At 40.2% G+C, this 63,058-nt stretch overlaps 2 protein-coding genes across 3 annotated transcripts; both read right to left on the bottom strand.

The window, feature by feature from the left end:
* Positions 1-4,750: 4,750 nt before the first annotated feature.
* On the bottom strand, positions 4,751-30,527 carry LOC121524792 (fibroblast growth factor receptor 1-A-like). Of its 2 annotated transcripts, none has more exons than XM_041810303.1 (17): positions 30,188-30,527; positions 21,041-21,188; positions 15,765-15,866; positions 15,504-15,676; positions 15,298-15,421; positions 13,800-13,990; positions 10,683-10,827; positions 10,404-10,597; positions 9,943-10,088; positions 9,332-9,453; positions 8,739-8,849; positions 8,454-8,644; positions 8,227-8,349; positions 8,075-8,145; positions 7,331-7,468; positions 6,268-6,373; positions 4,751-6,017 (listed from the first exon to the last, which is right to left on the bottom strand). In XM_041810303.1, the coding sequence occupies exons 2-17, from the start codon at positions 21,147-21,149 to the stop codon at positions 5,934-5,936; spliced, it is 2,130 nt and encodes a 709-aa protein (XP_041666237.1). In that variant the 5' UTR covers positions 21,150-21,188; positions 30,188-30,527; the 3' UTR covers positions 4,751-5,933. The 2 variants fall into 2 exon arrangements, with proteins under 2 accessions (XP_041666237.1, XP_041666238.1); XM_041810304.1 differs by having other exon boundaries at positions 15,765-15,863.
* Positions 30,528-52,169: 21,642 nt separating this feature from the next.
* kctd9b (potassium channel tetramerization domain containing 9b) lies at positions 52,170-61,157 on the bottom strand. Its single transcript, XM_041810194.1, has 12 exons — positions 61,110-61,157; positions 60,821-60,942; positions 57,770-57,813; positions 57,586-57,679; positions 57,427-57,485; positions 57,211-57,339; positions 57,062-57,129; positions 56,239-56,334; positions 55,981-56,130; positions 55,606-55,711; positions 55,390-55,523; positions 52,170-53,589 (listed from the first exon to the last, which is right to left on the bottom strand). The coding sequence occupies exons 1-12, from the start codon at positions 61,155-61,157 to the stop codon at positions 53,473-53,475; spliced, it is 1,167 nt and encodes a 388-aa protein (XP_041666128.1). The 3' UTR covers positions 52,170-53,472.
* Positions 61,158-63,058: the final 1,901 nt, after the last annotated feature.

The following is a 63,058-nucleotide window of genomic DNA, read 5'->3' as shown; positions in this document are numbered from 1 at the left end:
AAAAAAACCACACTTTTCATTGTGGGCTTCTCAAGGGCCCCTTCCTACTGTGGGCCTGGGTATTAAGTACCCGTTGTCCCCCCGTGTTACACCCCTGCATCTAGATGATGCCTTTCTCGGGAATGTCCTTGATAATTTCATCTAGACAATGCAAAGACACACTCTGCATAAGTTACGACAGCATGGCTTCACAGTGAAAGAGGGTAGGGCCCTAGACCGGACTAGATGCAGTCCAGACCTGTTGGAGCATTGTGAAGCTGAAAAACAACAAAGTTGAACATGAAATATCTTGTCTTTGTGCTGACGGGTTGGTCTTTGATGCATGCCACTTCATGTTGGTGTCTACACAACCAGTCCAGTCCACTGGAACCACCTCAGACCAGCTCTGGGTGCAGTCTCAGCTATGGAATATCAGATAAGGATTACCACTTGGTATCCAAACTCCAGTCCCGGATGTTAAGGTAAGGTATAAACAGGGTCTTAGAAGTACATTTTGAGGTTTTAGAGGACAGACTTCACAGCCTGATTCACTGCTGCAGGATGAACCAGTCTACTGGAGCAATACCAAGTCCTTTATCCCCATTCAGAAACCAGGGTACCCAGAAATCCTCTTGTGGGACCATCCATTGAAGGTACGTCTCCAGATCACTCCTCAGTGTTTGTCCAGGCGTGTTGGCTCAGTGTCGGAGGTGTAAAGTGACACCGTGATGGCTCTCACTCAGCCATCTGTCACAGCAGCTAATAGCTGACCCATAATGGCTCCTCACCTCGCCGTGACGGACCATTAAGTCCCATCAGACGGGGTGAGAAAGAGCCTTTAAACCCTCAGGAGGAGTGTTTACCTCCAGCGGCTCAGCGGGGAGCTCTGATGGCTCTGAGGGGTCTCTGCTGACGACAGCTGTTAACAGCATCCATCTCCAGGAATCACTAACGCCCCGCTGTTTACTCTACGTCTGCAGGAAAACCAATGAGGAAGTATTCCTGGAGCAAAAGCTGCACAGTTTACCATAGGAGGAAGGAATACAACCAGTAAAAGCACCAAAAATAACCAGCAGAGTTCAAATACAAACACTAAAGATGCAACTACATGCCTGTTTTTAATGCAGTGGCCCCTGAGGGCCCCTTCAGCCTTGTCCCCTGCTCACAAAGATTTCTCCAGATTCTCTGAATCTGTTGATGAGATTATGGACTGTAGATGGAGGGAGATTCAAAGTCTTTGCAGTTTTATGTTGGGTGATCATTTTCTGAAATTGTTCCACAAGTTTTAAACTCAGTTTTTCAGATTGGTGAACCTCTGCCCATCTTTACTTGTGAGAGACTCTGCCTCTCTAAAATACCACTCTCATACTCAGTCATGTTACTCACCTGTCAACAATTAACCTAATATTTTAGCAAAATGCTCCTACAGCTGTTTTTCATTAGCACCAGTCCTTTGTTTCCCTGTCCATACTTTTTTTAAAGATATTTTGCTGCCATCAAAATCAGCAAATATCTGCATGAAATGGTAAACTGTCTAAACATCTGATGGTTTGTTGATGTTCTATTGAGAATAAAATCTGGGTTTATGAGATTTACAATCATTTTACACAGCGCCCCAACTTTTCTGGAATAGGGGTTGTACAATGATCATGTTCAACGCTTATGAAGTTAACATGTATGACACTGGAAATCACTGTTAACATGTAAAAACATTTACTTCTTAATTCATCATATAATGTGTCTGATCTCGGCTATTGTCAGTACAGAAGAAAAAACTAAATGTCCACTTAGGGCTCCCATACATCACAGACTTTTCCGTTTTTGAGAGAAACTGCTTTTTGGATTTTTTCACTTTTCTCCTCCATGTGTTTTTGCCTCATTTTGTTCCCAACACATTCATTCAGTCTAGACAACGGTAAACGGTAAACGGTAACACTGTAACAATGTGCTATTGATATTGTAAGCTAGGCCCCGGTTACACTGTCAAACTGTAATATTGTTACAATGTTATATTGTATCACTGTAGAATTGTAACTCTGTAACACTGTTACAGTTTAACAACACTGTAACATTGTGACAATGTAAAACTGGGCCATTGTAACACTAACATTATACCACTGTTACATTATAACACTTTAAAACTGTAACATTGCCACAATGTAATATTGTATCGCTGTGAAATTGTAACACTGTTACATTGTAACGTTCTTCTTTTTCAACCTGTCATGATGATTTTATTTGTTTGTTCATCTGTTTAAAGTTTATACCTTTCAAGTCTTTCAGTCTGAAAATCTGACCACAGAGAAGAATCAAATACAACTTTGACACACTGGGATTTTTTCAGTCTGATTTGAATAAAAAAAGGTTTTCACTGAGATGTGTAATCTTAAACAGCTGTAGAGACTGATCATGTTTCATCTGTAAATGATCCAGACCTCCAGGTGAAGCAGACGTCTCTGAGGAGAAAATGGACGTTAGTCTGAAGCAGAGGAAGCAGAGGAGCTGTTTGCACTGATTTAGTGTGTGACCAAACACACGTAGCACACATGTTGTGTGTTATAAATGTCTGCTGGAGGCTGCAGAGGGAACAGTCGTGATGGATGGAGCTCCTGTCATATGAAACACAACATTTCCTCTCAGAGGGAGGAAGTACCGCTGCAGGGAAAACCAGACATGTGTGATGGATGATGGGTAAACCCTGGACCAACGTCTCTTCCTGTAATCTGTCTGTTTTTTGTACCAGGAACAAATAAAACAAGTCATCCTGATGGATTCATGCTTTATTTTCCTCCTAGGAGTCGCTCTTCATCAATGACAGGCCAGCACAGAGAACTGGCTGGGCCCCTGATAAACCCAGAGAATGGCCCCTGATAAACCAGAGAATAGACCCTGATAAACCCAGAGAATGGCCCCTGATAAACCCAGAGAATGGACCCTGATAAACCCAGAGAATGGCCCCTGATAAACCCAGAGAATGGCCCCTGATAAACCCAGAGAATGGACCCTGATAAACCCAGAGAATGGCCCCTGATAAACCCAGAGAATGGCCCCTGATAAACCCAGAGAATGGACCCTGATAAACCAGAGAATAGACCCTGATAAACCCAGAGAATGGCCCCTGATAAACCCAGAGAATGGACCCTGATAAACCCAGAGAATGGACCCTGATAAACCCAGAGAATGGACCCTGATAAACCAGAGAATGGACCCTGATAAACCCAGAGAATGGACCCTGATAGACCCAGAGAATGGACCCTGATAAACCCAGAGAATGGACCCTGATAAACCCAGAGAATGGACCCTGATAAACCAGAGAATAGACCCTGATAAACCCAGAGAATGGACCCTGATAGACCCAGAGAATGGACCCTGATAGACCCAGAGAATGGACCCTGATAGACCCAGAGAATGGACCCTGATAAACCAGAGAATAGACCCTGATAAACCCAGAGAATGGACCCTGATAAACCCAGAGAATGGACCCTGATAAACCAGAGAATAGACCCTGATAAACCCAGAGAATGGACCCTGATAGACCCAGAGAATGGACCCTGATAAACCCAGAGAATGGACCCTGATAAACCAGAGAATAGACCCTGATAAACCCAGAGAATGGACCCTGATAAACCCAGAGAATGGACCCTGATAAACCAGAGAATAGACCCTGATAAACCCAGAGAATGGACCCTGATAGACCCAGAGAATGGACCCTGATAGACCAGAGAATAGACCCTGATAAACCCAGAGAATGGACCCTGATAAACCCAGAGAATGGACCCTGATAGACCCAGAGAATGGACCCTGATAAACCCAGAGAATGGACCCTGATAAACCCAGAGAATGGACCCTGATAAACCCAGAGAATGGACCCTGATAAACCCAGAGAATGGACCCTGATAGACCCAGAGAATGGACCCTGATAAACCCAGAGAATGGACCCTGATAAACCAGAGAATAGACCCTGATAAACCAGAGAATAGACCCTGATAAACCCAGAGAATGGACCCTGATAAACCCAGAGAATGGACCCTGATAGACCCAGAGAATGGACCCTGATAAACCCAGAGAATGGACCCTGATAAACCAGAGAATAGACCCTGATAAACCCAGAGAATGGACCCTGATAAACCAGAGAATAGACCCTGATAAACCAGAGAATAGACCCTGATAAACCCAGAGAATAGAGTAATTGTTTAAACTACTTTTTTTATCCCCTTTAATCATTTCTCTTCCCATTTTGACTTTATGATTTTCCAATTTCCCCTTTTTTTTCCTCTTTAAAATATTTTTTTAACCAATAAAATGCATTTCATCACCCTTTTGCCCATTTTTGCCACTTTCTGCCTGTTATTGCCTCTTTTGACCCAATATGGCCACTATTAAATGCCTTTTTACCAGTTTTCTGCCCATGTTTAACACTTTTTAATTTTCACCACTTTTTCTTATTTGCCACTTTAATCCATTTCTCCTCCTTGTAATATTCCATTTCACCACCTTTTCTATCCATGTTTGCCTCATTACATTCATTTTTGCCACTTTTTAATCACATTTTCTACCATCTCTGCCACTTTTAAACTCTTTCCACCACGAACCATTTTTGCCCTTTTCCTAATTTTGTTGCCTCTGTTGGAAAATCCAATATGGCAGATGAATAAGCTGAAATCTACCTCACACTTTTGCACTAGATGTAAACCTGTGCCTTATCTGCAAATTAAACCAAATCTTATGATTGAAATCATGCTGTCAGACATGAAGAACACATCAGCCAGGGTTAACATTGAAAAGGATTTAATACTGTTAAAGTCAGTTATTGTACACATTCAACTACAAGCATTTTGGTGTAAATGATGGTCTGAAACCAGCTGCAGGATAAGTGCAAAATTCAACTGTAATACTGGACGATGACGTCTGCAACCAAAGGCACAGAGAGACATAAATACTGGTGCAAAATAAGTTAATGAAGTCAAACACAAAAGAACTTCAGAAGTAAACCATAAATGAGGACAAAGAGATTTCCTGATGCCTTCCTCGTGTCCTAACAGCACAAGAGCCTCAGATAACATCTGCTAAATATTCACTGCTCTGCCCTTTGAATTTCAGTGGAACATGCAATATCTAGGGCTTTTATTTTGAAAGTGGAGCAATGAAAGTAATGAGCTGAATAGTTTTGCCTCTGTGAGGGAAATTTAAATGCACTGCTCTCTCCTCATCAAAAACAGAAGCTCAGAAGCTCTGCCAGATGAGAAGTGAAAGAAAATCAAGAAAATCCCCCTGTAGGGCACCAGCAGCACCTTGTAAATCTCTGTCACTCCTCTTTTTTCAATTTTAGAAGCAACAGAAGTGAAAACAGAATTGGGAGACGGTAGAAACAGGCTGCTAGGATGCTCCAATAGGAACCGGTATAGTCTGTTAGATTTGGTCCCTGAAGCTTGCTCATGTTGTTTGCTGTTTAAACACACTGTTAGAGTAGATTGTGATCTAAAAAGACACATTTATAGATTTAATTACTGAAGTTTTTGTGCATTTTGACCATTCAGTTATTTCTGAAGTATCTTTTCATCCTTTTTCCTCTTTTATTTCATAATTCTCATATAAATCCAGTCTTTTTCTTCTATAAAACACAAATATTATTTACAGTATTCACACTGACATTATTAACACAGTCAAAGCCACGATGAATAGAAGCTCACGCTGCTGTCTCAGTCTTTATCAGAGGGTGAACTCCGTCCATGCGCCCGTTACGAGCGTACATGTGTTTGTTTGTGGCGGTGAGAGAGCAGCTTCCTGAGGCCTGGCTGAGGATCCAGCTCAGTCCAGCTGTTCTTCACATCAGTCTGCTGCTGATGGACGACAGAGAAGCAGCTCACAGGGCCTCGTCTGGGACCGCAGCCCAGATACAGGATCCAAGATGATCCGGGAAGAAGGAAGAAAAAAAAACAAGAGTCCTGGGATGTTTATGTGGAGTTCGAGGAATGACCAGAGGAAGAGGATTCGATCTGACAGTACTGGACCAGAGGAACGGACAGATCCAGGTACTCCTGCAGAGACACAAACAGACATGAGGATGAGAATCACAGAAATCAGCAGCAGAGTTTGCAGAGTTTGGCTTGTGCAGGATTTTAGTGTTGAAGTGTCAGCCTGGTTTGGTCACGGCAACCCTTTCTTCCAAACGTGTGACCAAAACTTGAGCCTGTGGAAGTGCTGAAGTGTGATTTGTCTGTAGACTCTACATACATTAAATCTGCTGCCAAACTTGAGGTTTAAGGTTTGCCTCTGAAGAAACATCACCTGGTTAGCCATGAGAGAAAGCGTTCGGTCTAAATCTTCCACCAGCTGCTGGAAGGTCGGCCTGCGAGATGGGACGGCATGCCAACAGTCCCTCATCATCAGATACCTGGGAGAAAAGATAACAACCAGGTCAGACTGAGGGAGCGCTCTGGAGTTTGATTCAGGGGCCATACACCTTTTCTAAAGTCAAATTCAAGCACTTATCAAGGTTTATTTTCAAGATTTTCCAGCACCTTATAGCTGTGATATTCATTTCAAAAAGAAATATTGCTATTAATAAAGTTTTTGTTGATGAAGGACCCCGCTATGGAGCTATTATTGTTGCAAAACTATTTGCAAACGCATACAAAGATTTGTACTCAAAGCCACACATGCATGCACAGATCTGAAATGTGTAGACCAATCTGTGTGAAATCTGCCTCTCAGTTGGCTGTTACACACACGACTTTTGCATCACTTCTTTTGCGTATGATCTGCAAATGTGTATTTAGATCTGTAAGTCTAAACACTGGGTTTAATTGCCCTCAGCGCAGGCTCACAGGCAAGGCTGCCTTCCTGGTGGCATCACACAGAAAGCTAGCAGTTTGGATCTGATCAAAGCGCTATTATTATCGTCTCATATTACACTGTCATTGTTCATTTCATTAGAAAAGTGGAAAAAAATAATGACTTCTTTTCTCCAAAATCGCACATATTTGCAGATCTGTACATGCATTTGTGGATTTATGCACACATTTGAAAATCTATCCAATTTGCAGGTTTGTGCATGGATCTTTGTATGCATTTGTGAATAGTTTTGCAACAATAATAGCTCCATACACCACGCGTATCTGTCAGATAGCTAATTCTGTCATGAGAGGCTTTTTTTTTTAGCATTTTCAAGCCCACTGATCCAAAATCAAGCTTTATTAAACCTTGAAAAGACAAAATTAGAATTCAAGAATATTCAAGGAATTCAAACATCCGTACAGACGTTTTTAATTAAAGAAAAACTGATGGGTGCAAACTTCCTGTTTTGATTGCTATCTGAAATGACTTAAATATGTGAGACAGAGGAACTCACAGCTCCTGTGTGCATGATGAGGGTTTCTCCATGCGATGCCCCTCCTTTAGCAGCTTGAAGAGCTCCTCTACAGGGACGCCGGGGTAAGGAGACCCCCCGAGGGTGAAGATTTCCCACAACAGGACTCCAAAAGACCACCTGCAGCAGAAATAAAGGAGAAACTAAAGTCAAGTTTATAACGCTGTGTGAAACTTTGATACCAGATAATTTTTAATCATGCAATCTCTGCTGTGACAAAGAACAATAGTGTTAAAAACTACCAAAGCTTTGGAAAAGTACCCACATTTCTTAGGACAGATGCAAAGGAAGGGAATAAAATGATAGAAAACACCTACACATCATTTAAAATGCACAAAAACAAAATAAATGTTGGGAACCAAAATATTTCCAGGGTGTTTGTGCAGCTCAAACAGTATGCAGGAGTTTGCCTGCAACGTTTGATGACTGCAAACAGGAACTTCTCCAATACTGAGCGCTTAAAACTTTATTTTTCTGCTGCTCTGGCATCAGAAGAGGTACTGGTATGAATTTTAATCCTCTCGTTTCATCATAACTCTTGGAAAAACGTTGATAAAAACCTCTTTAAACAGATTTCTGTGGTAGTGCAGGGAGAAAAAAGGTGTGCTGTAATCTCAGGTTGCTCTCTTATGTAGACATGTCTAAACCTGGCGGATAAAGCGTCATTTGTAGCTCAGATTTCACTGACAACAAAACCAGCAGGCACATCTCTACATTTAAACTCACACGTCACTTTGGTGTGTGTAGACTCGGTCGAACAGAGCTTCAGGAGCCATCCACTTCACTGGCAGACGACCCTAAAGAGAAACCAGAACACCAGTGAGAAAACATCCCATAAACCCTCCTGATGTTGATCCTCACATATTTATCTGTCTTACATTAGTTGTCTTCTTGTAGTAGTCGATGTGGTGGATGTCTCGAGCCAGGCCGAAGTCGGCGATCTTCATCACGTTGTCTTCAGTCACCAACACGTTACGGGCGGCTAGGTCTCTGTGGATACACTGTGGAGGAGAAAACCAGAATTAACAACAAGATACTCAGACCAGTTCAGACAGTCCAGGTTTGAGTCTCCATCAGAGGCCAAAGATAGACGAACTTTGCAGACCTTCTTTGAGGCGAGGTAGGCCATCCCTCTGGCCACCTGGTAGGCAGCGGACACCAGCTCTCTGACGTCCACGCTGTCCAGAGCCGCCTGCCTCGAGCCACTCCAGTACTCCAACCCGGCAGGCCGTCGAGCCCGCAGGTACTCCCGGAGGTTCCCCTGAGAGGCGTACTCCACGACCACGTACAGAGGACCTGCAAACACACGAGGAGAATCCATTTTTATAAAGTTATTAACCCAAACATGTAGATATACTGGAGCAGGACATCTGATCTGTAAAACACTAACCATCCTGTGTGCACGCTCCCAGCAGGTTGATGATGTTTTTGTGTTTGCCGATCATCTTCATCATTTCCATCTCAGAGATCAGGTCAGACAGATCCTTCTCTGTGGCATCAGCTGCAAACAGAAAGTCAGATTAAGTTTAACAGACTTCTTACTGGCCTGAGACAGGATGTGCCTTTATTTTAAAGCTTTAATTCAGCACTTAAAGGGAGAAAAAAGCTGAAGCAATCATGATTAAAACAGGGGGAGTTCAGCTGGTTGGTGAGTTTTCTTGTCTCAGACTCATCTGTGCAGACATCATTAGTGTCAGTATTACATCAGGAGCCATGATGGTTTAAACTCCATTCATTAATGTATGAAGTTAGGCAAAGGATGGCACTGTTACACATGCATTATTAATGTCCACATGGAAATCATGCACTGAGTGTTAATTATTCAGAGATATTTTGTGGATCCTGCACTGAATCTTTCTTTATGTTGCTTCTTTTTTGATTTTATTGCAATTAAATTTAGCATATAACTCTCTTCACCCTGTTTGTGGACTAACCCAGAAGCTAGCAGTGAGAAATATTTAAATTAGAGCATCTCTCTCTCACCTTTGAGCATCTTCACAGCGACCTTCGTCGTTCGTGTCGGTTTATTTTTATCGATTCCAACCGCTTCAGCCAGGACGACCTGACCAAAACATCCTTCACCCAGAGGCTTTCCCAGAGTCAACCTGAAGACGACAAATCCACAGATAAACACAGCAGACACGTTAGTGATGGAGCCGTCCTAAACAGGGTTTTACCTGTGAGATGAACAGAACTCAGTGGTGCAGGCATGATGAGGACAGAGTTCACTTTTAGTAAAGTTTATATGAAGGCTGAATGTTAGAAAATAAGCTCTCAAGAACTCAGTGTTTCAAATCTGACTGGTCACAGCAGCACCTGGTCTGATGGTGTTACTGCAGTCAAATTTTAGACTCCTTTAGGGCGTTTTTTTTTTTTTTTTTTTCTTTTTCCATTGCTGCGTGATTACATTAAGTCTGATCTATCTTAAAATGAGACATTTAAAGGTTGGGCAAAATGTATGATGGTCATGGAGAAACTGATCTCTGATTGGACTGAATTTCTAGCAGTAAAACTCCCAGGTGCAGCAACAGCATTGCACCAAAGCTTCGCCGCCATTACGCCTGAAGACATTCTCGCTGACTCTGCAGTCCTACCTGTCTCGTGGCAGCTCCCACACAGGATCGTGAGGAAGCTCGTACTCAGACACTCCGGTCAGGACTGTGGTGGTGGCGCTGGAGAGACGAGACTGACGCACGAGACACATCCCAGACTGGAGAGAAGACGAGGACTCCACCGACACCTGCAGAGGGCAAGACAAAGCTGTGACTGTCTCTGTGATTAAAAACATAACCTTCTGCAACAACAGAGAGGAGATCAACACTGAGATTTGAGGTACAACAAGGTTCTAGTATCTTCATTAGTACCTAAAAAGTTAGAACTACTAAATCACAGCTCAAACACATACAGACAAAATCCATTAGGGACAAACATTAAAATGTTAAATAAAGTCATGATAAAACGCTTAAACAGGAAAGTTTAACATATCCTGACACAGTTGATGTGCTTCCTTTTGAGCTACTTTTGGAGAGAAGTGCTACAGCTGCAGGCGTGTTACCTGTCTCCTCAGAGGGATGCTCTTGGCGAGCTTCTGCACGGCTAGCTGGCTGTTGTTGAAGTCGCTCTTCTTCGGGGCACAGCAGAGCCTGCAGATGACGCCGATGGCGGTGAGGATGACGATGATGAAGAAGCCGAGGCAGTAGATGAAGATCTCCAGGTAGGTCTGTGAAGGCATCGGGGCGGGGGGCATCTCTGAGGACGATGAAGGCATAAAGACATCAGCACAGAGTCGAACCCTAACGGTCGCATGACCTCTGTGGATCATTTATTAACATACCTTCTACGACAGTGAGCCACGCTGAGTGGTGAGACACGCCGATGGAGTTTCCTGCCAGACACGTGTACTCTCCCGAATCACTGAGAGAGACATTCCTCAGAGTCAGAACCTCCATCTCTTTGTCTGTCGTGTTCAAACCCACCGTCTAGAGAAGGAAAAACAAATGCACAAAGCTGTAATCAAAGGTGAGTGCATGCATACAGTTAAATTATTGCATCTTTGAGGATTATTATTTTAATTTCATTTCAAACCTTTATTTACATTGGGGTTTCGCTCATTTCCAATGCCGTCAAGATAACAGGCACATTAAAACCACAGCACAATAAAACAAAGTACAGTATATGGAAACAATCACTGTGAACAACAATCAGTGACAAAGGTAGATGAATTCAAATCAGGTAAAGCAGTTGCAATGTGAAACACAGTGGCTGGAAATCAAAGTCCTGAACTCGGAGAGAGAGGGAAGAACATCAATTTTTAGTCCTCAGTTTGTTCATATTTCTCAGCATCTTGCAACAGTACTGTCTATTTATATGCACTTTCCCTTCTCCAAATAGAAACTGCTGCAAAGTCACAGTGACTGAAAACTAAAAAAACAGCATAAGAGAGAGGAAAGCGGGTGAACAGAAACACGGAGCATTATGAAAGTAAGATGCATGCTTCTGTTTCTTTTAGCTGTTGTTTTTCCATGACGAGGATAAGAGAACAGAAAAGAACAATGGCTTATTATAAATACAGACATGTATACATGCATGCATTTCATATATCATTCCAAACAATGTCATTTCTGTGGATCTAAATTAAACTTCTTTTCTGTGTTTTTATTTGTGTTATACCTGCAGAGATCCTTCACTAATGCATGGGCATTGATGTTTACTATATCTGTGTATCTATACTGTATATAAACTCCATTGTATGTGCATAATAGCTGCATGTTTAGTGGAGCTATATGTCTTTGTCTTTTATAAGGAACACTGAGACCCTGGTTCTTCTTAGTGAACACGTACAGGGCCATTAGATCCCATTCTCCTGACCTTCATTGTTTTCAGACTTTGTTAGGATTTAAAGAAACACAATAATACGTGCAGAAGCTCCTGGCTTCATGCCAGACACAACAAACATCACTGAGTCTACCCTGCATTGGAGAGGTGGCTGAACTTTGCTCTGTCAGAGAAATAAGAACAGAAACAGGAAAAAAAAGCAGATAAGGCTGGATAAAGAGACGTCTAACATATAGTCAGACCTAAACACGGCTGCTGCAGGCATCAAATAACGCTGACTAAAGAAAAGCCTAACATACGGACAGTATCGTGAAGCTGGTTTGGTTTTAAGTCGTGCTTTCTTTTGGTATCTGAAGTGCCTCATTCCCACAAACTCTGCAACACCAGCTCAGTGGTTCCCCTACCTTTCCTACACAGCAGGTCTCTACCTGGTCCCTTAATTAAAGAAAACTAAACAGCGTCATGTTATTTATCTTGTTTACATAAATGCATGTCATTTCTGAGCCCTGGTTTTCTGCTTGTTCTTTCTGACTCTGTGCCCAGAGCTGAGGAAACCCACACGCTCACTGATCAGAGAGCCCCGCCCCCTCCTTCCCATATCAGAACTGCAGCCACATGTGTACTGGGATGCTTTGACTCAGTATCATGAAAGAGTTCTCCAATTCAACTAGTTTATCCTCTAAAGTTGTGAATGAACCAATGCCCTGCTTGTTTTACTTCTGAGATAGTTAAACAAGTTCTGGATTTCAGCATGAGATTGCAGCAGTTGTGCACAATTTATTAAATTCTCACAACAAGTCTGACACAATGCAGCAAAGTCCTGCAATCCCCGTATGTCACGCTGCTTAGTAACAAACCAGTGGGAAACGCAGTTGAAATTAGCCACAGCAGACAGAAATACGCATGGTCCCTCACAGGTGTGTGTGTGGGCAGGTGAGCCGTGAATATCAGAGGGGATCAGTTCCTTCAGACTGTAGTTAAGCTGCCCATCCCTGCATCACTTGACGATCATTTTATCATTCAATTATCAGGGATCAATAAACTGGTGGACAGCCCCTTTTGTCTTTTTATTCCTCGCACGCATGTTTCTCATAGCACCTGACGCTATTGGCGATATTTATCATCCTTATTTACGCTCGTAAATAAACCTCGTCCACATGCAGATTACAACAGAAACTCTTCAACCTTTATAAACATAGGAGTGTTGACAAAATATCACACAGGCATAGAGACAACAGGAGGAGACTGAGACATGCAGTGTGTGTGTGTAATAATAGTGAAGAGAGAGAAAATGTGTAGATGAAGTCAGTGGAGGACAATCAATCATCATAAAGAACATTTACCAAAATACATAATCTTACCTATTATAAATACGTTATATGTTAGAATAAACGGTTTCTTAGATAATTTTTTGGTTGTTTATTTGTTAAATCTTTCAGATGTCACACTCATTTGCATGTGGGGATGCCTTAAGACAGCAGAGGTCAACTTTACATTTAATACTGGTCTGATACAGTCCTAAACTTACTCCCAATGTGGCAGGAAGGCAAAAGTTCATTTCCAACCCTGTCATATTTACAGCTGGCATTTAAAAAAAAACACATGAACACCAGGATTCTTTTAAGTGTCTGTGTTGATGCCCACCCCCCACCCAGGGCTGTAAACCTAGGGGAAACACCGCAGCTGTAATTCTTCAGTCTAAAATTAAAGTATGTCCCAGTTGCATTTCAGCAAGATCTACCACTAAAACGTATGGATTATACACGCTTCTAAATATTTACTCTATGCTTAACACAGCAGCAGTAAACGTCTGTAGAGCTTTTCTGCAGAAACTCAAGAAAGCATCATGAGCTGGATCATAACCTCCACAAAAAGGTTTAAAAAAGGCCAAATCATGAGTAGGAATTAAGAATTATAAAATGTTTACATGAGCAGTGCTTCTAATGGCTACAGGGACTATAAAAATATTCATCCCTTTGGATGGTTTACTCTTTTACTGACTTTGTAAATCAATCATGATCAATATAATTTGGCTTGAAAAAACTCTTTAATGTCAAAGTGAAAACAGATTAGTACAAAGTAATGTCAATCTCTTCACACCTACACGCCTACAAACCTTGAGGACGAGGACGTACGGGTGCCCGTCTGGTCCTTCTCTGCTGCCATTGATGGTGATGTGTTTGAGCCACTGGATGTGAGGCTGTGGGTCGCTGAACACTCGACACACAAACACGACGTCACTGCCGACCACTGCCGTCTGGTTAGCGGGCAGACCGGCCTGCAGGATCGGTCTGTGAGGAGAGCGCTCTGAAAACGGACAGTTACAAAAATGATCTGTAAAATACGGCCTGATGGTTCTTTAAAAATGCCACTGATGGGGGCAGACACTGCAGTGATACTCAATGCAACTCAACTCTTTTATGTCTTTATTTGAAATATTATTCCCCCAGAAAACCTGTATAAAGCAAAACTATGACCTCAGAAATTATCCATTACAAGCCCCATTAATCAGTTTGAATCCCAACATTAATACAGTTGGCTTTAATTTTTAACCTTTATTCTATGTATGTAGATTTCCATTGCCCTCATTTGCAATTTTTTCAATTTTTGTTGCTACTTTGAATCCATTTTTACTGCTTTCAGCCCACTTTTTCCATCTTTTTGCCCAATTTATTACTTCTATCCCATTTTTGCCACCAGTTTTTGCCACTTTCATCCTGCTTTTTACTAATTACAATTTATTCCCTTTTTTGCCACTTTTTCTGCCAATTTAAGCCGGGTTTTGCTATTAAATCCCACTGTTGTCAGCGTTCTTGCCACTCTTTGCTGTTTTTTGACCATTTTTTTCACATTCTTACCCATTCTAGTTACTCTTACACTCATTTTTTGCCATTTTCATCACTTTTAAACTCATTTTTTGCCATGTTTTTGCTGTTTTTTGATCATTTCCCACATTTTTGCCTATTTTAGTCACTTTTACACTCATTTTTTGCCATATTTTTGCTGCTGTTTGGCCATTTTCCTCACATTTTTGCCCATTACAGTCACTTTTACACTCACTTTGGCCATGTTTTTGCTCTTTTTAGACCAATTACCCACATTTTTGCCCATTTTAGTCACTTTTACACTAATTTTTTGCCATGTTTTGGCCATTTCTTGCCACCTGTAAATCGTTTTTTTGGTAATTTCTCACTCATTGTTGCCCTATTCTGACACTTTTTCTCCCAGTGTTTCCTCTTTTCACCCACTTTTTTGCCACTTTATGCCTGCTTTGCCCCTTATCACCCGTTGTTGCCATTGCTTGACCATCATTTTTCACCTTGTACTGATTTTTATAGCCACTTGAATCAGTTTTTGCCACTTTTCACCACTAAGATTGTGGATCTTGCAAAGGCATTTTCTAACAGTTTGGCTCTTTGGGGGAGCGGGGTTAAGCAACACTGCTCTAGTGGTTAGGCCATGTCATGTGACCTCCAAACTGGTGGGTTCAAGTCCAAAATGTGGCTCCTTTCTAACATGTTATTCCTCCCTGATTTTCCACTCTTCCCACTTACTCATCAAGTAAAGAAAAGCCCAAAACAAAGCTCCACAAAAGATAAAGGGGGTTTCCTTACCAACGACATCCAGCAGGTAGGTGTGTTTGAGACTTCCATGTTCGTTCTCCACTACACAGGTGTAGTTCCCCTTGTCTGATGGGACCACTGACTCCATGATGAGCGTCCACATGTGGTCCCTGATCTGAAACAAAGAGAAAAAAAAAAGCTTTACAATCTGCCTGGATCTGGTTTTGTTTTTTTTACAGGCTCAGTCAGTAGCTCACCTTGAACCCTCCAATTCTTTGGTCCTTCCTGAACTCTTTCCCGTTCTTATACCATCTCAGGGTAGGAACGGGGCTTCCGGTCGCTTGGCATCGAAACTTCACCGTCCTGCTGGCGGGAACGGCGTGGAGCCTCTTCTCCATCTTCTCTGGCATCACCCACTGCGGCGCCATCGCTAAAACAGACAACCCTCCTGATTACCTCACAGATTCACGTTTTAAACAGAAATAAAAGCAGAGAGAGGGAGGATGTCTGAGGCTCACGTTGGATCTTTTCGTTGCTCGCTGACAGCTCATTGGACAGTTTGTTTTCCTCTGAGGATGACTCGTCGTCTTCTTCATCTTCAGAGGACTTTACAGCGTCTGCTAGAGAAGTCAAAGCTGTGAGTGAGGCATGCTCCTCTGAAGTTCCCCTCAAACAGACAATGAGAGCAGTGTAAGGATTAACCCCTGACTCTGACCCGGGTCACCGAGCAAGCCTTTAAACCTTCCTGTTGGACCTCGGTGCAGACAGGAGCTGTCGCCACGGCACAGCGCTACACCCCAGCACTTCCGACACTTCACAGACCTCCTCCCTCTGCAGGACCATTAACAGTAACGACACACAAACACAACCCCCAACTCGCCCTGATCATGGACTGTTTCAGCTTTAATGGACTTCCTTAATGACTCAGTGGAAAAACGACAGAACAATACCTTGAACCGCTCCGTCATTTATCACTGAAAAATCAGAATGGCAGCCTCCTTAAGAGTTTGACAACTTTAGCATGAAGCCGACTAAAACCTCAAAGATGCTAACATGTTTTCAGTATTTATGTGAAGAGAAAGAGGACTAAATGATGCACAGGGACCTGACCACACTTTCCAGAGCACAGGGTTTCTAGTCACCATGAGCATTGCCTCTATCGCTGCATAGCAGCAGCTACAGCACCTGGGACCAATCAGACTCTGAAGAACTTACTGATGCCGCTTCCTGTTGTCTTCTGTGTTTTGAAAATTACAGTTAATGAACTTAAAATTCAACCCCCTGCTCTTCTCTTAGGCCAGTGATACTCAACGCGTGGCTCCTTTATGTCTTAATTTGAAATATTATTCCCCCAGAAAACCTTAAGAGAGGGAAACTTTGACCTCAGAAATTATCCACTGCAAGTCACATTAATCAGTTTGAATCCCCACATTAATAGTTAGCTTTAATTTTCAACTTTTATTTTTTCTTTGTACATTTCCATTGCCCTTGTTTGCATTTTTTACCATTTCTTCAATTTTTTGCTATTTTTAATCAATTTTTTTTCTGCTGTAAGCCCACTTTTTCCATCTCTTTTTGCCCATTTTCACTACTTCTATCCCATTTTTTTGCCTCTTTTTTCCTGCTTTTTGCTATTTGCTAATTGTTCAATTTTTGCCACTTTTTTATGCCAATTTAAGCTAGGTTTTGCCATTAAACACCAATGTTTTCGGCATTCTTGCCACTTTTGCTGCTTTTAGACCATGTTTCCCATATTTGTGCCCATTTTAGTCACTTTTACACTCATTTTTTGCCATGTTTTTAGCCATTTTCCCCACATTTCAATCACTTCTACACTTATTTTTTGCCATGTTTTTGCTGCTTTTTAACTGTTTTTCTCACATTTTTGCAAATTTCAGTCACTTTTACACTCATTTTTCGCCATGTTTTTGTTGTTTTTTGGCCATTTTTTGCTACCTGTAACTTATTTTTGGTATCCTCTTACCCATGTTTGCCCCTTACTGCCCTATACTGCCACTTTTTCTCCCTGTTTTTCTGCGTTTCACCCACTTTTTGCCATTTTATGCCTACTTTGCCACGTTGTTGCTGCTGTTTGACCCTTATTTGCCACCTTGTACTTATTTTATAGCTACTTGAATCAGTTTTTGCCACTTTTCACCACTTAGATTGTGGCTCTTGTAAAGGCATTTCTCAACATTTTGGCTCTTTAGTGGAGCAGGGCAGAGTAACGCTGTCTTAGAGTAATTTTTTAAATCCTGGCACAGACCAAGTGGAAACGCCAGCTACAAAAACAACCGCTGACTGGGACACGTGTGAATCTGGGAATCTTTGTAAACTGAAAATAGGAGATTATGGAGCTTCTGTCAAACACATCAAACAGTTTCTATAAAGAGCAGAGTGTTTGGTTAGATGAGGCCGGTTTTATAAGGTCTGAGTCGGGTTCATGGCACTTACAGGAACATTTTACTGAGCAAACACAGAGAGCCCAGGGAGGGAAGTGGTTTTAATTTCAAACCTTTATTTGAGAGAGGAGACTGAGTGAGGTGGAAATTGAAAGCAGGCAGCTGGGGCAGAGAGACAAAATGAGACGTGTGAGAAAAACAAGAATTTACCAGCTACAAAACAAAAGTATGGCATGTACTCGCTCTCAGCTGGAGCCCAGATGGTCGTAGGAGAAAACACACACAAAGAAAGTAAATATTAATGCATACACACGCAGGCAGGAAGCAGTTTCCTAAAGAGTTTCTATAAGCCTGCCGACTGTGAGCATCTGTTCCCAGGTCTGGACAGGATACACAGACCATAACCAGCACCCCGAGAGCCAAGCCTCACTAACACCAGGAAGGATCGCTCTAACCAGCTTCAGATGCCCGAGTAAAGAGCCAAACCTTACAAAAGTCACTTTCTTATTAAAGAAATTCTCTCACTGGAAAGTTTTTATGAGATTTTTGTGTAACTCAGAGTCTGAAAGAGCTCGACCACAGCAGACTTTAAAGAGCGTTTAGACAAAAGAGAGGAGGAAGAGAGCAGACGCAGCAGTTAAAAACAGGCCCAGACACCGACAACGTCTGCACAAACACAGGGAGGGACACCACTCTGACTTTTGTCTTCTTAGTGCCATTAGGTTTCTTTTTTTAATCACTGATCGATTTCTTTTTCTTAAGTTTTCCTTATTTTCACATCTTGAATGCCTTACTTTGCTACTTTTAGTGTTTGTTCCTCTCTTTCTTGTGCTTTTGCACCGCCTCAGTTAATTTGAGCTGCACGAATTAAAAACATCTTCAGCAGATTCATGACGAGGTCAGACTATAAGATCCATAAGTCCTTAATCAATGGTTTACAAAAACCACGGCCCCATCAGGAACACCTTACATGAGAAGCTCTTGCATGTTTGATCATTCTGTCTGCTGTTTAGAGCAAACCCTGCGATTGACTGGTGGCCAGTCCAGGGTCTACTCCACCTCTCAACCAATGACAGCTGGAATAGGCTCCCCGTGACCCCCGATGGGATAAATGGTAAAAAAAATAGATGGAAGGATGTTTAGAGCACAGGGACACCACACTTACACAATGCATTAGCAGGGACTGAACAGGGAAACAGTTTAATATCCAGCACTCCAGACTGCCTCTTTCCTCTGGGAAACTTTTAGACTATTTGCATATACATATAATTCCTTTGCATGGGTTGTAGCCCGAGTTGCTTTCTGCAGAAAAACACTGCGACAATAGCTGCGTTTCCATTACCTTTAGAAAGGCACAAAAACTAAATAGCACAATAAAAACTGGTAATGGAAACACCTGAATTTCTCAAAAAGTTTTTACGCCCTCATGAGGTTTTTCAAACGTTTTGATAGAAGTACTGCAAAAGTGCAATGGAAACATTTTTCCACATTAACAAACCTCAGGACATAAAGTACAGTGTCACATGACCAGTTCACTCTAGCTGGGTTTCCATTACAGTTTTTTGCAAAATAAAAGTGATATTTCTTCAAATTCGATTAAGTACAATTGCGCTTTGAATGCGTTTCCATTGAAGGGAGTTTTGGACATAGGCCTTGAAATTCTCGTAAAATCTCATCTCGCGTGAATCCGCTGCAGGGAAGCTTGATGCTCAAAACCTGTTGCGTGTTGGTACGGTTTTGGTTACATCTACAGCAGGTGCCTTGATAATTTTGAACAAAAGACGAAGGTAAAGGATGATAGTTCAGTGGTAAAGTTCGTATGTATGGCGAAAGCCACAAATAAGGGTAGAAGTATGATGTTAAGAAAAGTCTCGTCTCTTTTTCTGTCTACACGTACTGCGCCATGTTGTCTCGGAGTGACTGGTCATGTGACACAGTACGTCATGACCCGTGACTTGTAAATGCGGAAAAAGTGTTTCCATTACACTTTTGCGATATATTTCTATATCGAAACGCCTGAAAAACCTCCTCATGAAGCGTAAAAGCTTTTTAGCAATATTTTAGGGTTTTTTTCTAAATTAGTGTGTTTCCATTACCAGTTTTTTTATTGCACTATTTCGATTTTGCACATTTCCAAGTGTAATGGAAACCCAGCCTCTGAGACAGCATGGTGTGGTATGTGCGTACTTGTGTGGACTTACCATCATACTTACACCCTTATACGTGGCTTTTGCCATACATACACGGACTTTGGCTCTGAACTATCAGCTGTTGCCTTCGTCTTTTGTTCAAAACTATCAAGGCAACCCCTGTAGATGTAACCATAATAGACCAACACGCAGCAGGTTTGGAGCGTCAAGCTTCCTTGCAGCAGAGTCTCGCTCGAGGAGATTTTACGAGAATTAAAAGGCTCATGCCCAATACGCTCGTCAATGGAAATGCATTCAAAGCGACATTGTACTTTGTCGAAATTTCAGAAATATCACTTTTATTTTGTGAAAAACTGTAATGGAAACCCAGCTAACGACAACCCCTAAATTTTGTCTCGGTAATTTCCCCTCTGGCATCTTTGCATTTATACTTCCTCTGGTTTGGTTTCATTCTTAAGCAAACATATCCTTTTTTAAAAAAAAAATCCATGCATGATACTTTCTTAATACCACTCGCTTCAAAACTAAAGGATCCCCATTAAGTAAATTATTGTTAGTATGTAAAAGTATTAAAACTTGTAAACTTTAGGTGTGTTCTGAGAAAATGCATGGGAAATAAATGAGTCCATCAAAACAGGCAAATCCTGAATGCAGTCAACGCTGTACAAAGAGTAGGAAATCATGCCTATTACATTTGTGTAACTGAGGCATTGTGCAGGACTTTGCTTCCATTTTGATGATAAAATGCAAGAAAACATCCAATATTGGATCCCTAAGACTTCATTTATCTCCTTTTCTATTGCCATGGTGTTGAAAACATATCACATTGCTTGATTTTGTATCATATATGAGTTTAATTTTGGCATAGAAACTATCCATATTGGTGACTTCATATTTGCTCAATTGATTCGATAATCAATAATCTAAAAGTAAACAATGTATCAACACTTAAGACTTAAAAGAAGGATAGAGTTTGTAATTGATGTTCTAAAAACTTGAATTGTGTAGCTTTTCCATGTTTAATTATTGCACTTTTGGTAGAAACATGTCTCCACTGATCAACTTTCCGTTGAAGTACTAGTAGGACTCATGGAGGAACAGCTCCATCTGAACTGGTTAAAAGGAAAATAATTATGTGATGATGTATGTCAAATACCTGCAGCCTGAACATAGCTCCTATGACACCAATGTTATTTAAGTTTAACAGAAAAAAAGACTTTAGGCATGTGTGAAGCATCTTACCTGTGTCTGTGTCTTCTGTGGCCGGTCTGGATTGAGTCTCAGGAACGTGGACCAGCAGGAGCAGCAGGATGCTGGACAGCAGCAGCAGGACACAGCGAGAGGGAGACATCGTGTCCTAAAACATCGAATCACTGAGGCTTCAGACAATCTGCAGGAAGAGCAGAGAGAAAACAGATTTATGAGGAGAGGATGACTCTAAGGTGATTTATAAAACATATCATCAGTCTGAACAATGATTTCCTCCAGCCCAGCAGCAGATAGTCTCCTTTAATCTTGATGGAACTTTAGCTTTATGCTAAGTTAAATTATCATTAATTCAAATAAATGAATGGACAGACACGGCTGCAGGGAACTGGTGATACAAAAACAACATGTTACTTTCACAGATGGAGAAGACATGCAGCCGTTCACACCTGTGCAGCTGTTTGTCAAAGGGGGGGTGAAGACGTGCTGATGTGGACACATAAACCTTTGACACCCACAGTAACCCCCCACTCCCACACCTCAGCCCACCTGTGACCACTAAATATGTGTCAGCAGTAAATCAGACGTGCTGGCTGCCTTCCCTCCACAAACACAGGCAGACAGCAGCGCCATTTGCTGCATGTCGCCGTGAAGGTGTGAAGCTCACCTGGTAAAAACATTCACTCAGCACCAGAGCGGGGAGGGAGAACTACGGCACGGCCAGAAGTGATAAAATACACGACAATCTGTTCATGAGGAGGATTAATCAGAGCAGGAAAATGTCCAAAAATGATCTAAAACTCTTTTTTTAAAGTAAGAAAAAAGGATGGCTGCCACAGACATTTTATTTATGACAGAAAACAGAGAAATGCAGGAAATCTTTGCAGCTCTGAAGCTGGAAATGAGATTTGGTTGGATTTTTTTCTTGCAGCAACCAATCAGTAACATCTTCCTCAATTTTAAAAGTGCTGGAAATATATATTGATAAATATGGAGATGATTTGAGCTGGAATATCAGCAGGAATTTATCTTAGTGGATAAAATAAAAGTAGGGATGCACGATATTGGATTTTTGCCGATATCCGATATGCCAATATTTACAGATTAATTTTAGCCGATATCGATATCTATATGCTTTTTGGAAAAGAAAATTTCAGTCCATTAGACATTTTAAGCTTTAAGGATGACCAAGAAACAAGGTCATCTGTAAAAAATGGGCAAAAAGTTGCAAAAAAGTGTTATTGAATGGCAACAGGTAGCTTAAATGAGCAAAATTGGGATAAAAGTGTCAAAAATTGGGGGAAAGTGGCAAAAATGGGCAGAAAAGTAGGAAAAAGGTGTTATTTAATGGCAAAAGGTAGGGTAAATGGATGAAAAGCGGCAAAAATGGTGAAAAAGGGCCAAAAAGTTTTATTTAAGGTTTTCTGAAGGAATAATATTTCAAATTAAGGCATAAAAAAAGCCACAAATAATCACAAAAGAGCCACATGTTGAGTATCACTGGTATATAAGGAAAAAATTTACAGTTGATTTATGCTGAAATACACAGGCAAAATATCAGATGTAAATATCGGCAGAAATTTTGATACTGATACTTTGATACTGATACCAGACCAATAATATCTTGCATCCCTAAACAAAAGCTATCACAGCATGAAAATATGGACTTTACATTGCAGCATCTTCTCATTTCACTTCCACTGGAAACAACAGAACAGCAAGAGAGGAGATGTACAGCACAGAAGTAAAAAGTAGACTCCAGCTGGAGGTCAACCTAAAGTTTGAAGGAGTAATAAAGGACAGTAAACTTAGAGGGACGCTCATCATTTAATGAGCCTCATAAACCGGACCAGCACTGAGCCCTCTGCTGCTCTGATAACTAAAGGACACCATCCTGATCCATCTCATTACCGAGTCTGTCCTTCAGCCTCACGCTGCTCAGACGAGGCTGTGTGCAGAGCGTGATGAGCATGAAGAGCAGAGCTGGCTTTATGAAGACATATTTTATTCTTACATTAGACTCCAGCAGCCTCTTACGTTAATTAAACTTTTAGTCAGAAATACACTATTCTATGTGACGGGAGTCACAAAAACCTCCATGGTGACTAATCCTTCTTCCAAAAGCATCCTGGGAAATTCTGTGGCTTGTCTCCCTCCCACTCACACACACACAATGACATATTCAGCAAACACACTGACAGTGAACAGATTCAAATATGAAGCTCTGCAGGCTGCACCAGCATGAATGCTGTAGTTCTTCAGAGCTTCAAAAACAGGAAAATAAAACCAGAAACTACACATACTTAATAAGAGACTGTAAAATCAGACAGACCACCATGAGAAGGAGTCAGAGGTCTGCATATTCTGGTCTTTAGCTGCAAGAGCTTTTCTCTACAGCAATCTGCCAAGTAATCAACTCTGGTAAAAATCTAAAATGCACATCAAAATATCCCAGTTTCAAACTCAAAGTTTTCCTCTCTGTTCTGCAAACTAGGATTCTGTATGCGTGCAGTTACCTGCAGATACACTGATCAGATGTGCAACTTCTGGCTTCAACTTTAAATGAGCTTGTGTTCATCATGTTCAGGAGTCACTGAACCATCTGAATGTCCCCCCTACATACTAAAGAATTTAGGACGTGTTTATCACAGCGTTACTCAACCCTGCTCAACCAAAGAGCAAACTTGTTGAAAAACACATTTGCAAGAACCACAATCTAAGTGGTGAAAAGTGGCAATTAAAATAAGTTAAAGGTGGCAAAAGTGGTCTAAAAGCAGCAAACACTGGGAGAAAAGTGGCAAGAAAAGGCAGAATGTGGCAAAAATGGGAATAATGTGTCAAATTAAGACATGAAAGAGCCACACATTAAGTATCACTGCTTTATCACCTTCCTATTCCTCTGTGCTAAATGTAAACATAAAGAGGAATTAGGGATGCCCAATGCATCAGTAAATATGGGACAAAGTCTACCCTTTTTTTTTCAAACATCAGCAAATAAAGTGTCATTAACAGAAATCTGAAACAAAGGATTTTCTGTTTTTCTCATTGATTTCATGCAATCATTCAATTCTCCTCCCTGTGGGGTCAAATAAGAGATTTCTTTCTTGGCAAAAGCAACTTTTCTGACAAACTGTGATCTGTTTTATGGTCAAAAATGAGAGGAAAATGTGGCACTATTAACAGCTCAAGAGGAAAAAGGGAAACCTCTGTTTTTACCCTGAAATGTTCCAAATCTTTACTCCACCGTTGAAGAGCTCCTTGTTTGTGAGTGGCTGCAGCATGGGGTCTGTCTGTGAAGTACGGTCCATGCTGCACACTGCAGAGCTACATTTCTGCTGTGCTCACAGCATGATATGGCATTAAACAGCATGTGTGTATGCATCTTGGATTGATAAATAAATCTGTAATATAGGAATGGATCAGCCAGTCCCTGGTCATGACTGAACAGGCTCTAATTGGCTAGTTTTTCCTTGGTTGGTGTACTGGTGTAACTTTGCTTTTGGCAATCAGAATTATTGTTATTTTGACATCAGTATCGGCTCTAATTTTCCCAATTGGTGCACCTCTAGAAAAATGGAATGGTTGCATTTTTACATAGAAAGACTGGAGGAGAAAAAGGGATCTTTTTGCATCCCAGTTTGCAGAGCAACAGTTTTCAATCAGCTAACGCTAGAACACCAAGATGTTCTTGTAGTTTAATGCACAATAATATCAATGAGATATCAGTATCTGCAGAAAATGACATTTCTGTCAACATTTAAAGCAAATACATGTAAATATCTGCCTCTAAGGGTTGTAAAATTCAGGCATAAGTTTGTGGAGTTTAAGGTAGGGTAGCCTGATGTCAGCTGATGTCTTTTTGTGTTCATCCTCATTCTTCAATCTTTAAAGCACATTTTAAGGACTGATGGTTGTTTTTATTTGTCCCATGTCCCAGATCCACTTCAACTTAAATGATTAAGGAAATGTTAGCATATTGGACAGCTGCAAAACTTCAATATTGTGCATCCTTACTTCTATGTGTTTGCATGTTTAGAAATGACTGGTGCAGCTTTTGCTTGTTGTTTGAATGAGACAGGAGACAAACAGCTACTTCTGATCACTATTAAAGTACAGAAGAGGCAGAGGGTGGATGCTTTAGGAGCATCAAACAGTGAAAGGATGTTTCCATAATGTGGGAGGAGGAAGGATTACGTGTGAATCCTGGAGACGCATCGTTCTCTCTGACGTGAGCCTCACTTGTTGGATTTTTACCCCTCTTGAATGCTTCTTGCAGGGAAAACAATCTTCTGTTTAGAACTAAACAGATACTCATGTAAAGTTTTCTATTTCCCTCTGCTCTTCCTCATTTTTAATAACTTTCCTGCAGCCTCAGAGTTAGACTTCCCGTGCTGAAGGCCTCACCTACACACCAGATTCTGCAGCAGGCTGGCAGCTCTGAATACTTGTCATACTAACACACCAACCACACCACCCATGTCTTCATCCATCCATCCACCCGAGCTGCAAAACAACACAAACAGGAAGGGACGCCATGCTGATCTGGGGGGAGAAGGCAGTAAAGCTCACAGAGCGTTCATTTAAAGGAACAAGAGGAGAAAGAAAGGCTGTGTTTGTCTGAGAGTATTAAAAATAAGAATAAAACACAGTCAGAGGTCTGAGAGTATTAAAAATAAGAATAAAACACATTTAGAGGTCTGACAGTATTAAAAATAAGAATAAAGCACAGTTAGTGTCTTAGAGTATTAAAAATAAGAATAAAGCACATTTAGAGGTTTGACAGTAGTATAAATAAGAATAAAGCACAGTTAGAGGACATGGTTCTGGTTTGGAGATTCTCCATGTGAAGGACAGGAGTGGAAAAGTGAGTCACAGCCTTCATGGACACTCCGGATACTCCATCCTGACAACAACAGGCCCGCAGACACACATCACTATCAGATGACAATAACCATGCACTGTAAAAATGTCATTAACCACACTGCTGCTGCTGGGACAGATACACAGCTGTTATAGTGTAATAAAAACCCACAAATACCACAATCAACCAGCAGAGGATTTAAAGTGACAGAAGAAGGGTTTTAAAAAAAAATCATGGCATGGGTTCATTTGCTTGTGACATCCAAAAGCTCATTTTTTGTAGTATTTCTTCTTCCAGTGTACGACTTTAGTCTATAATGGAGCACATTTCTATTGTTGTAGCATTAGTCTATATCTGCTATGACAAACCACAAGCCTGTGCATGCAAGAGACATCCACTCAGTTAATATTTAAGTATTTTCAACCTGTTTGGGTTTACAGTAAAGAACTACAGCCTTTTATGCAATTATGTAATTGCACAGTCTGGCATCACGATTACAAATGCATTCAGGTTAATTATGCAGCACTTCTCCTGACACCATGATTCAAACATTTCTCTACATCTACTTGCTGTCCTGTGTGAATCTCTGCACTCTAGCTGCACTACTCTACCTCATTAACATGAAGCTCAGCAGCTATGATTATAGAAGATGGAGTAAAATTTGTTTATAAGGTTAGTGATGTTATTTGAGCCTCTTAATACAGTGCACTGCTGGTGAATACTGGGGCTGAATGATTTGCAAAAACAATCTAATTGCGATTTTTTTCCACAATATTGCAACTGTGATTTAATGCAATTATTATTAGGTTCCCTTAACTTGTGCATTTTTCAACATATTCAAGCAATAAATCATTTTATATTACAACCTAGATTCAGCCAGGAACACCCATCATACATTTAAACATTTTATTTCAAAATAGACCTGCAGTTTAACTTGGCAGAGAAGCCTCTGCTCTAAAGAAGCTCCCTGGGTTAGTCAGCAGCATGCTTTGACTTTCCAGGAAGCACATAGCTAGAAACCCCATATGGATGGACACATAAATGACTATGTGTATCGTAAACAACAAAATTAATTCAGTAGCAATTAATCATAATAGCATGAATCTGAATGCGAGGGTGCAACAGGCTTTAAGCTATGATGGAGGTAGCTGGGTTGGAGGAGGTGAAGCTTTAAGCTATGATGGAGGAGGCTGGAGTGGAGGAGGTGAAGCTTTATGCTATGATGGAGGTGGCTGGGGTGGAGGAGGTGAAGCTTTAGTCTATAAAGGAGGAGGCTGGGGTGGAGGAGGTGAAGCTTTATGCTATGATGGAGGTGGCTGGGGTGGAGGAGGTGAAGCTTTAGTCTATAACGGAGGAGGCTTGGGTGAAGGAGGTGGAGCTTTATGCTATAAAGGCCACAAGCTTAAATGGGCCATTTTATAAAGTTGTTCTCTAAAGATCTACTAATAGTGAAACTTTCTGTCTCCACACTGGTAGAATATGTCACAGGAAAGGTAAACACTGTATGAATGCTTTTTTGGTTTGTGCTTTTCAAAGTAAAAGCTCGGTTTAGCAATTTTATAGAGAAACTCAAAAACTGGAGCATTTATATGACAAGGTTAAACATTTCAAAGTTGATTTTGAATGTGTGATTTTAACTCCATCCTGAGTTAAAGGGTCTTCAGTGTTGGAGTTGTTTGACCGTGTCGATCCATCAGTGTCAGTTCAACTCTGTAAAAGAGTCAACTGATCTAAGCTCCAGCCACTGAGATTTCTAATCCGGGGACATGTGTGGACAAAGCCCCCCATCATGGCCTTGGCAGAGTGTTAAGTTGTATGATGCCCCCTGCTGTTTTTGTATTTATACACATTTGCACCATAAGTGAGGTTATCCACTGGGTTGGGCAGAGCATTCGTATGCACTGTCTCACTATGGGGTTGACTATCTACTTTGTTCTTACTGGAGGAGACCAACCCTAACAAAGATTTTCAAAAACTGCACATTTTTCCATTGTTATTGCTACTTTATTCAGTTGTTGCCCTTTTTTTAAACATTAATGCTTTTTAACCACAATTTGTCAATTTTTGCAACAACTTTTAGCTGCCTTTTCCATTTATGCCCATTTTTGCTACTTTATTTTAACTTCTTTGCCACTTTTATGTCACTCTGCTCTTTTGTTTATCTCCATACTGCCTTTTTAACCACCCTTTGTCTTTTTTTCTCCACCCTTTTCAGATGTTTTTCGCCCCTTTTTACCCATTTCTGAAACAACCGTGCAACATTATGCTTACTTTAGCTGGCTGTTAGCATTTTTTTTGCCCATGTTCGCCACTTTTTGTTCATTTCTCCTCTTTTTTTGCTACCTTTATCCAGTTGTTGCCCTTTTTTTACCAATTGTTACCACTATTTGCACATTTTTTGCCATTTCTGGGCAATTTTAACCCTTTTTTATTATATTCACCCTCTTTGTCTCTTTTTACAATTATTCTTTTCCTTTCAGAAAAGTTGTGTCTTTAATGAAAGGGGTTTTCATTTTGAAAAGTCTCTATGCTACAGTATAAATAAATGAAAGTCATGTTTTGTTGCTTTGATAAGAGTGGTTATTATGTAGGTTAAATATAAAAAAGGGTTATCACAGGTTTACTTTACACTAGACCAGTGTTTCTCAACCTTGGGGTCGGGACCCCCTTGGGGGTCACGAGACACTGAGAGGGGGTCGCCAGATGCCTCAAAAATCTAAGAACATTTTTAAAATTATGCTGTTGCCTCTTTACACCAATTTTACCAAATATTAACCCTTTTTCATCACTTTTTAACACCAATTTTGCCAATTTTAGCACATTTTTTCCACTCAAAACCCTTTTTTTTTTTTTTCGCAATTTAAAACCCTTTCCATCACTTTCTTCTGTCTGTTTTTGCCACTTCTAAACCAATTCTCGCCACTTTCTGCCTGTTTTTGCCTCTGTTCACCCATTATTGCCTCTATCAACTGTTTTTTTTTCAATCCTTTTGCCCATTTTCACCACAGTTAACCCATTTTTACCCATTTTCATTCCGAAAAAGTCTCCATGCTACAGTATAAATAAATGAAAGTCATGTTTTGTTGCATTGATAAGAGTGGCTATTATGTAGGTTAAATATAAAATAGGGTTATCATGGGTTAACTTTACACTAGACTATGATTTTTCTGACCTCCATGGGCCCCCAGTTGGACCGGGCCCCAGAAAGCCCTGTCCTTTACCCCCCCTTGCGTGCGGCCTTGCTTGTGAGGGATTTTTGTACGATTTGCACAAACCTACACCATGACCTGAGGGTGAACTGATTTGATTCTAGAGGTCAGAGGTCACTGCAAGCTTACCCTGCAGAGGCTTCTAACCACCAGGTAGTAGATCTGGTGTGCAATCAAAAGAATTTTTAAATCTGACAGCTTTGAGTCTACAGTATTTAGTCCGTAAAAAAAGCATCTGGTCTAAACCAGCTTGCCTGAGTCCTGTTCTAGCGTGTTGAGGTGAATCCAGACTACAAAGAGTTTCAAAAACTGCATCTCAGTCAAACTATAGAAAAAAATAACACTTTAAAAGTGTGTTTTAGACCAATATAGACACCTAAATTCAAACCAGAGTGATTTATCTGTTACTAGAGCACAAAAGCTGTGCACTTTTCCATCTCTGAAAGCCTTATTTTCATTTTTTCACATTCACAAAACAGGAATTTCAGTTGTAATGTAGTATTTTTATGACCTTGTGTAAGAATTTACCACACCACTGGAGGCTATTTATTACTAACAGTAGTCACATGCTGGTAATTAATGCATAGTGTTATGTTGTGACTGCTTTAACGTTAAGATGAAATATTTTACAGCCATATATCTCTACTTTTGGACTATTACTGATTCTCTCTAATAGTACAGAACGGCTGTGATTAGAAATGTTGAAGTTTCTAACGGATACGTGTGTCCCATTAACCAAACAATGCCTTCAATTCAGCTCTACTGCTAAAAATGTGCAGCTGTTGTAGCGAAGTAACATTATAAAAACAGCTTATTTAACCATTTATCATGGCTGTGCATGTTCACAGCATGTGAAAATGTACACTACTGCAGCATGGAGACTAGACTTGGTCCCGTAAGGTTTCTAACGTTATTCCAACAGGGCTTAACTTTGGTTAGCTAAAAGTTAGCATAAAGGACGTAAACAAGCAACGGTTACAGCAAAATACCGACGAACCGCAACAAAATCAGCTTCTTGTGTGATTAGAAAACTTTTCAGTATGTTTTTCAGCGTACAAAGCACAGCTTTTGTTTATAGAAAAGTTTTATTTCACGGTAAAAATGGAGACTTACCTGTAGGAGTTGGCCGTTAAATCCGAGGACGTTGTTAGGTTTGTTTAGAGAGACGTTAGCTGCTCCAGGAGAGAAAAAAACTCCACTAAAAAACTACTTTTTGCTGAAAACTCATCTAATGTTAACAGACAGGCCAGTGTGGCTGATTTTAAGGAACTCTGGCACCCTAAAGTGGTCTAAAATCACCACTAAATGCGGGCTCAGCCGTTAAGATCTCCGCGGTGTTAGTCCACGCGAGCCCTCCGCTCCTGCAGCACAAAACGTGGGAAAAGTGAAGCCCATTGACCGTATTGTCTCCACAAACAGAGCCCGGGAAGAAACGCCTTCAGTGGGTGTTTCCTCCTACACACACCCCCCTATTACATTAATACCCCCAGAGCCATCGATTCATTGACTCCATGTTCGGAGTGGAGCCAAAAACACAGCCCCATTCACCCCCAGGAGGAGTGGGTCTGTGAGCTTTCTCCTCCCCCCTCTTTGTCTGGAAGGAGCAGGAGCAGGAAGGGAAAGGATTTCCTCTCCTTTAAATTCCTGCTGTGCTCTGGTGTCTGACCCTAACCATTGATTTGTTTTCATTGGCTTTGGTTAGGGATTAAGGAGAGGTGGAGGAAGTTTTCAGATCCTTTCCTACAGAAATAGGACCAAAACCGCCAGAGTGAAAACACCAATCAGAGAAAGTAATGTAAAGTTAAGCTGAGAAGCAGACAAACACCAGGTTTAATTCACCTGAAGTAGAGTTAAAGTTTGGTCCTTTACTTAAAATAACTCACTGGAAAGTACTGTGATTAACTACAGCCGTGGAAAACGTGTATTATACCAGAGTTTTTACGTTTTTACTTCCACTTTTATACAAAAATTCCAAAATAGTTGGAGCGCTTTAAAATGCAAATAAAAACTGAATGCAATGGTATGCAAATGTCATTAACTCATAGTTCATTCACAGTAAAATAACAACATATCAGATTTTGACATATTACAATTTTATGAAAAATATGGTCTCATTTTTAATTTGATGGCAGCAACACGTCTCAGAAAGGTAGGAACAGGGTAACAAAAGGCTGGAAAAGTAAGTGCAAGTAATGAAAAACAGCTGGAGGAGCCTTTTGCAACTAGTTAGGTTAATTTGCAGCAGGTCAGCAACATGTTTGGATATAAAAGGAGCATTTTAGGGACGTAGAGTCTCCAAAAAGTATGAGATTTGACAATCACTGACTTCGGTTTTTATTTGAAATTATATTTACAGCACTCCAACGTTTTTGGAATCATGGTTGCACTTTATTTCTGCACTGTATTTGTCTGACAGACTCGAATATGAGATAAAATGTTGAAATTAGTAATTTAGGCTTAGTATTTTAACTAACAAAAGCCCTTGGTGACAGTTTGGTGTCCTAAATTACTCTAGCATTGTGTTACTCAACCGAAAAACGAAATTGTTGAAAAATACCTTTGCAAGAGCCTCAATCTAAGTGGTGAAAAGTGGCAAAAACAGCTTCAGTAGCATTAAAAATAAATGAAAGGTGGCAAAAATAGACAGAAAGTAGCAAAAATCTGTGAAAAGGGGCAAAAAAAAGGGTCAGAAAATAGCAAAACTGGGTGAGAGGTGATAAAAAATGAGTTACAGGTGGAAAAAATTGACCCACAGGTGGCAAAAATGCGGAAAAAAATTAGTGGAAATTGACTTAGATGGGCAAAAAAAGGAGACAGGTGGTATTTGATGGCAAAAGGTACCTCAAATTGGCAAAAATGGGCAAAAAAATAGGAAACAAGTGCTATTTAATGGCAAAAGGTAGCTTAAATGGGATAAACGTGGTAGAAAAAGGTCAACAATGGGAAAAAGTGGAAAACATAAGTGGCAGAAATGGGAAACAAATGTATTTAATGACAAAAATGGGCAAAAAGTGGTGAAAAAGGGCAAAAATGGCAGAAAGATGTGGCAAAAATGGGCAAAAAAACAGGAAACAAATGGTATTCAATGGCAAAAGGTAGCTTAAATGGGTGAATAGTGGCAAAAAATGGGAAAAAACTGGCTAAAAGTGGCATAAATTGGAATAAAATTTGCAAAAGATGTAGCATAAATGGGCAAAATATAGGAAAGCACTATTATTTAATTGCAAAAAGTAGCTTAAATGGGCGACAAGTGGCAAAAGTTGTGGAAAAGGGCAAAAGCTTTCCTTTAAGGTTTTTCTGGGAATAATATTTAAAATTAAGACAAAAAATAGCCAAAAAATAATCACAAAAGAGCCACACATGGCTCCAGAGCCACACGTTGAGTACTACTGCTCTAACAAATCAGTATAATCACAGAAATGTTTCTATTGATTAAAGAGAATCTCACAAACGTATCAGCATCCAAACATCCCCTTTACCAAGGAAAACTCACTTATTTTGAAGTATTTTACCAAGCCTATTTCAAACTAACTTACCACAGCGACAGCATGTGCAGACTGGCTACAGGGCTAAACATGCAGGTCTGCAGGGTCACCAGCAGAGGGCGCTGATGTGACACAACGAACCAGACCCAGTGGAAACTTATATAAACACAATAAAAATATAATTTACACAATTCAAGGTCAAATCAAGACAGTGGTGACAAGTGAAATCATTAACATCACTATTCACCTTATGTTCCACGAAAACAGGGCTCATACTTCCTGACTGTGTTTGGGAAGATGACATATTCAGTGAACTCTCCATATATTATGTGTGCAAAAATACTTATTTTGAAATTACTGATGCTGTCAGATAAATGTGTATTAAAGAGAATAATCCTTTCAGTTGTAAGGTAGTGAACATGGGGGATTGTGGGTAAAAAACGTAAAGAGAAAGTCCTGTTTGCCTCATAATCAGCTGTCTCCTCTGGTTATATCACACACACACGGAGTCCATTGTGGATTCATTGTCAGACTGCTGTAATGTGTGTTTGAGAGTGTCAGGCTGTGAACAATGACAGTGGGTGTTTCTGTGCGTCTGTCTTTGTGTGTTTGTGCGTAGCACGGAGACAGAGATGTTATTGTGTGACCGTTTGGACCGAACACGCTCTTCTGTAAGGCTGACCTTCTATGAAGTTGAAATCTGCCGGCATTTCCAGAAAAATTACTGCTGCAACAAAAGTTTAAATTCTCACACTCACATGGAGTTGAGTCATTTTCCGTAGAGAGTGAAAGACAAGTTAATTTTCCTGGTGGTAGTGGAATTTCACCATGTAAGTTCCATTTTCTGTTGTAAAGAAGTGAGATGTGTCTCAGTCTAGTATAAACCCCTGTTTCCTCTAGCCCTGTCCCTATGTTATGCACACTCATGTTTAGTGGTACGGTGTCCTAAAGGCTCATTAATGCTCTATGTTTGAAACATACAGATATGGACGGATCTTTCTGTCTGTGCTCTGTGCTCAGTTTGTCTGTTTTTCGTCCGTTCACTCGAAGCCTACGGATACGGATCAAACTGACAATCATGGGGCAGTGCTGAGCAACGCAGCCAACAGTTCAACCCAGAGTAGCAAAGACACCGAAGAAGAAACGTTTGAAAGAACTTATGCTGCGTTCCATTTGTCATTGTAACTCGTATCCTAACTTGTTTTTCAGACTTCTGACTGGAAGTGGCAAATGGAACGTCTCTCCAAGGCCGTTATCAAACTGGCCTGCTGCATTCTCCTGCCAAACGCAGTATGCAGTATGTATTACGCACTGCGTGCTGCGTTCGACAGTAGTATGCAGTATGACTGCCAGTCGGGCGTTACTGTGTAGTATGCTTGGCCCAGTTTAGCTGGTTTCCGGTATACAGAAGTACGTCATACCCTGGTCAATTGCAAACAACACTACAGTGTTTTCCATCCATTTATGTACAGAAAAAATCTGAGAAGTGTTTTTATTTGATTTTTGGGGATTTTCATAGCCGTTGTTTTGAGCTTAGCATGTATAGTGCAGTGAAAGGACACATTTGACAGCACCTTTGAGGCGGTTACGAGCCGTTACGGCAAAACAAAAACAACAGTGACCTTATTACAACTTATTTCACTATAGCACATGTTAAAAAGGTAAAGATAAAACGTAATGGCACTTCCATTTGTAACCGTCAGCCGCTCTCCACCATTATGAACTCTGACCCGGTGCTTTGGATTGTGGGTAACAGTAGGCGAAGCAGACTGGTCCGATGCATACTGTGAAATTTTCCTGAATCAGTACGTCATCCGGGTATTTTTGGCATACTGCAACTTTCGCAATTGTTTGCATACTGCATATTGCATATTACATTATGGGCAAATCAGTGCACACTGCTAGTCTCGTAGGCGAATTCAAAAACGGCCCAAGTCATATTTACAACTCGTGAACTCGGTCTTGCACAGAGCACCCCGACCTCAACGTCCCATCATGGTGGCACAAAGTATTAGGAGTAGTAAAAACTTTGATTTTTACCTGTGCTTTTAGAACCTTTTGCTGTTTCTCAGTGCATTTTTAGAAATTGTAGACACAGCACCACCCTGTGGCTGTATGTCGTGTGCATCAACAGTCTTTTCAAACATGAAGTAGCTACTGCGCAATGTGCTGTTTAAAATGTTGATCGGCTAACAACTGATCAGTGATAATAAAAACAATGACAGACTAACGCAAGACCGGCATACGTCATTTTTCCAACTTTTTTTATATATGTGAAGCACATACATGCATACTTACAGACATTATTTACATGATTCACCCGTGTATATATGAATTAATACACTGTCCTATACATAATGTAAATAAACACTAATGTCCAGAGTTGTCATTGCTTTTTGTGTTTCATTCCATGTAGTGAGCTCCTAGAATATTCTATTTCCATCTTAAATTGTTGCATCTTTGGTAACTTTCGAGTCCATTCACTGGACACATAGCATATAAAGCTTTTGACACTTTACATTTCCATTGTCAGAATAAATAATTACATCCTTTTGTTTTAACTGAACTTTGGAGCCGGTTTGTACATTAGAGTTGCTCTACATCCAACCAAAATAAGCGACTATGGAGACACTCATTCTTTCCCCGCTTGTCGTGGTTATGACTGACGCAAACTACTGGGAAATCTGTTGTTGCAGATGAATGTGACGTCATTCCCAGTTCCAACTTCCAAGGTAAATGGAAGGCTGCATTAATTATGTTTTCTGAGGAAATATAAACAGAAAGTCAGCCAGATGGCTTTCAAGAAGTAAACAGTAATTGAACATCACAATTTGATACTAAGCCCAGAGAATGGGCCCTCCACAGCTGGGATTTATTGATATCAGTCATGTGTTTTTTATCAGTAGCATTGGTGCAAGCATCGTGGCTAACAGTTTCCTCATTTTAGAGTAGAAAAGTGTGTCTAGCTATTATTGTTGGGCTCTGATGATGGAATTTCTTATTTGTGGACTTTTTAAACCACTTCCTGTCCTATTTATACCCATTTTTACCTTTTTTTTGCACATTTATGCCACTTTTTGCCAGTTGTGCAACAACTTTTCCCTGCTTTAGCTGCATTTTCACCATGTTTCTCCAATTTTTGCCACTTTTTGGTGCTTTTTTGATGATTTTTCAATGTTTTTTGCTGCTTCTATCCAGTTGTTACCCTTTTTATACCCATTGATGCTTTTTTAACCACTTTCTGCCAATTTCTGCAACAACTTTTAGCCTAATGTAGCTGCCTATTGCCATTGCCGCCCTTTTCTGCCACTCATGGAATTTCTTTGCCACTTCTATCTTGTTTTGCCCGTTCTTTCCTCATTTCTGCCTCTTTCAACCACTTTTTTCTTTTAATTTTCCCACCTTTTCGAGGCCATTTTGCCTTTTTTCCCACTTCTGCAACAACTTTTTTAGTTATTTGCCCATGTTTGCCACTTTTTGTTCCTTTTTTGTCACTTTTTATGCTTTTGCACTTTTTTCCATTGTTAATGCTACTTTATTCAGTTGTTGCCCTTTTTTTTAACCATTAATGCTTTTTTAACCACAATTTGTCAATTTTTGCAACAACTTTTAGCTGCCTTTTCCATTTATGCCCATTTTTGCTACTTTATTTTAACTTCTTTGCCACTTTTATGTCACTCTGCTCTTTTGTTTATCTCCATACTGCCTTTTTAACCACCCTTTGTCTTTTTTTCTCCAACTTTTTCAGATGTTTTTTGCCTCTTTTTACCCATTTCTGAAACAATATTATGCTTAATTTAGCTGGCTGTTAGCATTTTTTTGCCCATGTTCGCCACTTTTTGTTCATTTCTCCTCTTTTTTTGCTACCTTTATCCAGTTGTTGCCCTTTTTTTTTTTAATCAATTTTTACCACTATTTGCACATTTTTTGCCAATTTTGGGCAATTTTAACCCTTTTTTTTTATATTCACCCTCTTTGTCTCTTTTTACAATTATTCTTTTCCTTTCAGAAAAGTTTTGTCTTTAATGAAAGGGGTTTTCATTTTGAAAAGTCTCTATGCTACAGTATAAATAAATGAAAGTCATGTTTTGTTGCTTTGATAAGAGTGGTTATTATGTAGGTTAAATATAAAAAAGGGTTATCACAGGTTTACTTTACACTAGACCAGTGTTTCTCAACCTTGGGGTCGGGACCCCCCTGGGGGTCACGAGACACTGAGAGGGGGTCGCCAGATGCCTCAAAAATCTAAGAACATTTTTTAAATTATGCTGTTGCCTCTTTACACCAATTTTACCAAATATTAACCCTTTTTCATCACTTTTTAACACCAATTTTGCCAATTTCAGCACATTTTTTCTACTTCAAACCCATTTTTTGTCAATTTAAAACCCTTTCCATCACTTTCTTCTGTCTGTTTTTGCCACTTCTAAACCAATTCTTGCCACTTTCTGCCTGTTGTTGCCTCTGTTCACCCATTATTGCCTCAATCAACTGTTTTTTTAATCCTTTTGCCCATTTTCACCACAGTTAACCCATTTTTACCCATTTATATCAATTTTGCATTCCCTTCCACCTAATTTCCACCATTTTTTTCACTTTTTAATAGCCGTATACTACTTTTTGTGCCCATTTTGCCACTCTAACCCATTTTTTGGTAATTTTTCCCACTTTCATCAAATTTTGGCCACTTTTAACCCATTTATGTTCTTTAAAAGTCCAACTTCACTGCCTTTATACCATTTATAGCCATTATGAACAAATTTTAACAATTTAACCCATTTAAATAATGTTTTTAACAAAAAGTTTTTTCATCTAAAGAAGGCTAAATGAATAAATAAAGATTTTTGTTTGTTGGTGAGAGTGGTTATTATTCAGGTCAAATATAAAACGTGGTTTTTCACAGCTTAACTTTACAGTGGACCATGGTTTTGCTGACCTCTGTGGGCCCCTAGTTTGGCTGGGTCCCAGAAACCTACCCCTTTATAACTCCTTATGGACATCTTTGTCTCCACATGACTATTCTTGAATGTTACTGGCTATTCAACCACCCTCAGGTACAGTGGGGGTCCCGGTCCCTGCCACCTTTATTTTGGGGGTCGCAGGCTAAAAAGTTGAGAACCACTGCTTTAGACTATGATTTTTCTGACCTCCATGGGCCCCAGAAAGCCCCCCCCCCCCCCCCGATTGTGCGGCCTTGCTCGTGAGGGATTTTTGTATGATTTGCACAAACCTATACCATGACCTGAGGGTGAACTGATTAGATTCTAGAGGTCAGAGGTCACTGCAACCTTACCCTGCAGAGGCTTCTAACCACAGGTGGTAGATCTGGTGTGCAATCAAAAGAATATTTAAATCTGACAGCTTTAAGTCTACAGTATTTAGTTTCTAAAAAGCATCTGATCTAAACTAGCTTGTCTGAGTCCTGCTCTAGCATGCTGAGGTGAATCCAGACTACAAAAGAAGGGTTAAAGGACCTTCTTTGTCTTGCTTTTGCTGCAGAAGCTTTTTCTATCCATCCTCCTCCTTCATGCTACCTTTTTCATTTCTCCAGATTTCTTCCCAGCATACGCTCGCATGTCTTTGAAGCCCTGATCAGTCCTGCAGTCCCCTCCCTGCAGAGCAGATTTGTACTCAGTCATTATTTTGGACGCTGCAGTGAGAGCATGCAGCAGATGTCTTGGTGAGCTGTGAGCCAAAGCCACAGCAGCAGCCCCAGCCCCAGCCCAGCGCTAACTACTGACCCTGTTAAACCACACAGCCAGGCCAGTCTGGACCCACCCAGACCTGGAGCCAGCGCCAAACCCCAAAATGTGGACGCAGCAGGGCCGGTAAAAAACACATTCCCAGTCACCAAAACTGGCCGAGAGACTTTTAAACGGTGACAGGAACAAACACAGGTGCTGTTCTCATCAGAGTCCTCCCACTAGAGAATTAATGAAGACGAGCTCTGCAGAACATTTGGAGACAGAACGTACAGTTTGTTCTGCAGGAGGGAGAGGAAACACAAGAACAGGAGGGAAACTGAAGATAAAGCAGAGAGGAGAATAAAGAAGTGTCTGCAGACTTTCAGATATGTACTTATAAAGTCCTAAAATAGAGTTCTGTAATTAAAGTCAGGATAATGGTGCTCAGATTAAACCCAGACTAAAATTACAATATCCAGTCTGATCAATCAGCGCTCACAGTATAATTCAGAATATTTATGCCTCTGCATTTGTCTGGCATCCACTGAAAAAAGGAGCATATCTGTCCCAGAGAATCTCTCTGAACCTCAGAGTGTTTTAGGATTTCTTCCAGCTCCACATCAGCTGTGGAAAACCCAGAAAACCCATTATGCAAATGAGAGCCAGGGTGACCTGGAAGACCGAGCCACACGTGAGCAGAGATCAGCCTGACGTCCACATGTCTCCTGAAGCTGTTCCTGAAGGTTCTCTGAGGTTCTGCAGACGATGGCGTGTAATTAAGACGAGAGGTTTCCCCACACCGAGCTGCTCTAATGACAGAGGCCTGCAGAGGCCGGGCGGGATGATGCTGCAGAATAACGCTGCATGTGTGTGTGTGTGAGGCAGTGTGTGATCATATAGCTGCTCTAAATCAAAGAGTTTTATAACCGTCAGAGCGATGTGTGGTCATCTGTAAATCAGATGTAAATGTGAGTCTGTTCTGATGCATTCCCTCGTGTTTGTGTGTGCGGTTCTTTCCAGGATGAGGAGCATGTGTCCCTCCGAGGTCACCGAGGCTGCAGCCGCAGGGACATTGTTGTGGAGCTGCTCAGAGGTTTCGGTGGTTTCTGGGTGGAACAGAGAGTCCGTCTGAACGTTTCCATCCTGGATGGTTCTGCCTCACTGAGACGCAGCAGGAGAGAGGGCACAGATTGTTTTATGGACAGAAAGAATTCTCAGCTTCATGAAGTTTAAATATCACAGAGAAAACACGCTTTTCTCCTGTAGTGTACACATGCTCCACACATTATCAGCTCAGGAACTTTTCTGATAATGAGCTTTATTTTGACACTATTCACTCATTGCTATTTACAGCTGATATCTGCCAGTATTTATATTTGAAATAGGCTGATATTTACGGCCAATTTAAGCTTATGTATACAGCAAATATTGGCCAATATCGGCCAAAAATTTAAAGGTGATACAGTCTGATATTCACAGCCAACACAGACTGATACGTTCAGCTAATATAGGCCATTTTTATGCTGGAAAGAGGCACTGCTATTTTACATTGATATTTACGGCTGGTATAGGCTGATATGTACGGAAATATGGGAGATATTTTCAGCTAACTAAGGCTGATATTTAAAGCCAATATACGCAGATAATCACATTCATTACAGACTGATATTATAGCTGATAAAAGCCAGTATTTGCAACTGATACAGACTGATATTTACAGCTGATAAAAGACAATATTTCCCGCTGATATAGGCAGATATTTACAGCTGATGAAAGCCAATATTTGCAGCTGATATAGGCCTATATTTACAGCTCAAAAAAGCCAATATTTGCAGCTGATATAGGCCTATATTTACAGCTGATAAAAGCCAATATTTACCGCTGATATAGGCAGATATTTACAGCTGATGAAAGCCAATATTTGCAGCTGATATAGGCCTATATTTACAGCTGATAAAAGCCAGTTTTTACAGCCAATATAAGCATATATTTACAGCTGATAATGGCCGATATTTTCAGCTGAAAAAGACAGATATTTACAGGTAACACAAGCTGATATTAACAGTCAACATAGCCTATATTAACAGCCAACTGAGGCCAGTATTTAAAGCAGATTTAGGCCTATAATTACAGTTGATAATTGTCAGTATTTATAGCCAGTATAGGCCCATATTTACAGCCAATAAAAACTAGTATTCACAGCTGTAATGGGCCTATATTTATAGGCAAAAAAGGCCAGTATTTACAACCGATAGACATATCTACAGTTGATATACGCCTTTATTTACATCTTTAAAAGCCAGTATTTGCAGCTGATATATACCTTTATTTACAGCTGATAAAGACCCATACTTTCAGACAATAGAGGCAGGTATATGCAGCTGGTACAAGCTGATATTAACTGTAAACATAGCCTATATTAACATGCATTAAAGGCCAGTATTTACAGCAGACATAGGCCCAAACTTTTTAGCCAATAAATGCAGATATTAACAAGTGATATATGTTTAGATCAATGATCAACATAGCCTATATTAACAGCCACTAAAGGCCAACACTTGCAGCTGATAATGACCAGTATTTATAGCCTGTATAGGCCTATATTTACAGCCAATGAAAGCCAATACTCACAGTTAATATAGGCCAATAATCATAGGCAATAAAGGCCCATATTTACAGCCCATAAAAGCCAGTATTTACAGCTGGTATAGGCCTATATTTAAGGTTCATATAGGACTATATTAACAGGCAATTAAAGCCAGTATTCACAGCTAATATAAGCTGAATTTCACAGCTGATAAAGGCCAGTCATTAAAAGTTGATATAATATAATAATTACAGCTAATACAGGACCATATATCTCAGCTGATATAGGCCGATATTTGCAGCTGATAGGTATGCCAGATTTAAAGTTGCTAATTAGGCTGAGTTTAACAGCTGATATAAGGCAATATTTACAGCCAATACTGGCCAAAATATACAGCTTATAAAGGGCAATACTTACAGCTGATATAGACTGACATACATGCTTATACCGATCATTTTATAGCATATATACGCCACAGTTAAAGCTGATACAAGCCAATATTTACAACCAACAAAGGCCAATAATCACACCAAAGATAGGTGGATATTTAGCGCTGATATATTGGTTGTAGCAGCAGAAATATTCATGTTTGCCTTAAACCAGTGGTTCTCAAATGGTGTGCCTTCAGACAAGTCTAGGTGTGCCTTGAAAATTCGTCTGACTTTACATAAGCACTACAACTATGCAACAACGAAAGACACTATAACCAATGTCCTTGCTGTATGCAAGTGTTACACATTGCATTGCATCATATAGCATTGCATGCTCACTGTCCATCTGTTATCTGTTAAATATGCAAATTTAAATTTACACGAAAAAATTTGATATCTCATGCTTTTACTTAGAAAATCGGAGGTATGGTGCCTCTAACAGCTGTGAGCCACATAGTTTTATCTCCATGTTAGCACAAGTCAGACCATAAAACTTCATAAACGGGTATGGAGAATATCCAAGCTAACAAGTTTTGGGAGTGAGAAACGTGGAAGAAAATTAAGAATATCCTCTGGTGGGACACTCCTGGTGTCTTGTCATCCTCTGTGCAACCTCTTCCCTTGTTACTGGTCCATCTTAATAGGGGCGACAGAGAGAAAATAGGAACAGGGTGACTGGGGATAAACCTGGGGATCTGCAGTTCATCACATGCAGAGTGTCAGGATGCTACAAAAGGAAACTGTAATCAAACTGATGTAGCTGGCACTTGCTCACATTGCATGCAGTTGGGACTGGGACATTTTGCTACTTGCTACACATGCTAAAGAGGCTAGTTTGCAAGGACACTGTTGGGAAAGTACTTCTGAAAGGACAAACATTTACCTTTTAAATCAGAGAGGAATATAGCATACTAGCTGAAGGAATACAGAGGTTTTGCTGCAGTAAGCAGAAAGTGTGTGAAGCTCGTGTTGTGTGCAATGGCGGTGCAGATCTTCAAAAGTCACACAGACTCCTCCCTCCATAAAAGAAGGAGTTTGAGACAGAAACACCGCAGGCTCAGGAATGTGGACTTTTTACATGGGCAGCTTTATTTGGCCTGGAGAAAATGTTCTCTTATTGCACTCACAAAGCCACAACCCACACACACCCACACACACCCACACACCCACTCAGAGCATAAACACCCACTAACAGAGTCAATGATCAACAAGATGTCTGCAGTAAACATTTAACACCCATCTCTGCATGCCATCCACGTACCTTTAGAGCCTGGGGGGTCTGCAGGTACAAAGATTAGGACGGAAAGCAAAACTCTGAGGCAGGGCGGTTGAAAAAGGATCAGATGTTCACTGAGTAAGACGTTTAAACGGTCGAGGCAGGCGTGAAACTGGAACCAAGGCTGGAAAAGAACAGGGTAAGAGGGCAGGAAGGAGGATAACGCGGGGATGAGGAGCAGGTGGGCTGCTGGGGGAACGGGATCAAGGGTTCAGGGAAGGGGAAACACGGGCGAGCAAGGCCGCTCATAAGGGGGGAAACAGGGGAGAGCTTTCTGGGGCCCAGCCAAACTGGGGACCACAGAGGCCCCCAAGTTTGGTCCATTATAAAGTTAAACTATGATAACCATAGTTTATTTTTAAACTGAATAATAACCACTCTGATCAAAGCAAAAAAAAAAAAAAAAATATATATATATATATATATGTATATATATATTTCTACGATAGCATCCAGCATTCAAAATATAAACCTCTTTAATTAAAACATCCATCCATCCATTTTCTACACTGCTTATCCTGTTGGGGGTCGCGGGAGGGCTGGAGCCTATCCCAGCTGTCATTGGGTGAGAGGCGGGGTTCACCCTGGACTGGACGCCTCCCTCTTCCTCCCTGGCTTTGCTTTCACACTAGCAACATCGAAGCGTGCCTGGGCGCACTTGCGTATTTACTCGGCCTGAAACAGCAGGTGGCGGTATGCACGTAGCTGGTTTACAACCCCGCAAAGGAGGAGAAAGAAGAAGAAGCTATGATGGCAACCACTGCGGTCATGACCTGAGCGAAGACTGTTTTTGTTTTAACCTGACCAAAAGTCCATCCTGCAGCCATGGATGATTAAAATCACTTTTAAGATGCCAGCAACTTTGCTCCTCGTATCTGCACATCTACTACAGCTCAGAGGATTACATGGGCTCGTGCTGTGCAGATACAGCGGTTTTTGAATGACAGGAGACTTTTATTGCCTTTGCACCTCCTCTCACTGACTCCAACTTGTGTTAATCTGTAAGGTGAGTCACAACAGACTGTTTATTGACTGGATTCTGATGATTTCCACCCTTTATGAGACAATTTTAATGGAAAACAATGGATGAATTGTGAAAGACAAAAAAAATGGGCAAAATATGGAAAGAACAAGTTAAAATCATCAAAAAGTGGCATAAATGGAGTAAAAGTGGCAAAAAAGAAGCTGAAGTAAAAGGGCAAAATGTGGCACGAATGGGTAAAATAAGAACAAAAATTGGTAAAAAAAAAAAAAAAAAAAAAGAAAAAAGCTAAAATGGGCCCAAAATGGCAAAAATGGCCAATAAGCAGAAAATACTGGTTAAAGGCACCAAAAACTTATCTTTTTCCCACCTTTTTATGTTTTAAAATGTGGCAAAGGGAACTACAGTAGACAAAAAGTAGCAGAAATGGCAAAAAGGGAAAAAAATGGTTGGAAAAAAAGTGGCAAATATAGACAAAAAAGTGCATAAATAGGAAAAAATGCTAACAGGCAACTAAAGTAGGCATAATGGTCCAGGAAGCTAAAGAAATGGGCAAAAATGGGCAAAAAAAATCTCCATAAAGTTGCAAAAAAACGGCTAAAAGAAGTGAAAAAAATGGTTAGAGTGGCCAAAAAGATAAAATGGGCCCAAAGTGGCAAAAATTGACAAAAAGAAGTAAAATTTGGTTAAAAGCATCAAAAACTTTCAAAAATGTGGCAAAAGGCATCTCTGGAAATAAGGTGCCACATGTGGTTAGGACAAAAGTGTCAAAAAATAGAAGAAAAGTTGCAAAAATCTGCAAAAAATGCTAACAGGCATTTGAGTAGGCATGATGACCTAGGCGGCTGAAGAAATGGGCAAAAATAGGCAAAAACTGGCAAAAAGGAAGTGGAGAAGAAGCAGAAAAAACACAGAAGGACCACCAGATCCTGTGAGCGCCACACCACCTCGCCAAGTGAACCCATCGCTCCGTGAGTCTGGAGTGCAGGAAACGTCACTGACAGGTCGTACCTCGGATATCAACGGGGCCAGCTGGCTTGCAAATCGCCAGCACCACCGCTTCGGTGCGGTGTGGACCAACAGTGGGTAAATCCACCCACATTAGTCTTGCCAGCACTAGTGCCAAGGTATCCTACCCCAGATAAGTTAGCAACGGCCATCCCTATCCACCGGCATGCCGGAGTCCCACAGAGAAATAACGCTCCAGATGCTGAACAGGTGAGGACTGGTGGACATCTTTACCATCCATACCATGAAACTGGTTAATACTCTGAGGTGGAATGACACTGGTTTTCCATCTCACTAATAACAGGGCTTTGGGCTTTTTAATCCCATAAATAAAGCGGTTCCTTTTCCAGTAATAACACCAAACTGGTCGTGTTAGTGAAACAGAGGTGGGATGATATTTCCACTGATGTCAATGGAACAGACGTGACAGTGACTCAGACTTTTATTCATATGAGCTACAGAGGGAGTGGGCTGCTGTCACTAAAGCTTGGACTGATTAAAGCTCAGCCAGAAATCAAACTGAATCACTGGACTAGCTTGGTTTAAGTTCAGTTTCAGAGCAGCAGAGATGAAGGATCAGCCTAGATCCATCATGTTCCTCACTTTTAGACCAGAAACTTGTCTTCATGTTTGGCTCCACTAACACTGAAACTTTTATCAGTCAGGACCACTTTGTCAAACAAGCACACTCACCCTGACTGTCACTCTGCAGCTCTCCCCTCTGTTTAACTTGTTTCTTTTACTCTTTGTTTTATTCTGTCTTGTACGGTGTCCTTGGGTATTTTGAAAGGCGCCTATAAATAAAATTATTATTATTATTATTATTATTATTATTATTATTATTATTATTATTAAGAAAACAGACAATTGTGGTTCTAAATACTTTTCCTTCTAAGCAGTTATGATTCAGAGCAGTGGTTTTCAAGCTTTTTTCACCAAAAGCACAGCATATTTAAACTGATACAAACTAGACCTTTTAAATAATGTTACAGTCAAGGTGGTCTATGAGGGGAGACAAAGGGGAGAGCTTTCACAAAGATGGCAAAAGTAGGCTAAAGGTGGCAAAAATGGGCAAAAAAGTAGCAAAACAAAGTCAGAAATGGGGGAAATTGGTAAAAAAAAAAAAGTCTCCAAACAATGGGTTGAAATTGGCAAAAACTTGTTGAAAGTGTCAGAATAGTGGAAAAATGGGTTACAAGTGGCCTAAAAGGCTTAAATGTTGTAAAAAGATGGTAAAAATGGGTTAAAGGGGATTTTAAAAAAGGCAAAATTGGGCTAAAAGGTGGAAAAATAGGTCACAAGTGGCAGAAAAGTGGCAAAAAATGGTTAAGTTGCTAAAAGGTGGTAAAAAGGGATTAAAAACGATGGGAAAAAATGGCAAAAATAGCCAAGCAATAGCAAAATTTAGCAAAAAGTGGCAAAAAGGTAGATAAATGGGTTAAATGTGGCAAAAGGTTCCAAAAAAGTGGCAAAAATGGTTCAAAAGTAGTAACAGGAAGTGGCAAATATGGTAGCCTATATAAAGCAGCAAAATGGTTTAAGTTGTCAAAAGAAGTGGCAAAAATGGGTAGAAAATTGTTTAACTTGGTTGAAAATAGCACAAATTAATATAATAGTTTGCCATGCTTTTCAGCTCTTAATGAGCTAACTGTTAGCCAGGATGCTAGCACCAATGCTACTGATCCAACACACACACACTCATATCATCAATAAATCCTGACTGGGGTGGTCCCATTCTCTGGGCATTTTTCGGGGTCCAGGTCTGTGGGTGGTCTGGTTACAGTTCTTGCCATAATGTTGTAGTAATAACGTACGGTACAAATTCCCACGGCACACCTGACTTGCCTTAAGGCACACTGGCGTGCCTTGCCACACCATTTGAGAACCACTGGTTTAGCACTTATCATGTCATTTATACGTGGCGGTGTGGCTGATCTGGGATCCCTGCCATGAGCCTACGTGGAAAGCATCAAACAGCCACAGCACAGGTTCCTGCCTTTCCTGAGCCTACAAGGAAAGCCTGAGGCAGAGCAGGCATCAGTGACAACAGAACGATTATTCCAGAAGCAGAAGAAAGGAGTAGCTGGGGTGGAGGAGGGTTGCAAAAAATGGTTTACAGAGGAAGCAGGAAAGAGTAGTAGAGCAGTTTAAACATGGCAGCATGAGTGTGATTAGCCAACAGCATGCTGAGAGTGAATCAGCTAGCTTTCAGCCAATTAGGGCTTGTGCGAGATCAGCTGATCTCAATTATATGGAAACACCCGAGACTCTGTTGCCCACCTGAACAAATTCTATAGACTCGATTAAAACCATGTGCAAACAATGAACTTCGTTCAACTCATACAGATTTGTGCACAGCATTACTCTGCCTCTCTTATGTAAAATTACGTCTCTGTGTAGACGACTTGCATGTCTATTTAGCTAAAATATGTTCAACTCAATCCTGAAATCCTTAATCCCAAGAAACAGTGAGCATGTTTCTTGCAAATCATCTGCAGGATTAGGAAACTACGACAAGTCTTACACTGTAAGGCAACGTTTTATCAGGGCACTATGGTCCTTTGATTTTAAACAGGAATTAAAAAATGGAAATGTCTGGTCATCTCTTTATGCAAATACTGCTAAAGATTATTGATGACTTTTCAGGAACTTGAATGGTCGTAATTTCATGAGGAAGTTTCTCCACTACTCATTGAAACTTATATTGAGTAAGAAATGGGGTTGAGCCAAAGTTGCAGACTCTTTCCATTTGTGCATAACTTTACTTTTCTTAAATGAAATCTTGCACATGAAAAAGTCCTTGCAGATCTTTTGCAGCGACTAAAACTGAGCATGCAGATTCCTCTGGTCTTACCCAAACAATCCCACCTTTACCCAAAAACTCTGCTGTCATTTTTGACCCAGGTTGTATACTTTCCTGGTTTGATGGTCCTCTCTCCCTGCAGAACAAACATCCCTCTGTGAACACCACATCCTCTGAAACCGACCCGTGCTGCTGACCAAACTCTAACAAGCTCACAGGGCTCAGTAAGGTGTGCAGAGAGCAGCCTCTTCAGCATAAACACCACCAGCCCACGAGCGTGCATTTCATTCCCTCTGACGAGCCAAGAACCCCTGGACTCTCTGAGCAAACATGAAGCAACACACGACTCAGGAAATACACCCACCAGCTTCCTCCAACACACGATGAGTAAAGCTGCCGACCTTGGCAGCTGTCAGGAGGGTTTATGCCAGCAGGACCACCACACAGCTGATACTGGTTAGAGGAAAAACCAGCACACGGCATGATGGGGATGCAAGCTGCAGAAGATGACTAAAGATGAGCCATGCATGAGCAAACGGAGCAAGTGGAAGAAGCCTCCAGTCTAAAAAAAACATTCTCCTGATCGTTTCATGAAAATATTAGCTCAGTCTGAATTAGATGGCAGCAACACATCTCAAAAAAGTAGGGACAGGGCAACCAATGTGTAGCATCCCCTCTCCTGACATCAGTCTGTAAACGTCCAGGGCAGTGTTGGTCACCTCTGCTCATCTAAAGAGCCATATTGTTGGAAAATACCGTTGCAAGAGCCACAACCTAAGTGGTGAAAAGTGGCGAAAACGGCTTGAAGTAGCAATAACATTAAGTTAAAGGTGGCAAAAATGAGAGAAAAGTGGCAAAAACATGGCAAAAAATGAGAGAAAAGTGACTAAAATGGGCAGAAAGCAGTCAAGATGGCAAAGTATGGCAAAAGTAGGAAATAAGTGGTATTTAATGGCAAAAGGATGCTTAAATGGGTGAAAAGTGGAGAAAAAATCGTGAAAAAAGGGCAAAAAATGGGATAAAAATGGCTTAAAGAATTGGAAAAAACTGGCAAAAAATTGGTACTTCGTTGCAAAGCTGAAATGGGTGAAAAGTGGTGAAAAAAATATGAAAAGGGGCAAAAAAGAGTTGCAAAAATTTGGAAAAAAGGGGAACTTAGTGGCATAAGGTAGCTTAAATGGGTGAAAAGTGGAGAAAGAAATGGTGAAAAGGGGCGAAAATGGGATAAAAGTGGCTAAAAGAAGCTGCAAAATTGGGCAAAAAAGAAGAAACGTAGTGTTTCATGGCTAAAGGAAGCTTAAATGGGTGGAAAGTGGAGAAAAAATAGTGAAAGAGGGCGAAAAGGGGAAAAAGTGGCTAAAAGAATTGGAAAAATCTGGCAAAAATTGGAAAAAAGGGGTACTTAGTGGCAAAAAGTAGCTTAAATGGGTGAAAAGGGGCAAAAAAGGGTGAAAATGGGATAAAAGTGTCAAAAAGAATTGTCAAAAAGGGGCACAACAGTAGGAAAAAGGTGGTTATTAATGGCAACGGTAGCTTAAATGGGCAAAAATTGTGAAAATGGATGAAAATGGGATAAAAGTGGCAAGAAGAAGTTGCAAAAATGGGCAAAAAAGAAGAAATATGTGGTGTTTGATAGCAAAAGGTATCTTACATGGGTGAAAAGTGATGAAAATGTTGTGACTTTTTATGGACTAAAACTAGACTAAAACTAAAAAGGATAGAAATGACTAAAATGTGACTAAAACTAAAATGCATTTCATTTAAAGACTAAAACTAAGACTAAAATCAAAAATAGCTGCCAAAATTAACTCTGGTCTGTTACTGACATGTTGGCGATTAACCTTATTAGTTGCAAAATGCACCTTTAGGTGTTTTTCATCAGTAGCACTTACTTTCAGCCTTTTGTTGCACGTCTCCATTTTTCTGAGACATGAAAATGAGCTAGTATTTTTCTTAAAATGGTAAAATGTCTCAGTTTCAACATCTGATATGCTGTTTATGTTCTATTGTTAATAAAATATAGGTTCATGAGATTTGCAATCATTGCATCCTTTCTGTAGTAAGCAGAAAAACAAAACAGATAATAAAGAATTCATCCCTGTCCTGATGTCTCCATTACAAACTGACCAAAATATATAGATTTAACCAGCTGTCAGCATCTTTACTTCTGCTGTAAAAGTGGACATTTTAATATGGGAGCAGAGGGGACTCGTGCTACTTCTGCAGACGGCCCCTAGTGGACATGAGAGGAATTTCATATTGGTTTCATTTTTCATCCACAGAGGTTACTTTTTGGTTTGCACCTTGTTGCTGTGGCCTAAAACGTTCCTGAGAGAATCCCTGCAGCTTAAAGGAAGTGACTGAAAGTAGCTGTGTAGCTACAGACGACAAACACTGCTGCAGTGATTTATAACGGTGGTTTACAGATGTGTATTGAACTCTGATTGGACAAATGTTGCCTCTTAAACCACAAACCACCAATCAGGCCCCTCCGCCCACAGCCTTGTGTACTGTAATAGTTGAATGAAGCCAACAGAGGAAACAATAATCCATCATGGTCTTAAACGCGCCGCTCTGGTCGTCCTTTGATTACAAGGGTTTGTTTGGGTCGTTTATGTTTACATGCTCCTGTAGGCGATGTGTTTACACTCATGTGTTCATAAATAAAGCACACATGGAAACTGGAGCTGCAGCCAAATGAACAACTGAACACAGACCTGGTGGAGGGTTCAGGAGCAGATCTGGAGGTTTAGATCCTCAGGTTTGTTCTGGTGTTTTCCATCGACAGCACAGAGATGAAGAGTTTATTCAGACTCAGACCAGCGTGCACCAACCTGCTGCCATGAGTAAAGTTTACACTCACTTCTGCTGTTTCTGTGCAGATCTGAGCATTATGGGTAACATGCAATATTCAGTATGTGCTGTGTGTTGCATCCAATTGTATCATGAATAAAAGTTATAGATTCACACAAAGCTGACTCTAACTTTGTCACTTTAAAATGTGGACTTTGGGTGTTGCATACTGTTTATATGCTGTGGTATTATTTCTTTATATTAAGTAATAAATCAAAGTTCATGACGGTTTTTGTGCTGGCTGAAGGGAATAAAGACAGGAGGGAAACTTTCAGGCAACACTGCCCTCTACTGGCAGAACAAAGTATAAAGTCCAGCTGGTCTGAAACCAGTCTTCTATATAAACTTACACTTAACATCAATATACTGTGTTTATTTTAGTCTTTAGATAAGCTTGGAGCTATTTTGGCAGATTTTGTTATTTAATTTCAATGTCATTTAAGTGTGTTTAGGTCGCTAGTGTGATATTTGACCATTTGATGTATATTTATGGCATTTTGAAAAATTGAATTACAAGTTGTACCCAATGCCTATAATAAATAGTGTACAAAAATGGTAACACGTTTCCTCTTGAAGCCATAATGGACACCATGTACTTCTTTCATAGTCTGAGATTTTGATTCTGGAGCCATTATAAAAATAAAGGCGTGCACTGCAATATTTTATTCATTTTTTTCCTCAAAGAATTTTTCTTGAAGTTGTCATTTGTACTATTTTTACCAGATGGCACCATTTCCCTCACATTTTTGGCACTGTGCAAAAAAACAACGATGCATAAATATCAATATTGCCAAAAATGATTGACCTATAAACGACTCTGATGACCAGGAAGAAAAAAATCTACTTTGCATTAATTTTATTCAAAATAACTTATTATTTCACTTTCCCCCACTTGAACCAAAGAGGGACACGGTGATAGAACCCGACATTTAGTGGGTTAAATTTCTTTAAATTTATGATTATTTAATCATTATGAGTAGAAGGGGAGTTGTTTAAAAAGCTTAACAATAAGGTTTTTAAAAAATATATGTATAATAAATTTATAGCCTTATTTATGAAATGAGCCATTTTGGTCTTTAAGGGCTTATGTGTCACTTTATTACATTTGACACTGTGCCAAAAATAATAATGCATAATAAACAATGTTACCATAGATTACTGATATACAAGGCTCTGATGTCTAGGAAAACAACATCCACTTTGCATGAATTACATGGAAAATAACTCATTAAAAGGTTAAATTTCTTCAAAGTTGTTACTAATTTTGATGATCAGAGGGGAGTTGATTTGAAAAATTAACAAAAAACTTTTGAAAAATATGACTAATAATTTTATAGCCTTATGTATGAAATGAGCCATTTTGGTCCTTAAGGGATCTTAAAGGTGAAATATTTTAAAGGCTTCTGAAGGTTAATTAATAAAAGGAATCAAAATAGCATGATCATTTCTACACTTTCCCCTCTGACTTCATTTTTATCTCTCTTTTGTCTACAATAAAATAAAAATATAGGGTGAAAACAAAAGCTATAAAGTGCATAAATGTTGCTTCATGTTCAAATATTTTAAACCAATAAAATTCATCAAACAGGCTAGAGCCAATGAATGATAGTTAGGGTGTGATAATGGACCTGGGTGATTATCAGGGCTGATTTTCATGTGAGGAAATTCGTTTTTCTCCTTCACCAACAGTGAAACATAAATATTATCTACCACATCAGATTTCTTGTCTCTGAAGGAGACGGTTTCTCAGTCTGCTTCCCTGATTCAAAACCTCAGTTTGCAGCCACAGTGGTTGTTTTTTAAACAACCCATTCACATCCCATGACATGTTATAAATAATTATAGATAACTGAAACTATCAGCGCGTTCTCTATGTTAACTAAATAGCATCAGCCCAGGAAAAAAACACAATATCAGTCAACTCTAAAATAATCGTATTAATAGCTTAGGGTTAGGGTAAAGGGTAAGAGTAAAACCCAAAGCAGTTTCTTTATTTTATAATAAAAACATTTATTGACAGCAGATGAGACAGTTTAGCACCTCCTCAGCAGTTGACAGGCAGTGATTTTGACTTTCAGAGACGATAAAAACAGAGAAACAGCTCCGATCAGCAGAAACCCACCTCTCTGTCGGCACATTTAACATAGAAAAACAGCAGAATGAGCATTCAACATTTCTACAACATCTTCAATTATACTGAAGACACAAACGATCAACAATCTTTATTTTTACATTTCAGCTGTCAAAGAAGGCATCTCTCTTTTTATTTCAACACTAAATGAGTCTGTGCAGCGAGTGAGCACCGTCAGTCATGAACTGTTGGAGGTAAATCTGTGGAAATACACATTATTATTATTATTATTATTATTATTACAGAGACTGAATGTTTATTCTAATTTAGCCTCCAGAGGTCACTGACATTTATCACCACGTTTAAACACTTTAATTTGAAATTTATATGAGCTACAAAAACGTAAAAAAAAACTTGGACAAAAACCCCTCTCTTTAATTCAGCACATTTAAGCTTCAGTAAACGGTTCATTTTCTCCTCGGGGAGCCTGGAGCTGCTACAGATGTTGGAAAAATAAGACCTTTTAAACACACAGTTCCCTGCTGTGTGATTTATATTTAATTTAAATTTATCTGACAGCTCTTTAAGGCTCATAAATTTCATAGTTTTAGTTCTAAACTACACAGAACTACATTCAGAAGCCTGCATGTGCACATTCTGATAATCCTACAAAAGCATTTCCTCTAAAAAGACACAAAGGCATGTTTAAAAAAAGGCTTTTTGCTTTCTCTGATGGATGCAAAGAAAAGCAGAAACTGTAAAACTCTTGGACACTCGATGCTGTTTGGTTGAGAAGAAGACAAAGTTTGGCATTCACTGGTCATGTGAGGGAGAGACGAGTAAAACCAGCAGAGAAAGGAGCACCGGTGCTCGTAACAAACGTGTGTTTCATTCTTAAACAGGACTTTAAGAAAACTGAGAGCCCTGGTGAGAACTCTGACCTCTTTTATTTATTTCTTTAAAGCAGGAGTGTCCAAATGGATGCTGGGGCCACTCTGATATCGCTCACCTAAGGCGTATTAAAGTAGAATCAGTCCAGTGTAGGTAAGATATACTCAATGATTTAAGAAAAAACTGCCTACTTCACAAATAGCCAATCACTGTTTAGGATTTTGGGGTGGCCCTGATCACTGATCATGAAACACACGTGTGCCATGACTACTCACACATCTCCCTGTGGTTTAAAGCTCTATGATAATGAACACTGTGTTGATTTTCTTAGCGCACGCTCTGAGACATGTGCAGAGGCGTCAACATCTCCTCAAAGATCGCTCCCTTCACGTTGGAGCCTCTCAGGTTCGCCTCCTGCAGGTCACATCCTGATAAGTCACAATTCTGGGAAAAAAATGAACATCTTAGTTTAGTAAACTGTCTCCAGGCTGAGTGAGGTCATTTATAATGTGCATTAACATCTGTGCAGGGTGATCAGTGGAAAGGATACCCATAAGGGGGGATAAAGGGGAGAGCTTTGGGGACCCACGGGGTCAGAAAAACCATGGTCCAGTAAAAAGTTAGCATGTGATAGTATTTGCTTTTTAACCTGAATGATAACCACTCTTATCACAGCAACAAAAATGGAATCTCATTTATTTACGCTGTTGAATAAAGCCTCTTCAAAATGTAAACCCCTCATATTAAAACACATTACCTTTTCATTAGTGATGGAAACAATGTGGATGGGCACACCTAACTAAATAATAAGGACAGTAATGTCAGACTTCATAGCTAGGCAGTAATGTGCACAAACATCAGGATGCCAAAATAAAATAGAAGAAACCTAAGTCAACTATTTTAGAGAAGAATAGAATAATTAAGAAACAAAAAAAATGTTATAAAGCGGCAAGAATGGATTCAAATCGTTAAAAAGAATGGCAACAGAATGTTAACAGTGGAAAAAAGGGCAAAAAATGGGCCAAAAGTGTTACAAGACACTGCAGAAATTAGCAAAAAGTGAAAAAGTGGCAAAAAAAATGGGCAGAAGTGTTATAAAGAAGTTGCAGAAATGGGCGAAAGGTAGCTAAAAAACTATATAAAAAGGGGCAAAAGTTGGCAAAAATAGGCAAAAGACAGCTAAAATAGGTAAATACAGCTAAAAAGTTTGCAGAAATTGGCTAAAAGTTGCAGAAAAATTGGAAAAAATGTTTTAAAAAATAGGAAAAAGGAGTGAAAGAAATACATAAAGGCAGAAATGTGTGAAAAAGGGCAAAAATGAGATGAACCTGAGGAAAATGTTAAAAAAGGTAATGCAAAAAGTGGCAAAAAAAGCAGTTAAGAATGGCATAAATGGGTTTAAATTGGGTACAATTGGAAAATGGTGACAGAAATGGGTAAAAATAGCATAAAGTTGCAAAAAATAAGAAAAAAAGTGTTCAAAAAAAGTTCTAGAAATGGGCAAAACATTGGAAAAAACAAGACAAAAGGGGGCAAAAGGTTGCAAAACTTGCTAAAAGATGTTGCATAAATTGGTAAAAAGGGGAAAAAACAGAAAAATATTTTAAAAATTGCAAAAAGAGAAACAAAAAGTGCCACTATTAGAAACAAATAGTGGCAAAAATGTGTGGGAAAGGGCAAAAACGGGATGAACCTAGAAAAAAAGTTCAAAGAAGGTGGTGAAAAAAAGACAAGTATCAAAAAAAGAATGGAAAGAAGAATGGCATAAATGGGTTAAAATTGAGAACAGGGGGAAAACAGTGGTAGAAATGAGTGAAAAGTAGAATAAAGTGGCAAAAATGAGCAAAAAGAGGTCAAAAAAGTTGCAGAAATGGGCAAAAGGTTGCAAAAAAACAGGACAAAGGGGGCAAAAGGTGGCAAAAATTGCTAAAAGATGTTGCAGAAATAGGTAAAAAAAAAAAAAAAGTGGCAGAAAAATAGAAAAAATAAATACTGGTAGAAATGAGTGGGAAAGGGGCAAAAATGGGATAAAACTGTAAAGTAGTTTCAAAAAATGGTGCAAAAAGGGTGAAAAGTGGCAGAAATTGAAAAAAATGGCATAAGGCGGCTTAAGTAGGTAGAAGGTTGCAAAAACAGTAAAAATGGGTTAAAAATGGCAAAAAGATGTGGCAGGAATGGATGGAAACATTTCGAATAAAAGGGGGGGGGGGCATCTTCTCAGTTTTTTATGTCTGTGTGTCTCACCTCCAGGTCGGTCCCAGCCAGCGTTGCTCCTCTCAGGTTGCAGTTCTTCAGTTTGGCGTTTTTCAGCGTGGCGACTCGCAGGTTGATCCCCGTCATCTGACTGCCCTCCATGTCCACACCCTTCAGGTTGGCTCCTGCACAAAACACACACACATAAGTACGATTCCAGTGTTGATTTATATTGATATGTCTGTAGAAGCGTGATTGGCTGCTTACCCTCCAGGTTGGCTTTGATTCCTGCAGGATCCTCAAAGTTGCAGCCTCTCAGTGACGCTCCCTCAGCGTTTGTGCACAACATCTTCACACCCTGCAGGTTGGCTGACTGGACAAATACAAAATAAACTTACGTTTCTATAAAAGTATTTAAGTCTGAAACAAAACACGCTGCTGCTTTTGAACTGTGAGAAGGAATGTGTTCACTTTTGCTTTGAAAAAATCAAACAAGTTAATGTAATGATGCACTAAAGCGATGACATCATACATGTCATAATACTGGGCTCACTGTGTGATTTTACATGATTTTGATGCTTCTCCTGTTTTTACAAAGACATGAGACTTTAGTCAGTATAAGACGGTGAAACTCAGACTCACATCGAGACAGGCCAGGGACAGGTCGGCTCTCTCCAGGTTAGCCCCGCTCAGGTTAGCGTGGCTCAGGTTGGTTCCTCTCAGGTTGGCCATCTTAAAGTTGATGTAGCGTAGATCCAGTCGAGACAGATCTGCTCCGGTAAAGTTCAGACCCTGACAGATGTCAAACACAAAGAATATCAGCAGGATTTCACCAGATTATGCTCCAAAATTATACAGGCTGTGCAGATGTTTGTGTTTTGGTTTAAATGTTCCATCTACCTGACAGCGCAGTTCTGACTTGGTGGTCGTGGCAAGAAGAAATCTGATGAACTCTTTCCGGCTGAGAGGAGAGTGATCATCGGGGGGCTGGGAGGACTGAAAGGGAGAAAAACATAGGAACTTTAGCTGTGTTCACATATGGACACATGCATGGATAGGAAAGCTGAAGAGAGACAGGAAACGTGGGGGGAGAGAGAGACTGAAGACAAGCACCAAACAGCGCCAAGACCGGCACGCAGTGCACCAAGAGGGACAGCCTCTGCAAGAAAGGTGGTGTCAGGGTGCAGATACGGTGGACAGAGCAACAGAGTCCAACGCTGTGGTGAACAGCAAGTACGTTTAAATCACATGCATGAAGATCATACTGGTCGTGCCTGAAATGCAGGATGCAAACATCATCAACCCCTCCTGTTTGTGGTGAGTTTCCTTGTTATTTCCTGCTGCATTCTCACTTCAGCTCAAACAGAGTTACTGCAGAGAATCTGAGAGTTCTTGCCGGAAAAATTCAGCAGGAAATGGAGGTGAACATCAAGCTGTCTGCATGCAAACTGCAGCTCACAATGAAAACACAATGTTGTTTTAATTTTGGAGTTCTAAGCATTAATTTTGGTACTATTTTTAACACTGCCCATGAATTATCCTGTCCACCTTTTACCTGCAAGTGAACTATTCTCAAATGCCTCATTTTATCGACTGCAACTTCTCTTACTGTGCATCTTTGCTTCTGAAATCTTTGCTCCGTGAAGCTCTTTGGGGCCACATTCTAGCACTTAAGGAGTGAAATAAGTGAAGTTTCCATCCACACTCTGTGAGCTTTACTCACTTTTATGAGCGTCTCCAGCTGCTCAGCGAGCTGCTCGATACCAAAGAATCGAGCCTCCTCCAGCACGCCTGCAGACAGAGACAGAACATTAATAAGAGCTGTGATCTAAGACCGGTTTAAAATGTTTAGAGGGGTGTACTGTGTTGTACCTAGAGGGTTGATGCCTTCGTTGATGATGAGCTGCCCGTGTCTCAGGTAATTCAGGATGGGTTCAAAGTAGTCTGGACTTCGATCTATGAGGTACGCCCCCTGAGAGTCTTGCTTGTTGCCCCAAACATCTGGAGTAAATAAACACAAAGAAGCTGGAATGTCAGCGGGTGACAGGATCGATCACTTTCCTCATAACAGATGAAATATTCAGTCACCTTTCTCTCTGAACATGTGGGCCAGCATGCTCTCTGGCTCTTTACTGACCAGCGTGCTCCTGAGGAAAACAGAGGCAGAATGAATGCAGTGGTTCACAGTCTACTGACTATATGGAGCATGTTTATTTAATTGAGACTGTGTGTTTATGCCACATTTACCTGGTAGTGGTGAAGCAGCGTCCTCCCACATTCAGCGTCAGCCAATCAGTGTGAGTCTGACACTTTTCAACACAGCTGAAGTCGTCCTGAGGGTCTAAAGAGAGCGACAGAGGATGTTATTACTCTAAAAGTGGTATTTTTAAATAAAGAAGGGTCGGTTTTGTTGCATTTAGACTTTATTTACCTTCAAATGAATCTCCCTCTGATATGTACAGCACGTCATCATCTCTGCAGGGACAGGAACACACGGCATTTATTGATGTTTAAAAGTCTGAAAGACTGGTTTGAACAGCCCATAACCGTGTCCTTTAAAGGGGACATATTTTACCCCTTTAAGACAAGTTTATATCAGTCTAAGAGGTCCCCAAATCATGCCTGTGAAGTTTGTTGCTGAAAAAACACTCAGGTATTGGATTGTTGCATGTCTAAAAACCCCCTCTGTTTCAGCCCTGCTCAGAACGAGCTCAAAGGGTCAAGGTCAAAGGTTTTTTCTGACCCTGGTGGGACAGCTCAGGACTTGTGCCCCTTTTTGTCCATGGTTGGGTTTAGGTGTTGGCAGAAGAAGAGGAGGCAGAGGACTCAAGAGGATGAGACACATGTGGGTACCAAGGCAAAATCACAAATAACAAAATAAGTAAGAGCTGCTTCTGTGTCTTTGGCTTTAAATAGTAAGGAGCTGCTTGACTCCGCCCCTGACCACGCCCCCTCTCAGGAAATGGATGTGGCTCTAAGCTGCCAGCTGAGAGGAGGACCAGGAGAGGAGGGCAGAACTTTCTTGCAAGCAGGGAGGCCCAACCAAGCCTGGGGGCGGGGCTAACTCCCCACATGACATCATGAGGGGAAATCTGAGAACGGCTTGCTTCAGCACACATTTTCCGCAGGTGGAGAAAGAGGTGGGAGGGTTCTAGCACTTAAGGGGGTTGTGGACAGACCAGAGGCACATATTTTGTAAAAAGAAAAAAAAAAATGAAAAATTGAGTTTTGCATAATACGGCCCCTTTAAACTGTTTATTAGGGCTCAGCTTTGTGATAACTGTAATTTTTATAAAAGCACAGTGGGAACTTATAATAACAGGATATTTGCTAGCAGCCGGGTCAGTTCTGCAGAAACCAGAGCCAACAGAGAGGCCAACAGGTAAAAATTGCTAAAAGATGACACAGAAATTCACCAAAATTTGCAGAAAAATTGAGAAAATATTTGAAAAATCACTAAAAGGAGCAGAAAAGAAATAAATAAAGGCAGAAATGTGTGGAAAAAGGGGCAAATGGGATTAACCTGGAAAAAAGTTCCAAAAAGGTGGTGCAAAAAGGGTGAAAAGTGGCAAAATCTGGCAGAAAAATAGGTAAGAATGGCATGAATGGGTTAAAATTGGGGGGAAAAGGGAAACAGTGGCAGAAATGGGTGATAAGTACAATAAACTAAAAAAGAAGAGCAAAAAATTGCAGAAATGGGCAAAATGTTGCAAAAAAAACATGACAAAGGGGGCAAAAGCTGGCAAATATAGGCAAAAATTGGTCAAAAGTGGCAGAAAAATAGGAAAAAGAAAAAAGAAAAAATTGCAAAAAAAGGAGGGGGGTAAATCATGGTAGAAATGTCCAGAAAAAGAGCAAAAATAGGATAAAACTAGAAAAAAATATCATGCAATCATTCTTGTGGCATATTTCTATATTTCTGTACAACATATATATATATATATTCTTCATTTTTGTAAGTTTCACTCATTAAATATTAGATTTATGTCAAAATTATCATTCCCTTTAATACAACAGTTCATATCCAGTTTGCAAAATGAGTCAAAATCATCACAATAAGATATTTTTTCAAAATTGTCCAGCCCTAGTTTAATCTAATGTTGTGTTGGTTATAGTTTAGAATAAATATATGCTTGTTTTTGTTGGACAATACATGAGACGAGGAACTTAACTCGCATATTAAATCGCAATCACAATACTGGGTAGAAAAATCACAGTTAGATTAGCCCTACTAAGATCCCCCCACACTATATTTGATGGATCCAGATCCACAGGTGATCCCTGATTATGGTGATCCCTGATCGCCAGGTGACCCCGATTATGGTGATCCCTGATCTACAGGTGATCCCTGATCTACAGGTGATCCCTGATTATGGTGATACCTGATTATGGTGATCCCTGATCTCCAGGTGATCCCTGATTATGGTGATCCCTGATTATGGTGATCCCTGATCTCCAGGTAATCCCTGATTATGGTGATCCCTGATCTCCAGGTGATCCCTGATTATGGTGATCCCTGATTATGGTGATCCCTGATCTACAGGTGATCCCTGATTATGGTGATCCCTGATCTCCAGGTAATCCCTGATTATGGTGATCCCTGATCTCCAGGTAATCCCTGATTATGGTGATCCCTGATCTCCAGGTGATCCCTGATTATGGTGATCCCTGATTATGGTGATCCCTGATCTCCAGGTGATCCCTGATTATGGTGATCCCTGATTATGGTGATCCCTGATCTCCAGGTAATCCCTGATTATGGTGATACCTGATTATGGTGATCCCTGATCTACAGGTGATCCCTGATTATGGTGATCCCTGATCTCCAGGTAATCCCTGATTATGGTGATAACTGATCTCCAGGTGATCCCTGATTATGGTGATCCCTGATTATGGTGATCCCTGATCTCCAGGTAATCCCTGATTATGGTGATCCCTGATCTCCAGGTGATCCCTGATTATGGTGATCCCTGATCTCCAGGTAATCCCTGATTATGGTGATCCCTGATTATGGTAATCCCTGATTATGGTGATCCCTGATCTCCAGGTAATCCCTGATTATGGTGATACCTGATTATGGTAATCCCTGATTATGGTGATCCCTGATCTCCAGGTAATCCCTGATTATGATGACCCCTGATTATGGTGACCCCTGATCTACAGGTGATCCCTGATCTACAGGTGATCCCTGATTATGGTGATCCCTGATCTACTGGTAATCCCTGATCTACAGGTGATCCCTGATTATGGTGATCCCTGATCTACAGGTGAAACCTGATTATGGTGATCCCTGATCTACAGGTGATCCCTGATCTACAGGTGATCCCTGATTATGGTGATCCCTGATCTTCAGGTGATCCCTGATCTACAGGTGATCCCTGATTATGGTGATCCCTGATCTCCAGATGATCCCTGATCTACAGGTGATCCCTGATTATGGTGATCCCTGATCTACAGGTAATCCCTGATCTACAGGTGATACCTGATTAAGGTGATGTCGTCTATCAGGCCGCCGTTCCCGTTATAAACACTAGAGGCTCTTATTCCCAGTTTGGAGCTGGCCACCGACAGTAAATCCTCCATGGAGCCGTACACAGCCACCACCTGTATGATAAAACACACAAACACACAAATACTCACAAAACAACCAGAATAACACACACAATGTCTGGCATTAGCTTGCTGCGTTAGCTTCCATCGGCTATCAGCTAATAACGTGTAACGAATGCTAACAAACACACCTATTTCCCCTTTTATCTCCCGCTGCTTACCTTCCCATTGGTGGACGTTCCGTTAACAAACAGTGTGACTCTTCTCATTTTAGGACACCTCCAACTTAACCGTCGATTTACATCAGTTTAATACGGTTTAATACATTTAATAATTTACATTCTTTGGCTACTATCTCCTCTTCCTTTTCTCTGCTTCTCTTTCTGCACAGACGCCCAGGGAAGCGAAAGTAGCCAATCAGAGAGCTACTCGGAAACGCATCAGCCAATCAGTAAAATGTGGGCGGGACTAACATATCCCCACTAAATATGTAGAGAAGACAGCATATTACTTATTACACACAAAAATACATCTAAAACCACACTTTAAACTTAAACAGCTGTCTTATGAAAAGATCTACAATAACCATATGAAGACATGTACATTAAAGCTGCTTATACGCTTATTTCAAACATAAATTTGTACACAAATGCACAAAAAATGCATTTTTGTGTATTTTTTAAGACAGTCAATCTACTTAAACACATAACATATCTTGACCCATGTTTTAGATATCTGAATTGTATAATATCGGTGTAATAATACACATTTCAGGAACCTATATGTTTACAGTTTAAGTTAGAGGTAATTACACTTTTTACACCATTTAATTTTTTTTGCATTTGCTATAAATCTGTTTATATTACAAAGTGAGGAATAAAACATCACCAGTTTTTAAAAAGAACTTTATTCAATGTTTTATACACCAAGACAATAAAACAAGAGTTGTTTTTCTAATCTACACATGACTTCAATGAAAATGTGCAATTTAATTCCCAGAGCTTGTTCATTTGGCCAAAAAAGAAAAACAACAACACAAACTTAAAATACAGCTCAAATTTCAGTCTTTTTAAACCAATGAATCATAAGTTTGCCCAGGCATGCATGGCATAGTTCTTTTTAAAAGCCCCAGTAGTACGATATAGCTCAAGCTTTGACTTTTACATTCCAGAAAAAAGAGCTTCTTTAATGTGTGCAATAAGAAGAAGTGCAAAATAAATCTGCAATAAACCTAGGCCATCATATAAAACACAGATTTAGAAACTTATACATGTTTCTACCTCTACAGCTTCTGAAAGAGTTCAGTCTCCTGGCACCGTGGATTCAGCAGGTCAGAAATATCAACACAACAGGGCTGATTCATGAAATGTCAGTTAAGGCAGAAAGAGGAACCACGGTTCTTTTATCGGATGTGTTTGCAAACGGCAGCGCTGCCCTTAATTCAAACAAGGAAAAGCCTTCTGAAAGATTAACATTATCTTAAAGTTTTGTAGCAGTTAACTGGCCTTAGGTGTGTTAAAAACCTTAAATGATATACAAACATGTCTGAGTGTTGTGTTATTGGCTCTCGGTTGACTTTGTGATTTAAAAGTGCTCAAGTTAAGGCACATAAACAGGAAGACAGTGATATACTGTGAGTTAAGGCGTAATCATTTAGGCTTATTTGAAATGATGGACACCGTGAGTCTGTGTTTGACTGTACCAGACTAGAAGATATCAGAGGGATGCACAGTCAGGATGAAACATCTGAGTTCTCCTTTAAGTAATCTGGCTTGACAAATCCTCCAGATCCACTTGGATATATCGGGTATCATGCAGCGATGCTGGGAAATTAATCAGGACTCAGTTTCAGTAGGGATGCACAAAATTATCTGATATGAAACTTTCTGCTGACATTTACAACTAATATTTTGGTTGTTGATATCAGGAATTTTAATCAGGACCAACAGACCTATGTCAGCTGAAGTCTTTTCTTTATTTACCTTTAAACTTTAAGTGTGTTTTAAGGACTACAGTTTCAGGTTTAAACTAAGTTTATTTACTGGTATCAATATATATATCAGCTAAAAATATTTGCAAACATATTAGATATTGGCAGAAACCTATCACTAAATCGGTGCTGAACAATCAGTTGATTCTAATCACAATCCTGAGGTCAGACACAAAAGGC

Source organism: Cheilinus undulatus, linkage group 17 (genome assembly GCF_018320785.1).
Source record: "Cheilinus undulatus linkage group 17, ASM1832078v1, whole genome shotgun sequence".
NCBI lineage: Eukaryota > Metazoa > Chordata > Actinopteri > Labriformes > Labridae > Cheilinus > Cheilinus undulatus.
The sequence above is the reverse complement of the archived record's forward strand: the minus strand, read 5'-3'. Positions and strand labels throughout refer to the sequence as shown.

Bases quoted from the DNA above. Each gene is read 5' to 3' on its own strand.
- LOC121524792 (XM_041810303.1), bottom strand. From the start codon at position 21,149: ATGTCTCCCTCTCGCTGTGTCCTGCTGCTGCTGTCCAGCATCCTGCTG. The intron at 9,454-9,942 runs GTAGGACTGCAG...TGTCGTCTTCAG, and splicing joins TGGGAGCTGCCACGAGACAG to GTTGACTCTGGGAAAGCCTC. The intron at 6,018-6,267 runs GTGATGTTTCTT...GTGTCTCTGCAG, and splicing joins TTTCTCTCATGGCTAACCAG to GAGTACCTGGATCTGTCCGT.
- kctd9b (XM_041810194.1), bottom strand. From the start codon at position 61,157: ATGAGAAGAGTCACACTGTTTGTTAACGGAACGTCCACCAATGGGAAG. The intron at 57,340-57,426 runs GTGACTGAATAT...TATTTACTCCAG, and splicing joins CCACATGTTCAGAGAGAAAG to ATGTTTGGGGCAACAAGCAA. The intron at 56,131-56,238 runs GTAGATGGAACA...GACATCTGTCAG, and splicing joins AGTCAGAACTGCGCTGTCAG to GGTCTGAACTTTACCGGAGC.